Source organism: Sciurus vulgaris (genome assembly GCF_902686455.1).
Source record: "Sciurus vulgaris genome assembly, chromosome: 18".
NCBI lineage: Eukaryota > Metazoa > Chordata > Mammalia > Rodentia > Sciuridae > Sciurus > Sciurus vulgaris.
In genome coordinates, this window is record NC_136479.1 from 25918161 (window position 1) to 25979108 (window position 60948).

At 58.7% G+C, this 60948-nt stretch overlaps 2 protein-coding genes across 7 annotated transcripts in view; both read right to left on the reverse strand.

The window, feature by feature from the left end:
- MICALL2 (MICAL like 2) overlaps nucleotides 1-16423 on the reverse strand; it is a 22595-nt gene extending 6172 nt beyond the window's left edge. For 2 of the 6 annotated variants that reach the window (XM_079121757.1, XM_079121758.1), the window contains exons 1-10: nucleotides 15468-15775; nucleotides 9219-9267; nucleotides 7683-7824; nucleotides 6658-6845; nucleotides 5754-5869; nucleotides 4361-5155; nucleotides 2728-2990; nucleotides 1761-1854; nucleotides 749-909; nucleotides 103-264 (exon numbers count right to left, since the gene is read on the reverse strand). In XM_079121757.1, coding sequence (XP_078977883.1) covers nucleotides 103-264; nucleotides 749-909; nucleotides 1761-1854; nucleotides 2728-2990; nucleotides 4361-5155; nucleotides 5754-5869; nucleotides 6658-6845; nucleotides 7683-7824; nucleotides 9219-9267; nucleotides 15468-15610 — 2113 coding nt within the window. In that variant the 5' untranslated portion in view covers nucleotides 15611-15775. Of the gene's footprint in view, nucleotides 1-102; nucleotides 265-748; nucleotides 910-1760; nucleotides 1855-2727; nucleotides 2991-4360; nucleotides 5156-5753; nucleotides 5870-6657; nucleotides 6846-7682; nucleotides 7825-7971; nucleotides 8316-9218; nucleotides 9268-15467; nucleotides 15776-16259 lie in introns of those variants that run through there. The other 4 variants (XR_013760798.1, XM_079121759.1, XM_079121760.1 and 1 more) reach the window with 4 other exon arrangements.
- Nucleotides 16424-27116: 10693 nt separating this feature from the next.
- On the reverse strand, nucleotides 27117-59643 carry INTS1 (integrator complex subunit 1). Its single transcript, XM_079120607.1, has 47 exons — nucleotides 59449-59643; nucleotides 58673-58963; nucleotides 55826-56022; nucleotides 55554-55691; nucleotides 55128-55287; nucleotides 54883-54988; nucleotides 54598-54784; nucleotides 54342-54487; nucleotides 54102-54243; nucleotides 52784-52960; nucleotides 52067-52175; nucleotides 51364-51484; nucleotides 50754-50831; nucleotides 49839-49996; nucleotides 49303-49399; nucleotides 46063-46154; nucleotides 45830-45890; nucleotides 44114-44311; nucleotides 43681-43810; nucleotides 43167-43346; nucleotides 42944-43093; nucleotides 42086-42265; nucleotides 41902-42006; nucleotides 40657-40824; nucleotides 40460-40571; nucleotides 39203-39364; nucleotides 38401-38547; nucleotides 37914-38012; nucleotides 37570-37694; nucleotides 36644-36898; nucleotides 35893-36052; nucleotides 35550-35690; nucleotides 35052-35229; nucleotides 34857-34980; nucleotides 33971-34101; nucleotides 33219-33306; nucleotides 32904-33130; nucleotides 32681-32804; nucleotides 31846-31979; nucleotides 31071-31263; nucleotides 30442-30569; nucleotides 30009-30121; nucleotides 28881-28994; nucleotides 28291-28361; nucleotides 27859-27950; nucleotides 27606-27715; nucleotides 27117-27525 (listed from the first exon to the last, which is right to left on the reverse strand). Exons 1-47 carry the CDS (start codon nucleotides 59504-59506, stop codon nucleotides 27410-27412), a joined length of 6573 nt encoding a protein of 2190 aa, XP_078976733.1. The 5' UTR covers nucleotides 59507-59643; the 3' UTR covers nucleotides 27117-27409.
- Nucleotides 59644-60948: the final 1305 nt, after the last annotated feature.

The following is a 60948-nucleotide window of genomic DNA, read 5'->3' on the forward strand; positions in this document are numbered from 1 at the left end:
CTCAAGGAGCTCCTACACTCCCTCCAAAGCCCCAGCAGGCATCTCCTCCTCAGAGGAAGCCTCCCTTGGTCCACGCCCCAAACAGAAGCATTTCGGGCTGACCTGGCATGCCCTCAGGATGGGGCTTCTCCTCCTTCCAGCTCCTGGCCAGGGCTTCCTGCCCAGAGGGGTCTGGCTGAAGCCAGTCAGCAGAAACATCAAGGTTGGCAGGGACAGCCAGTCTCCTGCGGGGGGAGGGGGAGGGGGCCGGGGAGGGGGAAGCGGCTGCCCACAGGCAGGAGACAGAGCCACGCGTCAGGCCAGGGACCACCAGGAGCACTGTGTCCCCAGATGGCTGACATCACAACACCCTGGGCCTCCCCAGGGGACAGCCCCACGATCCCCCCACTCCACATTCTGCCCGAACTGGCCTTGTCTACCTAGAGGGCAGCATCCTGACTGACCCTCAGGATGGGCAACTGCTCCAGGCCACACAGGAAGTGACCTGAGAGGTGGACCCAGATGTGGGATGACTGTGAGTGATGGGAGCAAACACGGAGAGACAGACACACGACACACCGGACCCCACACCTGAGCGCATCCAGGTGTACACTCTCCGCACCTGAGCACACGGGAATCCCGCCTAGAACACGCCTGCGCACGTGCATGCCCCGCCTCCACTGAGAACACCACGCCCCTTCCTGCCACAGTCCAGAGGATGGCACGCACCTAGGACCGCACCCCAAGAGGTGCCTGGAGTCCACATTACCTGAGAGGCCAGACCCAGGGCCGGCTGGACTCGGTGTCCTGTCAGGCCGCACAGGGGTCAGTGTGATGCAGACACCCCCATCAGAGCTGCCTGAGGCCTTCCTGGGGGCTTCTCTCACCCTCAGCTCTGCCAGGCCCCGGGGCTCCTTCAGCTCCAAAGACCTGGGCAGAAAGCACAGGGCAGCCATAGTCCTTATCAGCTCAGGCAGGGGACCCCGGAGACAGCCTCCCAAAGCCACAGGCAGACAGGAGGGAAGCATGCAGCCTGAGGACAGGGCGGCCTGGGATATTCCAGGCGGTCATCTGCCTCCCCGCTCAAGAGCCAAGCCTGTTTGGACCCCGTGGGGCACACAGTTGTGCTGACCTCCACATACTCACCTGTGAACCCCCTCCACGGATGTGAGCACAAGCTCAGGTGTTCACAGGTGACCAGACACAAGCCCAGAACCCGTGTGCACGTGCATGTGAGCTGCTGTGTCCATCTGACCTGCTGCCTGATATCTGGTGTGTGCTCCTATGTCACTCTGCTGGTATGAGTTGGCCCCTGTCACTCAGCTGGTGTAAGTTGTCCGTCCCATCATTCAGCTGGTGTGAACAGGCCTATCATTCAGCTGGTGTGAGTCATCCTGCCACTCGCCCTCTGTCACCCGGCTGGGTGAGTCAACTCATCACTTGGCTGCTATGAATCATCCTCAGCTGTTGTGTGAGTTGTTGCCTGTCACTCAGCTGGTGTGAATGCTCCCCTGTCACTCAGCTGGTGTGAATACTCCCCTGTCACTCAGTTGGTGTGAAATTGATCCCTGTCGTTCCTCTGGTGTGAGCCAGGTTCTGCTGGGTACGTCTGAGGGCCCAGGGACGTGCATTCATGGGTGCCGCAGTGAGTAAATGTGCTGACACGTGTCGTCAAGCTCCCACAGCCTTCGCCAAGTACCTCTTGTGCCAGACCCTGTGCCCACTCAACCCCAAAGGCAGGAGGGGGTCCAGGCAGGCGAGCCCCACCCAGCAGCCCTCACCTCCCAGCAGGGGCCTTCTTATCCACAGGCTTCAGGCGGGCCCTCCATCCTTCTGGCCCATCCTCCTGGCCTTCCTGGTGGCTGGCACCTGGGCCTGGGTAGAAGAACGGGGTCAAGGGCCAAGGAGCCAATTCGTAACAAGGGTCTTCCCAGTCAGGTGTTTTCCGGGAAACGCATCTTCCTGCAGTCACCTACCCTCAGAAACCCCCAGAGCGATCCCAGTGTTCAGGAAGAAGCCCTGAACTGGCATCAGAGACGGGGCTTCCAGCCTGGCCCCCTCTGAGCCTCAACTTCCTCTTCTGCTTTCTGGGCAGGGGTGTGTGAGGTGAGCCCCGGGAACTCGTGGGTGCCCCCAGGAAAGGAACGGCTAAGCTGTGGCTGCCCATCGGCAAGCTTTCCCAGCTCAGACCTGAAGGTGGCTCTGTCAGCGGGGACTCAGCCAAAGCGATGGAGAGATCCAGAAAAACAATTTGCACAGTACAAACTGCCAGCTCTGAGCCAGCTCGATGGTACCACGGGCACCTCTAAGACCCACCAGATGTCTAGAAAAAAGTCCAGAACCCAGAGAAGCCTCGAGGCCCTGAGTCAGGGAGGACAGCGTGGCCCAGAGCCTCCGGGGCAGCAGAACTTCATGGGGGCTTCATGACAGAGGGGAGTCTCGTACTAGGACAGAGCCGGCACCAGGAACCACTGAGAATCTCAACTGAGGACAGCAGCCACAGGGACTGGGCCAGGCCCTGGCCAGGAGAAGCATACACTGCGTGGCAAATGGCGACAGGCAGCGAGGCCCTTTGGAACACATGCCACAGCCACGTGGGAGCAAGCAAGAACCCAGGGTAGCTGAGGCTACTGTCACAGAGACTCTCCCGGCCCTGGAGCAAGACCAAGAGTCAGGCTGTGCGACAGCAGCCGAGCAGGCACAGCCCAGGGAGAAGGGCAGCGGAGTCCACACCAAAAAGGCTCTTACCCTTTGCAGGTGGGGCCTCCGGCTTCAGCCTGGAGGCAGCACTTGTCCGGCCTACCCCAGAGGATACGGCCAAGTGCCCTCCGCCCACCTGGGGCAATGACCTTGATGTGCTGCCCACACGCAGAGGGGGAGGCAGCTCCGTCCTCGAAGCGGGGCTTTGAGCCTGGGGAGTCGCTGAATGTGGGAGCTGGGCTGAGGGAATTGCTCGTGGCCCTTCAGTTTTGGGATGGGGATTGGAGGCAGGGGTGGCGACTGGGTTGGGCCTGTGGGTAAGAGAGCAGGCATCAGGCAGGGGAGGATCCAGGATCTCCTCCCAGCATCCCAGGCAGAAGCCACACAGACTCTCCCAAAGCTAATTCCCAGCATCCACCCTCCAGAGCACAGTCCGCCCAGCAAAGGATGGGCCATGGGCATCATTTATGGCACTTGAATACATTGGTGGCTGATGTGCCATTAAATCCAGTGTTGGCTGAGATTCAAAATATTCCCAGACACAACCCACACAGGCCAGGACCTAGAAGCACTGGGGACTTCACTGTGGAGGCCCTGCCCAGAGCCGCCCTCAGCAGCTCAAAGCTGTGTGGCCCAGCAGGCAGAAGGCCTCCACATGGGCCGCACCTGGGGACTATCTTGCGCTCCTTGGGATGAAGACACATGCAGGAAGCCAGGCTGCTGGCACAAAGCCCAGGGTGGGGACACCAGCACCTCCCCAAGCCAGGCGCTTGGTTCTGCTGGGGGCAAGGCAACTCCCCGGGAAGGGCAGGTGGGCTCACGCTCCTCCCATCCCCGTGACCGCCCTGGGAGTCTGGGCACCAGTTTGGAGGGCCATCAGGCAGGTCTAAGCCAAGGGGAGAACAGAGGCAGCAAACAGCATGTCACCAGCTGGGGTGGGGTCTCCTTACTCGCTAGGTGACTGCGCTGGATGGAGCAGGGTCCCCTAAAGGTCATGTCCAAAGGGACGCTCAGAGTGGGACCTTATTTGGAAAAAGGGCTTTGCGGATGTGGTCACGTTACAATAGGGTCTGGCTGGAGTGGTGTCCTTACAAGAGACAGAGGAGACACGTGGGAGGATGGAGAGGTGCGGCCACAGGCCCAGGCCCCTCCCCTGGGGCCTCCCAGGGAGCACGGCCTACCCCCAACCCGATGCCACACTTCTGGCCTCCAGACTGAGAGGACACTATGCCGTTGAAGCTACCCGGTGATCGGCTCTGACACTAACAGTGACTGTCCCCATTCTGACACCTGCTCAGGGTCCAGGGGAAGGCACTGCACATGCACCAAATGGCCGGCACTCAGACCCTGCCAGCGTGGCACCCCGGCTCAAACCTGTTTTCTCATCTATAAAGCGAGGGTCCTCCACACTGACCTGTGTGTGCCCCATAGCAGACCCCGGGGGGTAGTGTCACTGCACATGAGACCTGAGCACGTGCAGAGGGCAGCCCGTCACCAAGCCCAGCGGCTCCTGTAATTCTCTCCCCATTTCCCAGATGGGAAAACAGAGGCTGGGGGAAATGCAGTCTCTGCGACCACAAGGCCCAGAACCTCCCAGCTGACCCTCAACCCTCTGGCCTCTCGGGGGCCCCAGTGGCGGTGGACAGGCAGTGACTGTGCCCTAGGCTCCTCCTCCACCTACCTGCGCGGCGCCTGGGTGCCAGCCTCCCTCAGCCCGGGAAGGGCCTTCCTGAGAACGCTCAGGGCCTGCTCTCTGCCGCTGTCCCGGGAAGGGGCATCTGCAGCAGCAGGGCCTCTGCTTACTGGGCCACTGCTGGGGGGCACCAGTGTCTGGAGGAACTTCTCCCGGGCCTGCTGGGTCCTGGAGGCTGTGGGGGTCCAGGCTGGAGGGTCCGCTGTGCCTGGAGGCACCAAGCTTGAATGGGGCTTGGTCTGGGCAGTTGCCACCTGAAGGGCTCCCCCACCTTGTGGTGCAGCAGGGCGAGGGTCCAGGGCACTTGGGGACACAGCAGGACGAGAGCTGGCTGCCACTGCACCCTGGGCAGGAGACGACCACCCCACTGGGGAGCTGTTGGTCACATGTGTGCTGGCTTTGCTGTCCACAGAGGAGGCCACTCGGTTCGTGGAGAGCCTGGGCCCTGCTGGGCTCCCCACACGGATGTGGGAGGAGGTGGCTGGAGGGTCACATGCAGCTGGAACAAAACCCCGGGCAGCCTTGTTGCCTATTGCAGGCTCCTGGGCCGCTGGCCTGGCCTTTGGGGCTGCCTCCCTCAGCCCGTTGGTCTCCTGGGTCTTCTGCGGGGCGCTGGGGGGCCAGGCGTGCCCAGGAACGGCCCCCGTCTGCCTGGAGGTTGGGCCTGGCAACGTGGGGCACGCAGAGGCGGCTCTGGGGTGGTGGCTGGTACAGACGAAGACGCCCGGCTCTCCCGTGGCTCGGTAGGCCCCTGAGCGCAGCGTGTTGGAGCACTGCTGGCACCTGCAGGTCACCAGGGGCTCTGGTCACTCATCCTTCACTTGCTCATTCGTTCACTTTCCCAAGGGCACAGAGGGATGTACTCCTGTGTCTACACATGTGGTCACTGACTCATTCAACAAACCCTCTTCTCACATTCGTAACTGCTGTGAGTCACAGACTCCACCCAGAATCTCGCTAGGTGTGTGGGAGCCCCAGAGTGTTCCTGTCGGCACACGCACAAGTCACTCTATGCCCCACTTTGGGGGCTGACTCACCCCCAGTCTTGCAGATGGAGGCCCTGGGGCTTGCCTCCCAGCCTGGGAGCCACAGGGTGGCCGAGGAGAGGGCTGTCAACGGCCACAAGGTAGAAAGCCCCAGTGTGAAGGTCTGAGAGGGCCTGGGGAGATGGAATCAGCCCGTCTGCAAGGACAGTTGAAGGGCCTCTCCCAGGGGACACTGGGACACTGCATCAGGCCCTGGGGACCAGGGAACAGCTGGGCATCTCTGGCCACCAGCAACTGGTAAGACTGAGCAGGATGTGGCCAGACGGAAGGGCGACAGGAGCCAGGGCAGGGATCTGGCAGGGGAGGTGCACACCTGGGCGTAGGGGCGGGCCCACCTGAAGCAGCTCCGGTGGTAGAGCTTCCCATCAGCCAGGTGTCGCTGCACCAGGTGCACGTGCTTGCCGCAGACCCCACAGCTGCTGCTGACGGAGCTGCCTGCCACCGCCGGGCCCTGGGAAAGGTGCAGGAGTGGCTGAGTGCCAGCTGAGCTCCCCAGCCTCCCGTCTCAGCCAGGACACACTTACCCTCCCACCCCCACACCAGCTGCCCACGGCATCTGGAGATCCCATTTTGCAGAGTGGAAAACTGAGGTCGCTGCAAGAACAGTGAGTAAGGGGCCGGTCAGGGATCCAAGCTCAGGGCCTCCAGCCTAGCCCTGGGGAGGGAGTGGAGGTCTGGCTTCAGTGGTCCTGGGGAAGGGGTGGGGGTCCGGGGACAGACTGGTCCTCCTTTTCCAGCTGGGACACAGGGGTTCAAGCCCATTTCCAGGATGCTGGTCTTGTGAGGCTGAGCTCCTCAGAGCCTGAATGACCACCCAGGGACAGCAGGGGGAGCCCTAACACATCTCTCAGTCTCCACCTCTGAGACGTGGAGCCCCATTGACAGCCCAGCTGGCCTTGGGCGTAAGGGCCAGTCTGCACCCCTACCATCCCAGGAGGGAAGCAAGAAACTGGTTGTGAGCCCAGAAAGGTCTGGGTTTGGGCTCTGCTCCACCTGCATGACCTCCCTGGGCTTCAGTTTACCTGTCTGTATAATGGGGATGATAATCCCTGCTGTGCAGACTGGAAGGAGTCAGCAGGGGAGAGGGAGCCAGCCCAGAAAGCTCTAGAGAAGCAGCTGCAGCTGTCCTGGCTCTGAACCCCAAGGGGAACCACCCACCTCGAGCCCTGTGGTTTGGGGCCACGCACAGCCCCACAAGAGCTGGGGGAAAACCAGAGGGAGGGCTGGTCGGGTGCTTACAGCCTTCAGGGGTGGGCCCTCGGAGACCCCGTCTTTCCTCTGGACCACGGGGTTTGTCCTAGCTGGAGACAGTGGTAGACCCCGGGCTGGGGCATGTGCGGGCAGTTTGGCTGGCTGGCACGGGGCCTTTCCAGAAGGTTCCTCATCGGAGTCGGACGGGGGCCTCTTCACACCAGCCATGCCCCCAACTGCCAAGAGACACACGGGGTCAGGGGTTCCCACCCAGCTGGCACCCTTGCCCTGGAAGGTCCCTGGTTCCCCCAGAGCCTCCAGTGTCCAGCACAGGGCTTGGTGCCAGGGAGGGGCAGGGTGGACCTCCTGGGGCCCTTGCTGGGTGGGGCGGCCCAGGGCACATTCTTCCCAGGGCAGCCCGGCCTGCCCCACACCCACTCCCCGCTGAGAGCCCGATCTGGGGTCAGGCAAAAGGGACTTTTCTGTTTCTCCACCAGGCGGGGCTGGCTCTGTGCCCAGAGCGATTCCGGGGATTTCTGAAGCCTAGAGGAGGAATGTGGGGGCACAAGACTGAGCAGCTCAGCAGGCAAAGGCCTGGGGAAAGCCCGGGCCTGCCACCCTGGCCAGGCCAGGCCAGGCCAGCCCAGCCTTCGTGGCCCCGGAGTCAGGGCAACACTGCCAGGGCCTGATGAGCACTGGACAACAGGCACAGAAGCGCAGAGGTGCGAATGGGCAGTGACCCGGGTGGAGAGGCCCTGGGAGTGAGCAGGAGCCACACCACCCCCAGCACAGCCAGCGGAGAGGGAGGGACCCAGGGCCTGGCTCGGCGTTCATGCTGGGACAAGACCATAGTCCTCTTTAGCGGGGCTCCACACAATGCGAGCCCAGAAAGGCCACCTCCCTGCTTCTCAGCCCACTACCACCCCAGGGACGACGCTGGATGTCAGAACACTGGGGGGCTGGGCAGGGACCCCAAGATGGAGAGCCACATGGCTGCAGCATAAATGGGTTTGGTGGTCCCCAGGAGACCCCACGAGAGCCCAGGCAAGCGCAGGAGGAGGACAGGGACTCACTGGGGGAACGGCCATGGAAATAGTTGTAGTACTGGGACACGTAGGTCAGGATGCTCAGCCGGTCAGGCACCTTCAGGGCCACCATGTCCTCAGCGTCCAGCAAGGCTGGGATACCCAGTTGCTCCTCAGCCACACGAAAGGCCTGGAAGGTGGGCAGGGGTCAGCAGGAAGCAGGCCAGGAGAGCCCTCGTCCTTAGCCCCCAGTCCACACGGGAGCGAAGGCCCTAGGCAAGAACTGGCTTTGAGCCCAGAAAGCCCTGCCCACCTGGGTGACCGGGGCTCAGCTCACCCAACTATAAAAGATGATCAGAATTCCAGCTGCCCTGAAATTGCTCAGGGGAAACCAAGCTTGGGTGGGCTCTGGAAGGGGGTCCCCAAGGCCACATCACCCTGGAGAGTCCCCTGAGCTGCCTGAGCAGCGCCTCTGCTCCAGCCAGGGAGCAGCCTCTGTGGGCATGGCCAACACCCATCCGGAGCCTCCAGGGGCAGAAGGGACACAAGGGCAGCCTGTCTCCTAGCAGCCTAAGCCACAGGGGAGGAGGCTGAGATGGGACACAAGACACTGGGTTGGGGAGGGCCAGGAAACCTGCAATTACAGAGCACCTACGGCATACTGAACATGGCAGATCTTGGCTTCAGCACCACCCCCAGCCCCTCCCCCCATCCACTGCCTCCCTTCAGCACACATCCCCCAGGGGCTCCAACCACTGACCTCTGGTCTGGCCCAGCCCTCCCACTGGCCTCCCTCCTTGCTAGGCCCCAAGCACCCCAGCCTGCTGCCCCGTCTCCTGGACTCACTTGGAAATCCCTGGCGGCAGCTACAGGTGGCTCCATCCACCAGGGCCAGCACCCGTCCACCAAAGGTGGCCGCATGAAAATTGCTCTGGACTCACAGGCCACCCCCATGTAAATCCAAAACAGGGTGCCTGCCCCTCACAGATCTGCAGGCCAGTGAGCTCGTCCTGCTGCCTCCAAACCCAAGGCTCCCCTCTCCTCTGCCCCTCCTCCAAACAGGCCAGAATCCTGCTCCGTCCATGGCCACACGATGGGCGGCCATCCCTGCCCCTCCTCAGCAGCCACAGGAGCAGCTTCCAGCTCCATCTCCCAGGGGTCCCATCTGGCTGGGAGTAAGCCCATGTCCTTCCCACACCCTGATGCCTCCCTGCCTGTCCAGCCAGGCGCCCTCAGCTCAGGGACACCCTTCCTGCTGATCTCCACAAGGCCTACCCAGGACCCCCAGGGCCCTGCCCTCCCACAGCCTCCTAAGACCCTTCTCCGTCTTGGGTGGCTGGGATGCTCCCTGGCCACTCCCTGCCCCCTCACCACCCCACTGAGGAAGAGAGAAGACCTGAGAGATTAGGCCCCAAGATCAGAGGCCATTCCTGGAATGCTGGGCCGCCCGGCTCAGGGCTGGCAGCCGACCTGGACAGTGATCTCAGGCCCCCTTGGGACTACTGTGCAGCAGGGGAGGACTGCCTGGGGTCGGGGTCAGCTTTGAGGCTGGGCTGGGAGGGCGGGGCCAGGTGGGGGACTCACCAGTTTGTTGTTCTCATATATGTTCTCCTTCCGGAGGGCACTGAAGTTTCTGGAAGATTTTTTTAAAAAATCAAAAAACTCATGTCCAAAGCAGCTCAGAATCCAAGAGGGCTGGGGCTGATGGGGTCCCCCAAACAGAGGCCAGGACAGCCTGGCCAGAATACAGCTCAGAATAGACCGCTTCCAACACCAAGTTCAGTGACATGACGCATGGTGGGTCAGGGAGAACAATGTTCTCAAGGACAAGAAGATGGGGTAGATGTGAGAGGCTCCAGGACAGAGGACAGAGACAAAAAGAGAGGCATGGAAAGCCAGGAGGCCAGCCCCCCAACTCTGTCCACCCATCTGTCCCATCACTTGATCTATTTTCACAGGAGGGGAGCTGTCCTCAGCCCTCCACAAACACCTGCCCTCCCCACATTCACCTGTCCCACAGAGTGGATCCTGGTCATGTGTGCATCTCACAGATGAGGAAACCAGGACACAGAGAAGCTAAAGGACGTGCTCAGATCACACAGCAGGAGGCGGGAGGCAGAGCCAGGCCAGGTTTCAGAGCCCAGGCCCTCTAGGTCGAACCGCTCCCTCTCAAGATGGAATGTGTTCCCAAGTGCCCCCCAGGCGCTCCATTTCCTCCAGGGAGAGCCGACCCTCAGAGGTGGGGCCATCAGACCCCTCCATGCCTCCTGGAGGCAGGGCCCCAGGCCAGCCTGGACACAGGCACAGCCCTGCTGGAGTTCCAGCTGACTCCAGACTCCACCCTCCCCAGCATGCCCCAACTGCAGCCCGCCACGGCCCACGGCACACCAGCGGGGACGCTCTGAGTCTGGGTGAGCTGGTTAAACAGGGACCCATCCAGTGGCTGTCAGTGACCACCGCAGGGAGTTGGATTGTTCCAGAAGCTTCCTGGCATGAGAGGCTCAGGTCAAGAGCTGGGTGCTGCCCACCCAGGGCCCAACATCTGACCTTCAAGCCCTCCTCACTGAGCCCTCAGCTCCCCTGCCCCCGAAGATGATAGTTGTGCAGTAGCAGGGCAGACGGAGGAGAGGGAGGTGCCGGGCACCTGAGGCCACCTGGCTGGGACAGCCTGTCTCCCAGACCAGTCAGCCAGTAGAGGTCAGGCCCTGACAACCCTCCAAGAGCCAAGCTGCAAGCCCATTGTACGGATGAGCCAGCAGGGCAGGGCGGACACCACAGGGCCAGCCATCCATCAATCTGCCCAGTGCTGAGGAAGCCTCCAGCGCTTCCGGTGAGGACCTCTTCCCAGGCGATGCGTCCCAGATGTCAAGACCACCCACGAGCACAGGCGCTGAGTGAGGAGAGATGGCAGGACAGATGACAGCAGGGTGCAGGGGCACTCGCAAGGCTGGTGGCCTCTGTCCAGCTGCCTGGGCATGGTCCACAGGGCCCACCCCCACCTGTGGGCCCCAAGCATGTCCAGGAGCACACGGGTAGAGGCCCAGCTCCCTAGGTCCACAGTGCCTGCTGCTCCTCAGCATCTGGGCACAGAAGTCACCTCCCCCCACATTCCCTGGAAAGGTCAAGTCTTCTCCAGATCCCCAGGTCACTGCAAAGGGCAGGCCTGATGTCCGGCACAGAGGCCACAGTGGGGCAGGCAGCAGAACAATTTGTTTAGTCTCCAAACAAAGCAGAGGGAGGCCACCAGCCTCCCGCATTTGCCTCTGTCCACCCAGGGGACTAGCCCCTGTCCTGCAGGGCCATCTGGTCCCCCGACCCAGAGTGAGCATCCACAGCTCCAGGTAGGTCAGGCACCCAGGGTTCCTGTCATGGCAGCAGCACTCTGAGCAGGACACAGGGCACAGGCTGGGCACACCAGGACTGCTGGCCCTTGGGACCAGGTCCAAGCTGCTTCCTGCCTGAGCTCACCCTCTCAGCACAGCCGCGGGTGGTGTCACCTTAGTCCCTGAGGGGCTGAGCTGGGGCCAATGCACTGGCGGAAATCACTGGTCAGGTGGGAACTCCACCCAGCCCTCCAGGAAGTCCACATGGCCAGGACCCCTGACGTCAGGAGCCGAATTGTGTTTCCTCCAAGAAAGTTATATTGGTGTGCAAATCCCCAGAGCATTCGAATGTGACCCAACTTGGAGACCGGGGCTTGAACAAGGTGATTGGATCAACTCTCATCATTGAAAATCAGGTTATTCTGGTACCTGGACCACAGGGCCAGGTACACAATTGGTGCTCCATTCATGCTTGCTGATGAATGAATCCACACAGTGTCTGCTGAGGAAGGTTTCCATGGCAATAGTTTATTCTTTCAACACCAGCAGGACAGATGAATCCGTGGGCCTACAGGTTAGTCACGCATGTTCATCGGTCAGCTCTGTCCAGTGTGTGCCCAGCCTGGCCAGACCCAGGTACAACTCTGCCTCCCACAGGCTACCGCAGCTCCACGCAGTGTTAACTTCAGCCAGGGAAGGTGATGGCTCCCGCCCCAGCCCCTGGGGGCTCTTGGGAAGGTACCCCCTTCCATACTCCTAGCCTTGTGTTGCTCGTTTCTGGGAACAAATGCAGCCAGGCAGGTGGGCAGAGAGGAAAAGACCCTGGCCGTGGGTTTCCAGGAACCTCCAGCACATCTGGAGTTAATTCTACCAGGATGGGGGCAGAGGGATCCAGACAGACTGCCAGAGAGGCCCACACCCCCAAAGCAGAGCAGGATCCAGGGACAGTGCAAACTCAGACACAGACCAACAGCCCAGGCGGCAGCAGGCTGGGCCACCCCCGGGGTGGGAGCCATCCTGGAGAGCTCTGGCCGGAAGGCAGCAGCAGGGGCTTGGGCAGCAGGCCCTCAGGCCTGGAACAGAAGGCCTCTGTCCCCAGGCAGCTTCCTGTGACCACAGGGCCTACGGGGGAGGGGAAGGGAGGTCAGCCCAGCCACAAGTGTCACCCCCACTCCCGCCTAGGGAGGGAGAGAGGGCAGCCTCTCAAGCTTCTGGTGGGGCCTCCCATGTGAGTGTCCCCTGACCCCCACCACAGGAGGCAAGTTAGAGCCTTGGGGACCCTGGGGGAGTCCTGCCACACAGGGAGCCACTACCCAAGGGCTCTGTAAGGTTTCCTAGTTCACCCGCTGCTTCTGGCCTCAGCCACCAGCCTCCAGAGCTGGGGAGGAGGCTTGGAGAATGTTCGGGTCACTCTGCCACATGACTGAGGCTGGGGGTGGGGTGTCTGCAGAACCCCAACTTCATTTCAGCCTCCCCAGGGCTCCTCAAATCCTGAAAAAAGGACTCTGCATCCTTGATCCCAAGAGGAGAGCTGCCAGGCTTCCCTGACCACCAGAAGGGCCCTGGGCAGGTGCACAGTGCCTGCCCACTCCCTCCACCCTAGCCAGCTGCCACAGAGAGCCCCGGGGCAGTTCCTGGTCAGGCCTGGAAGGGGAAGGGGCCACCCTGCAGGAACTCCAGCCCTGACGGGTTCACTTCTCCCTGGGGAGGGTGGGGCTGTTTGCTCTGGGTGGCTCTGGAGTCACCTGGCAGCTGGCAGCTGTGGCTCATGTAGAAACGGACCCTGTAGGCACACACCCTGGAGAGCTGCCTGCAGAAAATCTACAGCTCTGGGGCACACGGGGCAGCTGACTGGGCACTCGCCTATTTCCGGATCCGCAAGTGGAGATTCACACACACCTTCCGGTGGGAGGGGCAGGGATACAGTTCATGTGAACTCCCTCAACCTGCTGGGCACAACCAGGAGCCGGGCACCCCACCTGGCTGGCTCAGTGCCCCATACTTGCTTCCCCAACAGCTGCTCTCCACTGAGGGCCAGAGGAAACATGCTCAGCATGCAGCAGGAAGGACTTCTGTCAGACAAAGAGAAGGACTTCCTGGTGGCAAAACTAGGGATATGAAGACAGGATATCCATCTTCCTGCTACCAGGGGGTCTTCATGTAAGAAGAGGAAGACAGGAGTGTTAGGGGCTGGGTTTCACCAGACCAAGGTCTCACCCAAAGTCTGACTTCAGCGTTCCCCCCAAAACCTGTCCTTCACAAGTTGCCCCAGCCACCATCTGGCCCAGAGACATGGCCAGGCAAGGCAGGAGGCACAGGCCAGGATGTTTAGGACTCAGACTCAGACACAGTGTTGAACACTGGGTGTTCCATTAGCCAATGGCCACCAATCCTGTCAAAACCTGTGTCTATGCAACAAACGGCCACAAACTGGGGCTCCACACACAGGAACTTGCTCCCTCAGTCCTGGGGCCAGAAGCCCAACGTCAAGGCCAGGGCAGGCATGCTCGCTCCAGGAATCTCCTGGCCTCTTCCAGCTTCGCGAAGCCCCAGCAGCCCTGGGCTCAAGGCCCCATCACCCATAGCTGTCTCTTGGACTGAGTGGCTTCCTCTCCTCCCTACTGTGCACAGGCCCCTGCTGAGCTCCTACTACATCTAGAGAGCCCCACCTGCATGCCCCTACCTGTGCGGCTCCATCCACCAGCAGGGTTCTGGGCATATGGGCTACAGCGGTGAGTAAAAGAAGCACCTCCACCTCTGCAAGGGGCAGTCCAGTGGACAGACAGCAAGCAAGCCAGCCATGCACAAGATAATTCCTGGCCGTGGGTCGCTTCAACCAGCCGCCTCTTCCTGTGGTGGCCTCCACTCTCTGAAGTCTCCTTGAGCCTTGATTCATTTGCCTGCTCACTGTGTGACTCTGGGACTAAGTAAGATGGGACTCACTGCATTTGGAGACTCAGCACAGTGCTGGGTACACCACAGGTGCTCAGCAGCCCTCAGTTAAATGAATGGGTATGAGGCGCCTGCTCGTGCATACACAAGTGCATACTCCACGTGCACAGATCTGCTCCCTATGGGCAGTGTGCACCACACCAGGGGCGCAAGCACATCCAGCCTCTGACCCCAGAAATTTGGGAGCGGATGGAAACTCTCCAGGGCCAGAAAAGCCCCAAATGTCCAGTTATACGTGTCCAAGGCTGCTGGGCCGGCCAACAGTGGCACCAGCTTCCCTCCACTGGAAGGCTTCAGGACTTGTTACCCTAGCCCATTCTGGGCTGCCTGGGTTCAGTCACCAGCCAACATTAGTGGGACCCCCGGTAGAGCTCAGCCTGCCAGCCTCACCACTCCAGGTCCCTCTCCCAGGACCACGCCCCCGGCCCACTGTCCATCAAAGCTCAGCTTCAGGCTTTCTGCGTGGTGGCACGTTTTGCTCCAACATGTCCACCTCCGAGGGCAACCAAGGCACAGGCCTGGGCAGGGAGCAGAGACAGCTGAAGTGCCACATAGAGATCCCCTAGGCAGTTCCACAAAACTACATCACTACCTTGGGCAGGAGCCACAGCCTCTTGCTCAAGACTCGTTTTCTGGGGAGAGCAGAGCTTGGTACAGGGGAAGAGCAAGGTGCCAGCATGGCTCGGCCTGGAGTGCTGTGTGACCTGGCAAGGACCCACCTCCCTGGGCCTCAGTTTCCTTGTCTGCACAGCAGGGGGCCTGAGGCCAGGTCCAGAAGGTGCTGCCTCTGGTCTCAACCAGTCCCAAGACCTCCCTGGCAAACACACCGGCAACCCAGCCCTGGTTCCAGTCATTCAGCCAGAGCATTTGCTGAGTGAATAGCTGATGGAACAGATTCAGCATGGGCCAAGATCCAGCAGCAAAGCCAGACTCCTGGCCACCCATGCCAAGACCCTCCTGGGAGAGAGGGCCTGCCCTCTAGCCCCTGCCCACCTCCTGCAGCTCCCAGGAACGGAGCCCCAGTCTTCTTCATGTCCCCCTCACCCCAGGGTGCAGAGGGCTGCCAAGAGGATCTGGGGTCTTGGGCTTCCTGCTCTGACAGCCTCTTTGGGCAGTGATGCTGGGCTGCATTCCCCAAGAAGCCTGAGCAGGCTGGGGAGAGGGGCAGCACCTACACTAGATGCCTGAAAGGACCAAGGTCTTGTCACAGATGCCAGACAGTACCCGGTCTCAGAGGGCCCAAAGGGTAGCTCTGCTGGGCCTTTCCCAGGGAGGGGTGCAAATGGAGCTCAGGACACTGGCCTGAGTCACCACTGACTAAGCCAGCGGCTGTGCTGGCTCTGGCCCAGCTGCCCTTGATGGACGGCACACTAAGGCCATTGGCTGCAGCCTCGGCCCCGGGTGGGCTGTGCTGCAGATCCCTGTCCTTCCCAGTCCCAGATGGCCCATCTCCAGTGGCCCTTACCCGAACCCAGGACAAGCCTCAGTTTCCCGGTCTTTGTGGACACCGAGGCCGTGCAAAGAGGTCAAAGGGCACGGGAACGGCGCGGGCACTCACATGAGGTCAGGTCTGTGGCGGTGCAGGATGGCGCAGAAGGCCAGGCCGTCGCGGAACGACGTGGTCATGTTGGTGATGTTCACGTCGCGGTACCCCTCGCACTGCTGCCGGCACCACTGCTGCAGCGCTTTGATGGCGGCCATGCGGGCGGCGGGTGCTCCCCACGCGGGCCTGGCTGGCTCGGCCCGCCGGCTAAAGCACACTGAGGGACTCGCGGACCGGCTGGCCCGCACGCGAGCAACCGCGGGGACAGGGAGCGGTGGCCACCACCGCCGCAGCAACTGGACCCTGAGCCCGCGCTCTGCCGCCGGCCCCGCCCCCGGAGGCCCCGCCCCCAGAGACCAAGTGCCCCCCGAAGACCCGCCCCGATAGGCCTCGCCCCCTACAGGCCACGCCTCTCGTCCGTCCTGTCCCGGGAAGCCACACCCCCTCCTTGGCCAAGACCAGGCGCCCGCAGGTTCCTGCTGGGCCGCCCGCCCCGCCCACAGCTAGACCTCGCCCACCGCGGCCCCGCCCCGCCGGTCCTGTCCCGGAACGCGGGAGGGGGAGGGGCGGGGCAGCTCCTGCCTCGGTTTCCCGCAGCAGCTCTCTGCAGAGGCTTCGGGTTTTCCTTTCAAGGCCCCAACTCCCACCATCCCACCCGAATCTCCATGGAAAGGTGGAAGGAAGGGCAGGGGGCAGATGGAGAAACTGAGGCTAGAGCACACCCAGCTTCCTAGGGAGCAGGAGGCACCTTGTTCCAGGTTTTTCCAAGTACTTCCCGCCTGATTTCTCTTCACTCCCGGTGCATACCTGCAGAGGTGCCAGACGAGGGTTGAGAAGACAGGCTGGCAAGGTGGGGACATCCCCAGGTCCCATCTCTCCTTTCTAGGGCTGGAGATCCCTGTGTCCACATCCGTTTTCCACTTTGAGTATCTGTGTCACCAGTGATTAAGGAAAGTATCTTTTGGGCCCTAAATTATCCCAGCTGCTGCTCTCCACATTCTTTATGGGAAACCTGGTCCTATGGCCAAGTGAACTGGACTAACACCAGAAATTCAAGATGACCCATCCTCTTGGCTGCCCCAGGGCTTGTTCAGGCCTGAGGCAGGAAGGTGTTTTCCCCTAAGTGGCCCCTGGCAGGGAGCCTGGGCAGCTTCTCTGTCCACTGGCAGGAGCAGAAACATGTCTTCCAATGCTAAGCCACACATGGTCTTTGAGCAGACACCTAGGTCCTGAGCAGGCGCCTGGGTGGGGACCACCTGCTGCCCAGCAGTGTGGAGCCTATGTGAGTGGTGAGTTCTAGTCCCAGGGAAATGCAAACAGGTGCAGAACAGGGATCCCTACTGTCACCTCCGATCGTCATCCTGACCCCTGCCCACCAAAGTTGCTGACCCACCAGGGGGTTCCCAGGAAGGAACATTGTGCCAGTTCTGGGCTGTTCCTGGAACTGGGTTTTCTCACCCTCAGGGCAGCAGTTAGGAGAACCAGAAAAGCAGGTATGGAAGGAGCAACCAAGAAGTGCGTGCAGGGAGGACGTGGAGTGGATGAGGGACCAAGCGGGAGGTGGCCAGGGCACTCTGGAAATCCATCCCTCAGATTCCCATGACACCCAGCCTCCAGGACCTCCTCTGGTGACTGAGTTGGGAGGCAGCAGTAGTGGCAGCTCCCCAGGGCCACCAAAGATGTCCCTACCAGCACCTCACACAGCATGTCTTTCCAGGGTCCCCCAAGCCAGGAGCCAGACACTCCCAATCTGCTCCCTGCTGCCCAGTGCTCCTCTACTGTCAGCCTCCTGGGGCCCAGCAGTCTTTGTAGCAGCCAGCCACCAGGCTCTTCCCTGACGGGCAGCCCTGAATGAAGTCCATACTCCCTATCAGGCCTCAGGCCTCACTTGAACCTGCCAGGCCCTGCTTATCAGGGCCCCTCCCCGGCCACACCTTGGGTGCTCAGCTCTGACTCTGAGCCTCTGCCACGCAGTGCTGTGCTCAACATTCCTCCAAGACCCCAGTCAGGGGCCCCTGAAGGCTTTCAGGTGCCACTCTGCTCCTCCCTGGTCCCAGGTCCTCATCCGGCCCCATATGACCCCAAGGCTGCTCTGAGTTCTGCATTCCCACCGGGGCCCTATGTCTTGTGCCACCTCCCCTCCTGCCAGGTCTCCTGGCCTGTCTGCAAAGATCAGAGCTCCTCCTGCCAACGGATCCAGGCACCAGGCACAGAGTAGGCACTCAATGAATGCAGGTCATGTGCTCACACTTGAGCCTGGGACAAGGAACAGGTAACAGCTGTGTGAGCAAGACAGGCTCTGGGGTGCAGGCTCCAGACACCGGCCCCTTGAGAACGCTGACATCACAGCCTGAGGCGAGGAGAGGGGTCCGGGAGAGAGACAGACAGCAAAAAGAGAGAACAGACATAGAGAACAAGAGACGGGGACAGTGCTGAGAGGAGGTAGAAGAACTTTGTCCTGAACAATCCTTATCTGTTGTAGAAGATTCAGAAAACACGAAAAGCTAAAAGAGAACAAGTCCAGCTGGTGTGTTTGTGACACTCACTGAAGTGTTTGACATAAAGATGAAGTCAGGTCACCCTCCTATGGCCCGTGGCAGCAAGTCCTAGGTCCTCTGTGAGTGTTGTGCATCCCAGCAGGCTCCCAGCACACAAAGTTTTTGCAAAATGTGGTCACCGGGCTGGGTGACCTGCCCTATCTCAGGGTGTGACTTGAGGGCTGAAGGAGCAGGCAGGGCTCTGCGGCCAGGCTGGGGAGGCAGTTGGAGGAGAACTGCAGGCATGGGAGGGAGGAGTACAGAGGCCAGTCGTGCCCTGAGCGCTCTGGAGGCCTCACTGTACCGCCCCTGGAGCTGTGTAGTGTGCAACAGGCACCACCATCTCCTCAGCCCTGGCCCCCTGAACAAGAATATGTGGTGGTGAGGCTGAGCCTAGTCTCTCACCAGCCTCACTGGAAGAGCCTCCTCAGGATGTCCCTCTCCCAGCTCAGCTCTCCCTGACCCATGCCCTCTCCTCCCTGACCCCACCTCTCCTGTGGCCAGGTCTCAATGCTCTGCAGACCCCACCCTATCACCTGCTCATCCCAGCACATGAAAGTGCTCAACCAGCCACCCACCTCACTCAGTCCAGAGCCAGGACCACAGGGCGGCCCCACTTGCCACCAGGCCACCTCCTCTTCTTCCTGGCTGCTGTCCCCTGCCATCCATCGGACTCAAATCAGCAGTCTCCTCAGGGACCCCAGAGACCCCCACCACACCCCTGTCCTGGCATGGACTGTGGCTCGGCCTCCCTGCTGCGGCCACTCCTGAACTCCAGAACGCTGGGAGCCAGGACCTCCCTGTCACTCACTTGGCCTGGGTCCCCGCCAGCCTCAGGGACAAGCTGTCACTTCTAGGAATCAAAACAGAAAACTCGCCACCTCCCTGACCTTCCACGCAGCACTCACCGCCCCCATTCTCCCCCCCCGGTCCTGGATCCTGTCCCAGACAGGTCCCCACCCCCAACACTTCAAGCAAAACCACTCAGACAAGGTCGCCTCCCTTTGTGCCCCAAGGTCTGGGCCGGATCTGAATGGCATCTTCTCGGGGGGACCCCACTCCCACATCCCCTCAGCACCCTGGACTTCCACCCTCTTCTCTGTGACCCTCCCTCCCTTGGCGACCAGGTGGCACTAAACTCACACCCTTGTGACGGACCCCATGTACCCATCACCACCTCTCCACGTGGCTCCTGCACCCAGCGCCTCCCCCATGGCTCCTGGGCACCTCCAGCTCAATTTTCCCCAAACAGAACTTTTAACTCTGGACCCCAAATCGCCCACCACAGCCCCACACAGTGGTGGCCACCCCAGCCTGACAGCGGCTGGGCACTGCCCACTGGCTGCATACCTCTGGGCTTTTCCCTGCCTATGTCCAATTCGGGGAAGCCCTGGGCTTGACCTTCAGGACACGGCCCTGGGCCTGCGCTCTGCACACCATCTCCTTGCCTGCCTTGTCCCCACCCCATCTTCTCTGCCTGGATTTCTCCAGGAAGCTTCTAAGGTGGCCTTGCTTCTGCCCGACCCGTGGTGCAGCCTCAACCCAACTTAACCGGGGAGTGAGGCCAGATCCTCCTCAGATCTGCCTGCTCCCACCCCTCGCCCTCAGAGCACAGTCCTGGGGCTGACACTATTCCCCGGTTCCCTGGCACCTCCTCCCGTGCTCTGGCCTCAGGCCTCCCTGTTGGCCGCTGCCTGGGAGACCCCTTCCCCAAGCACCTACCTGTTTGCCCCGCCCCCTTCAGCTTTCCATCAAATCAACCCTCCCATGGCCTTTCCTCAGCCCCTGCTCCATCTGTGTCTGAAACTCAGGAAAGCCCTGCGAGGCCAGGAGTACTGTCTGCTGGTCCCTGCTGTGTCCCCAACACCCAGCAAAGCACCACGGGCAGAGCAGGTGCTCAGTGAAAGTGTGGCTGACCGAGTCCCCAGGCAGAAGCTCAATGGTCTGTTAGGGGAGATGAGAGGAATGAACTGATTTTGGATTTCCTCCTTCTCCAGGCAACTCTGCAGGCGAGAAAGCCTCGCCTACTAGCTGGATGCGAAGGACTCAAAGTGGCACCTAGAGGGTGGACCTTCTGCAGGGTCAGGCAGCCACTGTGGCCTGCCTGCAGCGCTGGAACCTGGGGGCTGGGTGTCGCTGTGGCTGGTCCTGACCCTGAGCGGCATACACGTGCAAACCTTCTCCTGCGACGGTTTCCGGAGGGATGTGCTGTACCTAAAAACGGGGTGGGACAAGGGTCCCATCCTGGCCGGGATGGCCGGGATGACATGAGGACTGGGACCTGCAGGATAAGCAGGGGAAGCAGCAGGGCCTCCCCGCCCCCCCAAGTTCCCTGCCGCCCTCTTCACACCACTTTCTTCATTGTGGTTGAAGAGACCGAGGTTCCCAGAGGGGCAGAGGCCTCCTGCTCAGACAGGCGGGAGCCCTGGTCCAGTGCGGAGGAGGGCTGGGAGCAGCCACCCTAGTCTGGGGAGGACTTCCAGGCCAGGCAGCTTCAGCCTCACGTGCCCCTCTGATGCAGGGGCCTCCCGAGAGGGAGGGAGGGACTCGCAACTCATCACTGGCAGGACAGCACTGGAAGCCTCGCTCATCTCGATGCAGCGGCCCTGGCCCACCATCCATCCACTCTGCTCCTGGAGGCTGCGCTGGCTCCGGCGGCGCCCAGGAGGGGCTCCAGTGGGGGGCAGGTGCCCCGCGTGGTGGGGCAGGGCCTGCAGACCAACCCCAGCTAGCTCGACTGGCGGTGGACCACCCAGGCCTCCAGGGAGCACAGAGGGGCGCGAGAGGAGAAGGGAAGTCTCCCGTGGGCAGCGCTTCCTGCGGGACTTCTCAGAGCCCCCCATTTCCCCCAGGTGCTCCTCGATGTCCCAGGAGGGGGCTCTGCTGCACAGCGGTTCCCAAACTGCCTGGTCCACAGGTCCTCGTGGATGGCTGGGGGTCACACCGACTTCACCATGGAGTACCCACGGGAGGCATCCCCATCCCCAAGGCCCCTCAGGCATCCCGGACACCAAAGCTGGCTCTGGCCTCAGACAGGAGAGAGTGGGAAGCCATGACACCCATGTTAAGGGGCCCCCATTAATTAATTAGGCCCGATGCATAATGCAGGCCACCCCGGGTATATTAATAGCATATTTCTATGGCGTGCTGTGGGTAGTATACTTTGTCCAACACCTCACAAATAATTCACGACCCTGTTCCTCCGGGCCGCCAGGAGAAGCTGGCCGGTGCTCTGACTGGGGCTGTGGGTTGCTTCCAACAGCCAAATTTTACATTTCATTATAAATGGCTTTGCTGGGCATGTCGGCAACTTTTACATTTCCATCCACTTTATTATTAATGGCTTTCCTGAACTGTAGCAGCCCAGCATCGCGCACAATGCGTTATAAATATTTGATCCGGCATCTATAGTCCGCCATTTATCATTTATAACGGGTTACAAAAACATTATAAAACATTTACCGCACATTTATAGATCATTTTCGGCTACCACGACGATGTGTTATAAATACATTATTAATCCTCCTCACGCCATTTATAGGAACCCCTTGTAATGGGGCCTGGCCTGCCACACTCCCAGTAAACAGAGCGCACAGGGCTGACGAAGGGGTTGCCAGGAGGCAGGACCCAGCAGATGGAAGAAGCCCAGCCTGCTGATTGCTGTGTGTCCTTGGCCAGATCACAACATCTCTCTGTTCAGACAATGATGGAGGCAGTGTTGAGCAGTCCACACGGCCATTATGCTGAGGCTCAGGTATTATCTTTATGCTCATTTTATAGCTGCACAGGTGAACTGGCAAGCACCTGGTGTCCTCGACTGCCTCTGGGGTTGCCCACACCACCCTGACTTTGACCTGGCTGCCCCTCAGCTCCTGCAGCCACATGCTCTGCTACCCAGAGTTCTCTGGCTGGAACTCTGTAGCTTGCGAGCTCCGGGGGCCCCTACTATAAGTCAATCAGGAACAGAGGGGCTCTGAGGGGGCCTTTGGGACCCAGCACCCCCTCCACAGCACCTCCACTTCAGCTCAGCCTCCTAGTACCAGTGTCCCCACTTGTGGCACAGCAGGAGCCCAGGGCCACAGAGCTGCTGGTGTCCGCTGGGCCTGGGCTCTGCAACCAGAAGTTCTGCCCTGACTCAGCCCCTCTGCTGTGTGGCCACAGGTTGGGTGGGCAGGAGTCCAAACCTTGCCCATTTTAGGGGGCCGTGGCTCCTCCCTGACCCCCTCTCCTGGGCCCTGGCTCCCTGCCTGGAGCAGCTGGAGGCAGACCACTCACTGGACTAAGGCTGGAGGGGCAGCATCCCTGTGTGCCAGGCCCCCTTTCCGGTCACCACTCCCTGCAGCCCCCTCCAATCCCAACTTCAGACTAGGAGGGCACCAGACAGGAAAAACAGGGATGCAGGCCCATCACCTGCCACCCGGGTGAAGGCCACCGAGAGCCTGTGCCCCCACTGCACAGATAACAGACCTGCGGGGGGAACTGTCACCCCTCACGGCCCATTCAACACGCCTTTCTATGAACAGCCCTTCCCAATCCCCAGGCAGGGCTGGCGCTTCCAGTGCCCAGACATAGTCCTGGTGAGGTCCAACCTCTCCCCATGACCCCAGCTGGACCTGGTGCTGGGAGGGTGCTCTTTTGAGTCTGTACCATGGGGGGCACTTGGGGAGAAAGTCAGGGCTTCTGGTTGCCCTGCCTGTCCCCCCAGAGCTTCCTATCAGATCACCTCCCAGGAGGGCAGGTCCCTGGAGGCCTCCAGCACACTCTGCAGACACCAAAATGACCCCACACCCCCGCCAGTTCCTGCCAGGGTTAGAACTTGGAGCCGCTCGTAGGAAGAGAGGGGAGGGGCAGCGTGTGTCCTAGGACTCCCAGCCTCCCACCTGCTCCCCACCCGTGACCCTGGCCATAGTGGGGGCCTCCTTGCCCTCATCGGCAACGTGGGACCAATGCCAGCCTCCCAGGGCACATGAGGGGAAATCTCACGGTGAGGCCCAGGGCCCTCTGCCTGCGGTGTCTGAAGGTCCCCACCCAGGACTGAAAATGAAACTCCAAGGCCTATCCAGAGGCTGAGGGAATCATGTGAGCTGTCAGGTGGCAACACCTCACCTGTCACACCCTCCCCACCTGAGGAGGAAGCCCGGGAACTGGCCAGGCCACAGGGAGGGACAGGCTTGAAGTGCTGCCCTTGGGCCCTGCCTGTCCACGTTCCAGCACCCCTTGGCCTTCTCAGAATGAAGGGGACCCCAAGAGTGCCGGGGCTCTGATGACCCACGTGAGGGGACCTTGCCATAGCACTGCCACTGGAGCACACGATCCTGGAACAGGTGGCCACTGAGTGCAGAGGGGTCCTGTCCAGGCCCCCATGGCTTGTCCTGGGGCTTCTGTGGGGGTCGGGTGGAAAGGAGTTGGAAGGCAGAGGGTATAGAATGCACCCAGCCTCGGGGCCCTGGGCCTCCCACATCCTGCACAACCACCCAGGGCTAGTGCCCTCTCACCATCTCCACACCTTTGCTCTTGAAGCCCCCAATTCCCCCAGGTCCCCTGCTCAGAGATTCAAATCCACCCATGGCCTCACCCGTGCAGGCTGACCTCCCCTCCGGGTCTCGCCAGCACTGACAGCCCTGCCTGGCTGAGACAGCCGCTGGAAAGGCTTCCCTCTGCGCCAGGGCCACACTGGGCCATCCTCCAGGGGCTATCGAAGCTGTCAGCCTGGTGTGAGTGCCAGGTGCCCTGTCTGCCCCTGGGCATCCTAAGTGGGAACATCAGCACCCTGGGTGGGTGGGCACCTCTGGCAGACGCATCGTGTCCTTGCACAGTGCACGTGCCCCTTCCGAGTGCCCATGGCCTGCCACCCTGTGCCTGCATTTCTCACAGATGCCTCAGCTTAGCTTGGCCTCCACTGCCTCACTGGGCGGGTGTGAGCTCAGCTCATTCATGAGGGACACTGAGTCCAGAGGGAACCGCACACAAGCCCCTGGCCCTGCCCCCACCTCCCAGCTCCCTCCCAGGGCCTGGCTGCTACGGGCTGCTCTGAGCCAGGCTCGGCAAGTGACCCACAGAGGGCCAGTGTGCCTCCACTCCCCTTCTTCCCAGCCCCAGTTCCCTGAGACTGCCCCTCACCTGCCAGTGCCCCAGGCGGGCAGGTCCTGGATGGAGCCACAACTCTCGTCACTCAGCCAGCCTCACACCACCTCCCAGTACAGCACAAAACAAGTTATGCCAACATAGGATCAGGAGCTCTGAAGGACACCCACCCCGAGGTGCAGGAAGTCTTTCTGGGGGAAGGGCACAGAGGGAGGGTCGAGTGTGGATTTCAGAGGTAACGTGACTGGGTGAGAAGGTTCTGCCTGGTAGCATTCTTGGAATACACTAGAACTTCCCAGAGCCATATTCTGGCCTCTGGGGCTGAGGACCCAGGTTCAGGTCTGGGGAGACAGCCTGGTCACCAGGACTGCAGTCTGGGTGCAGGGGACACAGTGGGCTCCAAGTTGACAGTGTCAGATGGGGGAGGAACACATCCCCAGTCAGGACTGCATGCCTCTGTCCTGAGACCAGGTAAGTACAGGAACCTTGCCCACTGCTCACGTTCACTCATGACCCTGAACACACCCCACGCCTGGGAGGTGTCCACATCTCTGCCCAGCATGAGGTATGGATGGCCTCTCCCATCAGCTAAGTTATTAGGCCCTGAGTCCAGCGGGCCAGTCCTGGGGCCTCTGGGCCTTGTCTCCCAATACCAGGGGCAGTCCTGCCCTTCATCAGTTGGTGACCTGGTGCCACTTCCCCACGCCAGTCCCCCTGTGTATACGACAGAAGGTGGTATCTGAGGGCACCAGCATGGCCTGGCTGGGGGCTGCAGCAGCAGTGAGTGCTTCATGAGCATCTGCTCTCTGCCAAGCCTGCACCAGCGCCTGTGTCCACAGCCCCTGGCCTCCCCTTCTGTTGCACTAGGATCATGTGAAATGAGTCAGGAGCTGGGGAGGCCAGGTCCAAGGTGGAAGAGGACAAGGCCCAGGTTGCTCCAGCCTTGGAATGTCTTCAGGCCTTGGCTGCTGGTCTGCCCAGTGGGGAGGCCCCAGATTCCTGTCTCCTATTTTCCTCCTTGCACACCCATGGCATCAGGAGGGGTAAATGCTGAACAGTGTGACAGGGACACAGACCTGGGCTCCAGCCTCAACTCTTCCCTACCACCACATTCCAAGCTTCTGGGGACCTCTTCTCAGTCATGAGATGGAAACATGCCACCTACCCTACCAGGTGGCTTGGGTCCTGGGGGCAAGAGGACATGGTCATTATCCAAGTCCAGAATGATGTGATGCAAAGGGTACTCTCTGTATGGCAATGCCAGCCACCGGACCCGGGCTCCTCCTTGGCAGGGTAGGAGGGTGCAGTACAGGGGTGGTCCAGGGGAGGGGTGGCCTCCCTGCTTTGCAGTGCAGGAAACCCTGCCCTTCTCTGGTCTCCTCTATATAGTGAGGGTGGGGCTGGCACTCCAACCCAGGGGCAGCCGTGCCAGCTCCAGGCACCCTGGCCAGGGCCTCACAAGAATATGGGGTACCAGGGCCAGAAAAGCCAAGAACAAGCACATGCCAGAAGGGCCTCACAGCTTCCCAAGGGCAGCACATAGGAAGAGCAGGGCTTGGGCAGGGCGTGGAGGATGGAGCTGCAGCATCGGGGCAGCAGCCTGGCGCCCAAGGTGTCAAAGGGCAGACTCTGAACAAGACCAAGACTTAAGAGTGTGGAGCAGGAAGTGACCTCTGCACCAGCTCCATGGCAGGTGCACCCCCCATCCTATAGGACGGGTGTCACTATCACCCCAAGTGTGGATGCAGACGCCAACGGCCACACCGGGCTGTGCAGGGCCCACTCTGGTGCACGAGGGCAAGGTGGGAGAAGGAAAGCCCTGAATGCTGGCTTGGGGACCACTCAGGCCTCTGGCCACTTAGAGGGTACTTCTTGTTCTCACTTTCTGGCCAATCTGGGTTGCCCAGAGCAGACTCCCACCTCCAGGGCCCCAGCCCACCTCAGGTAGGCATGGTGGGGCACCGTAGACCTCAAACCTGTATTGCCTTACAGGACGCCAGAGGATGGGTGGGCAGGCAGTGCAGCAGAGGCAGGCTAGAGGCCCTTGGGAAGTGGATATGGATGGAAAGGCCAGGCCTGATGGCCAGGACAGGAGGGGCTGCGATCCAAAGCCTGTGTGACTATCCGGGGACATATCTGGGTTGGGATTATGCATCTGTCTGAGAAGGTCAGTCTCCAGACAGGGCACCTCAAAAACCTCTGGCCTCTGTCAGTCAGGCTTTGGAGAGGGCCTGGGCTGCATTCTTAGCCATAGTGCCCCCTGGTGGCCTCAGACAGTAAAGCTAAGCAGGAACCAGGCAGCCAGTTGGATCCTGAGTACTGGCTTGCCTGTGGTGCTGATGCCACGGGGAGCCTCAGGCTGGGGCACACCCTCCCCGGCACTGGTAAGGCCTCGGGCTTCTGAAGGATGGAGGGAATGAATGGCTTCAATCCTGACTCCAAGGCAAGGAGACCATCTGGAGAAATGCCAGGGTACAGCTCTAGAACATGAGACTGCCTGTGTCCCTGTACCAGCCCTGCAGCCTCCCCCTGGGGACACTTGCTGACCCGCAGCTCCTCAGGCTCATGCTGCCCCTCTAGTGGATTGGAATTCGCAGGCTCACTGATGGGCACAGGACAGGTCCAGGGCCACTGGCTACATGGTTGCTACAGCACCAGCTCCCTGCCCTCTCCTCCCGGAGCCAAACACCCATAGGCGAGGCTCTCAGAGCACCCATTCTGGGGTAAGAGGGGAGACTGCTCAGCTCCCCTAGACCTCACGCAGCCCTGTGGTCTGAAAAGGCTGACCCTGAGCAGAGAACTCCAGGGGTCGCACCACAGGAGGCCAAAGGCAGTGACTGGTATGGGCAGCTAAGCAGGCAGTGTCCCTGATCCCCAAATATCCCTGAGGAGCAGGCAGGACCATGGGGAGAGCCATGGGGCCCAACCTCACTCTCCTCCTCTCAGGACCCCACTCAGCTGCCAGGCACCTCAGCAGCAGAGAAAAAAGGGCAGGGCATGGGCCCACACTGGCCAGGGGCAACACAGGACACAAGTCAGCACACAAATTGAGAACGCTTCATTTACAACCAGCCCTTGGTGTGCCTTGCCCGGACACCAGTCTTGGGCTGGCCCACGTCCCCAGTGGCTCTGCAGCAGAGCTATGACCTGGGAGGTGGTGTAGCCTCAGTGGACTGCCCCCAAAAGCCAACTGCTAGCCCAGCAGTGCTGCTTCCAGCTCCTGCCCAGCCTTGGCTCCCAGATAAGACCGCCAGTGGAGTGGGCTTCCTGAGCTTGGCCTCAGTGGCCCAGGTGCTGAGGCACTGAGGCTGAAGGACAGGTCAGGCCGCCGCAGGTTCACATCACAGCCTCCATGTGCAAGATCTTCAGGGCCTCGGAGATCTGGGCACTAGTGTCCATTTGGCCATACATGCCCACCAAAAAGGCCCGGTGCAGTAACACAGCTGCATGCTCTGTAGGAAAGACACGGTCAGGCAGCTCTGGAAAAGTGCAGGCTTGCAAAAGGACCCAGCATCTGGATGGGACAATTCACCTTGGCAGAGCAGGGTGTACTCTGGCAGATTCCTGAGGGCTGTCTGTACCACCTCAAAGTCCCGGCTGCCCAGGCAGTACATAAAGGTGGGCAGGAAGTCAGCTGCAATGCTGCAAGAGAGATGCGCTTGAGTGGGCACCACCCTCAGCCGGGCCCTAGCTAGATGGAAAGTTGACCTGGAAGCCTGGTCCAGCCACCAGTGGGCCAACCTGTGACCTTGGCAGTGGCTTAATTCTGAAATGGTTGAACTCACCTGGGGTTGTTCTGGATGGAGCGCAGCGCCAGGCTGAAGGCCAGGTTGCGGCAGGACTCCTCAGCTGAGCTCATTAGTCGCTGCAGATTGGTCTGTTCAAAGGCCAGGGTGGGGAAGGGGCATAATTACCTGGGCAACCCCTGACCAGGGCTTACACCCTCAGCCCTCAGCCTTGGAACAGTGCTGCAGCAGCCAGGGACTGTTCCCCAGGCTCCAACCACTGAATGGCAAAGGCACCCACGGTCAGCAGGTCTAGCCCCAAGCAGAGGTGGGCCCACCATGGCCACCTGTTCTGTAATTACCCAGGACAGGGACCCATCCAGCAGGCCACAGGGCTCTGTGGACCTCAAGCAGCAAAGTGCAGGGTAGTGTCCCTCCAGAGGCCCCTGCTCAGGTTCTTCCTGGCCCTGCTGCAGTCTCGGCCCTACTCACCGAGAAAAAGCCCAGGATCTCGGGTCTTCTCCGGGACATCTCATCTATGTCACTCAGAGCCTCTAAGAGATCTAAAAGGCACAGAGGACCAGGTCAGGTATGGGGGGCGGTGCCCTGTGAGGGGCAGGAGGATCTCCTTCCCCTTTCCTGCACTGATTCAAACAACCCAAAGGCAGGAGGAGACAAGTCCCCAAGCATCTCAGTTCCCTGGGAAGCTCCCCAGGTGCACACCCTGAGATCCGACAGGGCCCATTTGGAGAACACTATGTAGCTGTCCTCCATGGGACAATCCAAGCTGGTGACCATTTAGCCCTAACTGCCAGTCTCCAGAGAGGGGAAATGGCCCCAGCAGGGTGCTCTAGGCACCACCAACCCCCACCACCCCAGCCTTGGTTCCCTTCGAAGGGAGGGAACCAGTCTTGCCAGTTCCATCCACCGGGCCTTTCTCCTTGTTACATCCCCCAATATTCTGCTTTTCCTGGAGACCTATGTCCCAGTGAAACCGAGAGCAGAGCAGCCCCCCATGGGCTCAGGGTACCTAGGGGAAGCAAAGGCACCAAACTGGCTTGGGAGGAGCAAGCCCCACTCACCCTCAACAGTCTGGCCCCGGGAAAGCCTCTTCATGTGTGGGGCCATCTCAGCTGCAGTCAGTGGTGTGGAAAGGGAGACACTGACCAGAGGCAGGGAGCCAGCTGAGCGCTCATCTGGAAAAGATGCAAGTCGGTGATCAGGATGGGCTGGGGACGCTGAGGCAGTGAAAATGAGGTGTTGTCCCAAGAGTGGAGCAGCCACTGCCAAGACTACTGGCAGCAGGTGCTCAGTAAGTGTGGTGGCACCATGATGTTACTGAGGGTTGATTTTGGGGATTCAGACTTCCTGATTTTTTTTCTTTCCTTGTTTTTTTGGTACTGGAGATCAAGCCTAGAGGTACTTTACCACCAAGCCACAACTCTAGCCCTTCTTACTAAGTTGCTAAGTTGCTTATGACCTTACTTATAAGTACCGTGCACTAACTGATTGCACCCCTGGAGCTCCTGCTGATGGCCTAAGTTGCTGAGGCCAGCCCTGAACTTGTGATCATCCTGACTCAGCCTCTTGAGTAACTGGGCTTACAGGTGTGTGCCATCACACCTGGCAGACCTACTGTTTCTTCATGCTGCCCATAACCCAGTGTGACTACAGTATGTTCACTCTTTCCTCTCCCCTGGAAGTACTGCAAGAGCAGAGTTGTCCCCTCTGCAGCTCAAGGTCTGGGGCCCACGTGTTGCACATGCTCAATTAATGTGTTTATGTGCCCGAGGACTGCCCCAGAGCCACTGAAAACAATCTGACACAAGAGGGCCTACAGAATGGCTATTATCAGCCTCACAATCCCAGCCTCAGAGGATCCTTTGAGGAGTTCACTCATTCCCACCCACCTGTGGCATGCTATGATTAGGCCAGCAAGGCCACAGAGAGAGATGGGACAAGAACAGTGAGAACCAAGGACAGTTGTGCCCAGCAAGGCTGGGGAAGTCTCCCAAAGAAATGACATCTGATACGAGGTGACATTCCCCAGAGAGTAGGGGTTGCTGCTGCTCAGGCCAGCTGTGGCACTAGTCACACCTCAAATAGGTAAAATAAGCAAGGTCTCATGGCTCACAAAGTCCTATTGGACACCTTGGGCCTCAACAGGACCTCTCTGCGGCCCACCCAAGATACCAGTTGTCCCCACTCACCCTCTCCCTCCTCATCCAGGCCCCGGTCAGCCCTGCCATCCCGGCTGGGAAGGCTGAGTCCTGCGAGGAGGGACTTCAGCATCACCAGATCACTGTTGTCAAAGGATAGGTCACTGGGGGAAGAGAACATGGTCTCACCTTGGCAGAAACCTGGCAGGTGGAAGGCATGTTGAAGGGAGGGGAGGGCGGGAAGCTGAGTGGCACAGGGTGCTGGGGTAGGGGCAGGCAGGAGGAGTCTGTGCATGTGGAGTGAGGCCCACTGCAAGGGAGGCAACCCAGAAGGCTCTGCATAGAGGAGGACGTGATGGCCAGAGCCAGCCTTTGCTGCCAGCCCAGACATCCCAGACTGATCTGTCCTCAGCTGCCACCTCTCTTGGCGCTGGAGCTGTGGACCTCGCCCAGTGTGGCCCTCCCAGGCCCTGCAGGTGCTCACTGGAGGGGCTCTGCATGCTTCTGAAGGAAGGACACCGCGGCTGGGGCGCTGCAGGTTATGTACTTGTGGATGAACTGCACAAACTTGCTGATGAAGGGGGCCAGGTGGCGGGAGGACTTCCTGTAGTTCTGAAGATGGGCACAGTCACTCAGGGCACTGCAATCCTAGTTACGGCCCCAACAACTCTCCCTGACCCTGCCACCACTGTGAGTGTGTTAGGGTCTGGGGTGGACAAAGTGGCCTTTGTCTTTCACAGGCTGAGCACACATGACGCATGGCAAGCTCAGCAAAGGGTCTGAGAGATCTGAATTGGGCTTCTCGAGAACATGGGACCCTAGCCCTTGAGAAGCTGGGGGGCAGGGGCCTCTCAGGGCAAGAGCAAGCCTTGGAGGCAGTAGAGGAGGCAGAGGCTATGGGACAGGTAGCCCTGTCTTGGTTTGGTGCCAGGCTTAGAAGTGGGCTCTCTCATGGGGCTGGGGGTCCCACTGGTCCTGATTAGGACAAACCAGGCCTGGTTTGGGAACAGAAGGGAGATGAACTGAGACGAGGGAATCAGCATTTCTTGGTGGGACAGGGTCCCCACAGAAGGCACAGCCAGGGATCCAAGGGAGACTACAGCGAGGACCCACCAGGAGCAGCCGGATAAAGGAGAGCAGGCAGTCCCACAGTGCCCCCTGGTGCTCGCTCTGGAAGACCCGTGGCTGCAGTAGCTCCAGAATGCCCAGCACGTGCAAGAAGAAGGTCAGGTGGTTCTGCTGCCGGAATTCCTGGAAGTTGAGGTGCGTCCGGCCATGCAGGAGAGCGGCGATCATGGGCAGGTGCCTAGAGTGGGCAGAAGGGACCTCTATGGTTTCTCTACCTGGAGTCAGATGTTCCCACTCCAAGAGCCCCAGTCACACATCCAATATCCCAACTCCGCACTCCCCATCAATGATGGCAAACCAGCCCAGCTTTCTGGCTCCCCTAGTGCTCACCCACCAGCGAGGTGCACTCCACACTCACTGACCAGAAGGTGGCAGGATCTGCATTCCTGACAAGGTCTGGGTGACGCTGTCAGGGAGTGGCTTGGAGAAGCTGCGCAGGTGGACCAGTGCAAGCCTGAGAGGAGGCCCTCACCTGATCTAAGGTCTACCCAGCTCCACCCAAGGCTCAGTCACAGGCCAGAGGTTCCTGCGCCAACCACTGAGGCTGGGGCCAGGCTGTTGCGTGCCAGTTTTTAGCTGAATACCCTTCTTAAACTTACATCTTCAGAGGGCAGGGTTTGCAACACACACCAGAGGACCCACTCTGGTTCAGGAGTAGGGAAGGGAAGGGCCACATTCTGCCCCATGGAACCTTCCAGAGCATAATCAAAGACCCCAGGCACCTCCCTATCAGACTATAGGTGAAAAAGCCCAGCAATACCTTAGCAGTAGGATGGGGTGGGCCACAGCCAGCTTTCGACAAGCCATGTTGGCATCTGCCACTCGGCTCTCAGATGACCTGGAGTCACTGGTGTCTGCGAGGAGGGTTATGAAGCGGTGAACAAGGCCATCCAGCTAAGAGGGGGTGAGAAAGGGAGGCCTGAGGCTTAGGAGGTAGGAACACAGCCTTCCAGAGTCCCCATGGTGGCTCTCACGGGCCCACAGTGGATTCATCCCAAAGGGCACTCAGCAGAAGAAAGGATAAACAGGTCTATCCAGCAGATGCCACTCAGCAACAGCAAGGAACGGGCTATCCATGCACACCCAACACTGACCACCTTGAAATTATGCTGGAGGACACCCAACAAGAGCATAAGCTGTGACCCCACTGAAGGACACTCTGGAGGATGCAAACTAATCTGTCCTGCAGGGTGGAGTGGCACTGTGGGGAAGAACAGGAGGAGGGCTCCAGGGTCACTGTGGGTGATGGGGGCTTCCCATCCTGCCTTGCACACACCACACACACGTGCAACTTCCTGACAGCCACACCTGTCCCAGGCAGGAAAAGGCCAAGCAGACGGCTCTCCTGTGCCACCATCTAAAGGAGGGGTCAGACCAGGAAGGCAGCAGGGTGGGCTCTTCCCTCTGAGGAGGTGGGCTGGGGTGCCCACACACACCACCACTGCACACCACTTCCTGATTCAGATTCTACTCCAAAGCAAGTCACAGAATTTGTTGTGGGGACCAGGCTTCTTGGGAAAGCCAGACTGCTAGACTGACAGCCTCTGCCCTCCCTTTGTGGGCAGGAAAGGCAGGGAGCGGGAGCACCAGCTCACCTTGCAGATGCTGCTGCCAGTGGCCCCTTCACCGTGCAGCAGGACCTCGGGAACTGGTACCCGGAGCTCCGGCCGCTGCAGGTAGAGCTGCAGGAGCAGGTCTTGGCAGCGCTTGCCCAGCAGACTGGAAGAGATCAGTCAGGGTTTGCTGGGGCAGGTGGGGGCTGGGCCTGGACCTGGGCTCACTCCGTCACACCCTCAGGGCACATGGGGCTTCAGGCACCTGTCCCCCCACTGCTGGATGCAGCTCGTCAGGTACTCTGTCACTTTTCTGATGCTCTCCTCGTCACCACAGCAGCAGCTGAGCAGCAGGGGCAGTCTGGCCTGGATAAGGGTCCAGGCAGAGGCATCCCCATCCTGGCTCCGGGTCTCGGCCTCAGCCAAAATCAGTTCCACCAGGCTTATGAGTTCTGGAGCCTGGACACGGAGTGCCAGCTCTTCCCGCCGCTTCTGTAACCAATCACTGGCCAGTTAGCTCCGGGGTGCACCACCCCACCCTGCCCCAACCCCACGGGCTGGCTGCCCTCCCAAGACCAACCTGCGGGGTACGCTGGTCCCTTCCCTGCCAGATCCTTGGAACGTGGATGCAGGCCCAGAGGAAATCCAGGGAGGCAGAGGGATCAAACCTGGGAGGAAACAGAAACCCAACTGAACCCAGGGAGAAATCAACCAGAATACAGGGTAAGATTTTCCGAGGAGGGCTCCCTGTGGGAAAGCCTCCATAGCCCTTCTGAGAGGACTGCTGGTCACCTCTTCCCCATGCCTCTCCCTCCTGTGGCCATGAACCAAGCATCCAACAGCACATCCCATGGAGGGAACCCAGTGTCAGCCCTGCCCACCCCACAGCCTCTCCGAGGGAGCACCAGGCAGGATGGCTGTGGTGCTGCACCTCACAGGCTTTTCATGACCTGCCTGGACAAGTAACCAGACAGAGAAAGTGACCCAAGGACACTCGAGGAGACTAGCCTGTTTGCACCCTTGGTGAGGCCTAGGCAGCCATGACAACACATTCAGCCTGTGAAGCAAGGGCAATACAGACATGCTGCCCAGGCAAGGAGCAGGAATTCCAGCAGTCGGTGTGTGGGGTGAAGGCTAGACACTCCTGGGCCTCTCAGGGCAGAGCCTGTTTACAAGCGTCCACCTGAGGTAGCAGCAGGGTGATAGACCTGCTGCAGCTGAGCTGACAGCTCTCAGTGCAGGGACGTGAGCCCCACAGCCTTCACATGGTGCCCAAGGCAGGGCCAAGGGTCTGCCCAGTGGGCACAAGGCCAAGGCAGGGAAGGGCCTCACCTCTGCTCCCGGCTCTTGCCCAACAGGACACGGATGCACTGGTGCAATGTGGACCAGCTGGACTGGTGTGTGAAGAGGGCCAGGAGGTAGGGGCGGAAGGACGGCACCTGGGTACCTGTAGGACCTTTGCCCTGGGGAAGAAGGATGAGATGGTCCCAACTGGGCTGAAACCAGCTATTGGGTCAGGTCAGCTGAGAAAGTCCTGAAAAAGCCACCCAGGAAATAGGCACAAAGGACATTTCCAGTAAGACCTGGAGGCCTTCCCAGGAAACAGTCCTGAGCATCAGCCCAGGGAGCTCAGCAGACCCTAGGGGTGTGGAACTGTCTCCACTGCAGCCACAGTGAGGAGACAAGCCCAGTGACCCAAAAGCACTGGCTGATCATGCCAAAGAAGCTGGCTGGCCATGACGGCTTCCTTCAGTGGGGCCTGTCACTGCCCACAAACAGATCCACCACCACTTCCTCACCTCTCCACACAGGAGCAGCACCTGGGCCCTGCCACCCCTCACAGAGGGCCCTGGCCCTGAGTGGTGCTGGGCTCTAGTAACACCAGGGAATCCCACACTGCTCCCCTTCTGCTGACCACAGACCCTCTGTGCTCCCCTGGGGAGACAGGCCATTGGTCCACAAAGTCTGGCAGGGCCCCTACCCACCTGTCCTTGGAACCAGATCTGGTCACTAGTATTGGCCTTGAGGGGACATATGACCTGGTGTGAGACTAGAGGGTCAGGCCTAGACTCTGACCTCATCCCTCCTCTGGGGCTAAGTGGATGTGAGGTCTTAGAACGGAGGGGCTGCTGGTGGCCCTTGTGGTCACTGTCCCAGAGCCTCTCCCCATGCAATCAGGGAGCCCAGAGTACGCTCTGCCCTTGGGCAGCCCTGTCACCTTCCTCCGTGAAAAGAGTAGTCTCCGCTGTAGGTCAGGGCAGCTGCTGACCACCTCAGGGTCCAGCATCTCCAGCCAGTCCACGAGCAGCCCTGATGAGGGTCCCAGGCACACAGTCTCCAGGCTACAGGGAGGAAGAGACTCAGGGAAGGAACGCCAGGGCTGCCTGCCCACTGGCCATGGCTCCTGGCTCACCTGTCATCTGTGTCCTGCTTCCCAGAAGCTGGGGGCTCCTCCTCCTGCAGCAGGGAGCTCACCACCACAATGGCCTTGGAGGTTGGACTCGGACCAGTGGCACCCATGGCAGCTGAGAAGAGGGCTGTCAGCAGCTCCTCCAGATAGGGGGATCTTACCTCGATGAGACCCTGAAGGACTGAATGAGGGACAGGGACATCCTGCATCACCCGGGTAGGCAGACCACGGAGTGGCAGGCCCAGACTGGGTGTGAGTGAGCCTATGCAGGATGTGCCCATGGCAGAGCACAAGAAGGCCCAGAGCAGGAAGGGGTTCCTGGGGACACGGTGCCATGTTATTCTCCAGAGACCCCACCTGGGCACTGGGAGAGGACCTCTATGGGCACCTTCCAGGAATGGCCTGAATGATCACTACTGGCCTCCATCTGCAGCAAGGGAAGCCGTCCAGGCAGGGGTCTTCACAGGCCTGGTGGCTGAAGGGTCTGGGTCAGGACGGTACCTTTGCTGATGAGCTCTGGCTCCACACTGCACTTCTCCCCAGACTTCAGGGTGGCAATGACAGCCCGCACAGTAGAATTAACCACCTCTAGGTCACGACGGAAGCTCAGGGCCTCAGCTAGGTGCAGGAGCCCACTTCGCACTGTAGGAGAGCCCATGTTACTACTGGGGACATTTGACTTCTGTTCTCATTCCTCCCAGGACCCCACCCAGGAGTCCCCTCCAGTTGTTCAGGTTCCATCTTCCCTTGGAACCCACAGTGCTCCCCAGTCGCCTGGCCACATGTGTTCATGTCAGGTCACTGCCAGGGACCCTGGCCACCTGCCACCCCTTCTCACTCTCACCATCGCTGATCCTGCGTCTTGCTGAGTACTGGGTGGCGAACAGTTTGAGCTGAGCCTGGAGGGGCCCCTCCTCCACAGCAGGGCTATCCAGCCACTGCAGGATCTGCATTAGCACTTTGAGGAAGAGGGAGGAGAAGCCAGTGTCTTGGGGCACACAGCGCTGTGGGAACAACCGGCAGCTTGTGGGTTACACTGGCCCAGGGACAACAGTGACCCTGCATAGGGCCAAGAACCCAAAGCCCAGAAAAAGGGCCATGAGGCTGGGGCCAGAGTGGAACCCTCGGGGATCAGCACCCCCTGTCACTGGCCCCAAATCAACCCATTTGCTACTCAGCATGTCCTATCCTGTCAGGATGACCTCATGGGGCCTTGTGAGCTAGTGGCATTCTTCTGGCAACTTGTTTCCATGTGATTCAGGAGAAAGAAAAAGGAACACACAGACTCAAGTGAACGTTCAAACACAAATGTGTGTAGCGGCAATCGAGCAAGACCATTGGGCCTTGGGGGATTAGGACTGGAGGTGCACAGGTGGTCACCCCTGTCCCCTCAGCTTTAATAAGGAGAGGGGGCCTGTCTCACGATCTGCTTTCTGCACAGAGGAACCAGGAACAAGGCAGCCTCCAGATGTGCTGGGGTGGCACTGGGCCTCAAGTGGATCTGGGTGGTGCCTGGGGCTTCTACCTATTTTCCCTGCGACACTTGAGTCATCCCTCCCCTCACTCCACTGCAAGAAGCACTCGCATCGGTGTACCTGGTACTGGTAGAGCTGGCGCATCAGCGGACAGGACAGGAAGTGGCTGCGGTGCATGGCCATGGCCAGGGCCCCACCGTGTGGAGAGCCCAGCAAGGTAGCCATGGCCTGCAGGAGGCGCACTGTGATGCCCGGCACCTCAGGATTCCCCTGGCGGACTCGGGCCAGCTCCTGACCCAGGGCCTGCTGCAGCGCCAGGGCAAGAGGGCGAGGGCTAGAGCTCTGCCACCGCGGGTCAGGGCTCAGCGGGAAGATCTGGAATAGCAGGGGCAGGAGTCAGGAGAGGAGCGTGTGCAGGCTGAGTACCCTCGTGCAGCTCCTGTGCCAGAGCCATGCCCTTAGTTGGATCCCTGTTCATGTGTGGCTCCAACTATGTGCAGAGGGGCCCTGCAGACCTCTGCTGGGGAGCAGAGAGGAACCCTGACATCCCTAGGAGTTTCCCATGGAGGACAATGGTGTCCAGAGTCTGCCAAGTGCCCACAGGCTCTCCAGGGCTAGGGTGTGGCTCAGAGTGCTTGCCTAGCATGCACAAGCCCTGGGTTCCACCCCCAGTACTCCTCCCAAAAAGAACCTATAAGGATCTCCATCAAGGAGGAGTAAGACAGGTAGGACCCACGTGTGGACATAGCACCAGCAGTGAGACCTTCAGGTGAGCCCTGCAAACCTGGTTTCAAGGAGAAACCAGGGTGCTAGGCACAGGGGAGGCTACAAAGATGACAGAAGGAGGTACAGAGCAGGACACCCCTTTCCTTTCTTCCCGTAGGTCTGAGCCCCAGGAATCTACCTGAAAGCATAGGGCATGTGCATCTAAGAGGCATGTACATCTAAGAAGCACGTGCTGGGTGGGCACACATGTAAATGTGGCTGTGTGAGGAGGCGAGGACCTGCACGTGCAGGACCACACACACACACTGCGGTGTCAGTACCTGCAGGAACATGCCAGCCAAGTCGTCCTCAGGGCCAAGTGCCCGGACCTGCATCCCAGCACGAGTGCGGCCCTGGCCTGGAGGGTGCTCAGGGCTGCTTTTTGGTTTGGGTGTCTCTGTGCTGTCTGCAGAGAAAGGAAACCACCATGGGCTGAAAACTGGGACCACTGCCAGCACGGGATCCCTGCGCACCAAGCCCAGTCCCAGCCCAGAGGACGTCACCAGAGAGAAGAGCTGGCACCCAGGCCCCCAAAGACAGACCCCAAATAGGAGCCCTATGCTGGCCTGAAGCCAGTGCCAATCAAGGAAGTGCCTGGGAGTCTGTTGCTGGGAGAGACCAGTACCTCGCCGGGGCGGTAGGGAGGCTGTGAGCAGGGAGTGGAAGGTCTGGCCTCCAGAGGCGCCTCTCTCATGCTGCACTTCCACCAGGTGAGCCATGTAATCTGCAGAATGGTAAAGGAGTAAAAGCCAGGCATGGACGGGAGCAAACACTGACCTTTCCATGGGGATCTAGGCTGGGAAACTTCATGTGAATGCCCAGCAGAGTCCACCAAGCATCCATAAGACTGTGGAAGCTGAGCTACAGATTTCCCACCAAAAGGTCAACTGGTGTCCAGGTCCCTGGCAGCTCTCTCCAGCCTCAGAACAACTCCCAAGCAGATACCTGGTACCAAGGCCACAGCTCTCCTGCCACTCCAGCCTCACTGGGCTTCTGATCCAGCACCTGCTGTCCACACCCCACCTCCTGCAGCTCCCCAATCCCTTAGTTCCCACAGCCCCAGGGAACTCAATGAGGACCTGCTGACCAACACGTGGACCCCTGATGCTTACTCTTGTCCATGATGTTCTGCTCCAGGGTCTGGGGGTCATGGGCCACCGCCTGGTCCAGATACTGGAGTAGTTTGCTCATGCTGGACACGGGGATGCCAAAGGACTGGACGAAGAGCAGCAGCTGTTGGGGCTCCAGGTCCTGCAGGGCTGTGGGATGCTCACTCAGCACCCCTCTGTGAGCCTGGAGGCCACCAGAGCCCAGGCCCCCGACCCAGGAGGGCAGCCTGGAGGTGTGACTGGTTGTCACTAGAAAGGCTTGCACATCAGAACCGGGTGCTCCTCCAACTGCAGGCAGGCCACCGACTCATTCCTCATGCCATGGTGATACTGTCACCATACTCCCCACGGCTGACAGGAGTCCAAGGCTCCTCGGGATGTGTCCTTCAATGGGCTTCCTGAGCTAATTCACCAAAGTCCCTCTGCCCTGCCCACAGGCCAGTCAATAGACCTATGCTGGCCAGACCCTCATCAGTCCCTCCTGGACCCTCCACTCTCCCCTGCAGTTTGCCTGAACCCCACAAACCCTGCAAAAACCAACTCAGAGACCTGCACCACCTTCCCTTTCCCCTCTAAATCCCCAACTGTTTACTGTCATTTCTTTTCCAGGACACATTTCTGATTCCTGTGGGCAGGGTCAGCCCAAAGCTGCACCAGAACTCAGTAAGCACCTGGCCACAGGGATGCCTGGGAGCCCCCGAGGTCTGTGAGGCCACTGGAGTGTGCCAGGCTTGCAGGCAGCAGGTGGGAGGCCAGACCCTAATTCACTAGGCCTTCCCTCTCCAAGGCCAGACCACGCCCATACCAGCATCCACCAGACGAGGGACTTCCGAGCGGATCATGCGCAGCTTGAGCCAGTCAGGCAGCAGCAGTGCCTCCTCTGAGGTGTCCACCAGGAAGGCAGTGGGCAGTGGTTTCTTCTCAGGAAACCAGATGTCCAGCAGCTCATAAAACTCGCCATCACCAGCTTCAGGGAAAGACATGGGTAAGCAGCCTCATCGCCCAACGAGCCCTGCCCTCAAGAAGGACCAAAGACCAAGGCTGGACAAACGCTGACCGCCAGGGCCATTTTCCTCATGGGGAAACTGAGGTTCTGGAGGAACAGAGGAGACTCCAGTATGGACGGAACTGTGCCAAACACTGGCATGAATTAGTTAACTACTCAATCCTCCCACCTGCCAAGGGACCAGCATCCTGGCTTTATCCCATTCACAGTGAGCAGATGAAGGCCAAGGGAGAGCTACCACCAAGCCATCTAGCCACGGCGCACCCCTGCTCTCGGCTGAGCCAGCACCTTCTAACCTCAGCCTCCATAGAGCCAAGGGGAACCGAACAGGCCAGGGCAGTGTGAGGCCAGCCTTTCCTGAGGGTGACACAGTGGCCATTCCACTAGGGTGACAACCTCACTCACCTCTCACTGGGTCACCATTCTGGCAGAGCCCACAACCACACACCATGCAAGGGGGTCCTGTGCCCTTCCCTCCTTTCAGACGTCATTAGGTGAGTAACGTACGGTTGCAGCACAGGAGAGAGTAGGGCAAGTCCGCAGCCAGAAGGGCTCAATATGGGCTCTAGTCACAGGCTCTGCCATAGCCAATGAGTCCTCAGGCCACAGTCCTCATGGGCTCGAAGGCACCTGGGCTTGTTTGGGACAGCTAATGCTTGCACCTCTATGTGGAAGAGGCAGTCTCACTGGCTCAGTCATGAGGACAGGAGGGGCTGTTGCCGCCTCCAAGGCACACGTCCAGGGTGGGGAGTGGGAAACTCCGATGACCACATTCCAGCATAGGTGCTCCTTCTCGGGGGCTCAGTTTCCAAGTCCCGCCAGAGAGGACCTTGCCTCTTCCCACAACAGGCTCTGACACAAGTAGGAAAGGCAGTAACACCTCCAATTTACAAAAAAAGTCGTGGCAAGGTGGTGAAAGGGACCTGCTGACAGTCACAGGTGGCACAGCAGTTCCTCCCATGCCAGGCTTCCTGCCCAGAAGCAGAAAAACTTGGACAAAAGGCACTGGGTAAGGCTGTGAGCCACCTGGACAGACCTGCCCTGCCTGCTACTCACCTCGGGGCGGGCCCAGCGTTAGCAGGATGACCATGGCATGAACCACGAGGATGTGCATGGTAGCAGTCTCCCCACTGGTCCAGCGCAGGAAAACCTGGTCCTGAGACTCCGACTGTGGGGAAAGGACAGGGAATGGGACTGGTGGCTCAGAGGGTGCGGGGGTGGGGTGGGGGGACCAGGGCCGAGCAGCACCTTACCCAGCTGTAGACCTCCTCGCCCTCCTTGCTCTTGCGCATGCGCCGCACATAGCGGGAGAACACAGATAGCAGAGCGCCCAGCACAGCATCAGAGGCAGCGCTGCAGGACAGCTTCGAGAAGAGGTGCGCCATGATGGTGGAGCGTTCCACAACAAGCCGGGCCACATCCTGGCAGGACAAGGGCCGTCAGAGGTCCCACCTCCTCTCTCCTCCTCCCTACACACCATCCAACAGCCCGGGGCAGGGCAGGCTTATTACAGAACAGCCACATGGCCGGGTGACACTAGTTGCATCATGAGCCCCGCCAGGAGCACTGCAGGCAACCTCAGTGATGCCCGGCTGACAATGGCAATGAGAGCAGCCCTAGTGCCACAGCCCTCACTCTACCGCACAGGACGCAGCACACAGATGGCTGGCAGCAATGGGGGAGAGGCGACAGCTATCTCAGGCCCTAGAAAGGATGTGGCACTCAAAGGATGATGACTTGGCCCTGAAAGTGACATTATGGCCCTCTGTCTGCCACAGCATGGAGAGGAAGGGGCAGGGAGGAAGCGGGTCATGGACACCACCCATGGTAGCAGAGACACGCTTTTCACAGCCAAAAGGAAAGGGCCGTCACAACCCGTCTAGACACTCTTTGAACATGTGCAACAATGCCAAGAAGCCTGGCCACGAGCCACACTGGACCAAAGACTCAGAGGACAAAGGCCCCAGAGGCTATTGGGCTGGCCATGTCTGGGTTTTTAGCCCCAGCAAGGAACCTGTCTGCAGAACCTTCCAGTGAACCTCCACCTGCTCATTGCTCATTCGCTCATCCCACTAAGACTCAGGCCTGTGACACTGTACCAGGCTGCTGTGACTAGGACAAGCAAGGTCAGAAAAAGGCTTAAGGAGGGAATAGGTGGGCGCCAAAGACTCTGACGGCCCTCAGTGTGTGCCATATGAGAACATCCTCCAATTCCAAGCCACCACCAGAGCCTAGCACAGCAGGAGTGACTCCTGGCTCCAGCTCCACCTTCCCACAACCAAGGCCCCTCTCAGACTGGGGCAAAAATGCTCCATGAAGGCAGCAGGGGCCACAGGGGGACTGAGAGACAAGCTGTGGTGACCACAGAGGCCTTGAGCAGAGCAGGGAGTATCAGCTCTGTGACTTCAATGCCTCCCTGTGGCACCAGGTCACGGGGAACAGGTTGGGTGTGGACACCTCACACTCGGAGCGTGACACCGCTGGCCCCATCCTCTCACCAGGGCCAGGTCACTATGTGGGCCCTGCTCCTCCACCGGCGTGTGCTGGGACAGGTAGATCAGGTAGGCGCTGATGGTCTGGGGGTCGGTCTCCATGTGGATGGCCTGGGAGGGAGGGTGTGTGAGCCAGCTGCTGGGGCAGTGCTGCCACCCCGCCTTCCCGCAGTCAAAGCACAGCCCTCACCTGCTGCAGTGCCAGGGCTGTGGTGGTCCTGACACTGTCAAACAGAGGCAGCCTGGGCAAGTCCCGCAGCAGCCACTGGTAGCCCTGCAGCGCGTCTACCTCTCCAGAGTCCTCCTCCATGGGGGGCTCCTTCTCCTCCTTGTCCCGCAGGCCACCCTCTGAGAGGACCAGCGACAGGCCCTGTAGACACAGATACACACAGAGCTGGGTAGACCCAGGCCCCAGCACTTGGTGGGCCCAGGCACTCAGGCAGCACATGTCCCTCAGAGCCCTGCACAGATCTTCCCAGGTGAGGAAGCCTGGACCTTCAGTCTCAGTCACAATTAAGGAGAGAAAAATAACTCCATCTGGTTTCTTCAAAGCTTTTTTAAATTTTGAAATGGTCTCACTGAATTGCCCATGCTGGCCTTAAACTTGTGATTGATTCTGCTGCCCCAACTTCTTGAGTAGCTGGGATTACACGTGGGTACCCTCACACCAGCTCAAAACGCTTCTGCTCAATACCTTTAGAAAATAACCTTTTGGTGCTAGGGATGGAACCCAGGGCCTTGCACATGTGAGGCATACGCACTACCACTGAGCTACAGCCCAGCCCCACTCAGTAACATTCAAAGACAAGAAGTGCTGTGGTTTATTAAATCCCTCTGAGTACTTCATGCCATCACCCAGAGAAGGAGCAGAAGGCAGCCAAGGCCTCTTGGTTCTTCCAAACCCTGCCAGTGACACCCATCCCTTCTACACATACAAGCTAGGAAAGAGTCTTGGAAGGCTAAGTAACCAGAGAGCGCGAGAGCAAGACAAGAGTGGGAAAGAGTGGCAGAGCCTGTGCAGAGAACAGAGGCCCGGCGTGGCACTCACCTTCATGGCCAAAACCCTGGAGGCCACCTGCGAGGAGCCAAGGCGTCGCAGGAAGTAGTCGAGCACCTCACATGTGGTCTGCTCGTCGGCCTTTGGGCCCAGCAGCAGGTCCTGTAGGCGGCCCAACAGCTGTCGCTGCTTCTGCTGCCTCTGCAGGACAAGAGGGTGTCTCAGAGGATCTGGCAGCCTGAAGAGCCACGGTGGGACGGGGGTGGGGACCGACCTGCCGCTTCTTGGCCTTCTGCTCCCTGCTCTCGCCCTCGTCCTCCTCCTCCCCAGAGGCGGTGTCATCGGCAGCGTCGTGCAGCAGGAACTCACACAGGCACTGCACGGGCAGCACATCCAGGGAGCCCTCGCTGGACTGCACCAGGTCGGCCAGCCAGGGCATGGACTGCGAGGATGCCTGGAGGCAACAGTAGCCTGTGCTCAGTGCCCTCATGATCAAGCCTGTGCGACCCCCACCCCAGACCCCACCTACCCCGAACCCCAATTCCTAGAGCAGCCCCTCTGTGGGGCCACAGGCAGACCTGCCAGGAGTCATAACCATGGCTCTGACCTGAAAATGGTGCATCTGCACACCTGAGCCCACATGCCTCTGAATTCCACGTGAACCTGCTTCCCCTCTTCTGGCCACGACTGACAGTCATTGCCAGGAACCACTGAGGCCGATCTTCCAAGCCCACTCTCAGCTCTCCATCCCTCCCAGGACCTCCTGTTCCTCAGGGTAACAGGCGCACCTGCCTCTGGATGATGTTGAGGAGGAAGTCTGGGTTGCGGCTACGACACAGGAGGTGCCCGAGGCGCAGGGACTGGTTAAGACCCTTTACTTGGTCCAGGATATGAGGGGGAGGCCTCCGAGGAGGCCCTCTGAAAGTGACAGTGACATAAGAGTCAGAACACTACATGTACAACATGACCCAGCAACACACAGATAGGTAAGACGGGGAGCACCCAGCGTCCCACGGCTGGGAACGGCTGAGACCCTGGGACTCCTGCAACACCTCAACCCAGCTTCCCCAGGTCTGGCTCCAGAGTCATGCCCGTTATGTGGGAAGGGATACAGTGGGCACTTCAGAGGTGTGGGCAGCTCCACCTGCTCCACCAGCCTCTTCCCACTCGTGCCACCTGCCGGGCCAGGCCTGGGATACTGGGGTGGGAAGTGAGCCATACTGGGGATCCAGGCTGGTGAGCTGCGACAGGAGAAGGCTGCTGCTCTCAGTGATGGTCTGCTTGGTGGATGCGGCGGCCAGATGCCCCTCAAACGCCAGGATCTCCTGTTTTTCCCGCTGTGAGATCTGCAGTTCCCGGTTAATCATCTCTGTTCGGGTCTCCTCATCCGTCAGCGTGCACGGCGGGTAGGAGTAGTTACTGGGGATTGAGAGAGGTTGTGCTGCCCTGCCCTGTGCCAGGCTTGCTTCTGCTAGACCTCGCTGGCACTCAAGCAGGGTGGGCACTCACAAGACCGCACTGCTAAACCTGAGCCCGAGAAGCTGCGGGTCCCAGCGGACCACCCACCATCTCGCTGCAGCTGAGAGCCATCCTCAGCGTCAGGTCTAGCCGGTGTCAGAACTCCACGGTCTCTTCCAGGACACCAGTCTGTCACACCCTGCCATGTTAGGATCCTTGTTCACTGCCAGGAACCAAACAGACCTCCAGCACCCTGGGAATCTGGGGTGGGGGGAACTCCTTGTGTCCAGAGACATGCACAGCTTTTTGGGAGGCACTAACTACTCGTTTCGTGTTTCAAAAGCCACCTTCCGTGCGCCCTTCCTGAGCTCAGCTCGTCCTCACTCACCCTCCTCACCACTTCCCACAGGCAGTCCACTCCTCAGGCTTCAGCAGCATAAACAAGAGCTGTGTCCCAGCTGCAGACTGCACACACCCAGCCCCCACCACACCAGTCACACACACACACACCTAGCCCTTGCCATGGCATGGCCACAGATACTCAGTCCACGTGATACCAGAGCCGGACAGCCAGCCCTACAAGTCACAGTCTGAAAACCAGCGCCCACGAAACCATGGCCACGCACACCCAGCCACTTCCACACCACAAACACACCCAGGTCCACCCCGACACCCAGGTCCCTATGGTGCCACAGCTACACACACCCAGTAGTGCCCATGCCAACGTACACATCCAGTCTCCATGCCAGAGTGACACGCAAAACTAATTTCCACAATGCATGGTCCCCACAACACCCTGGTCCCTCCAACGCCACAGCCACACACACACACCTGGACTGTGCACACCAGTCACACATTAGCCAGGTCCCCACAATGCCACAGCCTCAGGCTCCATCCCACCTTGGAGGACTGCCCTTGCAACAGGCACCTCACCCAGCTAAACTGGACACCAGGCCCAGGAACACCTCACCCTGGCCCTGTCTGGGCACCAAGGCTGTAAGGGCACAATGTGCACTGAGCTAGTCGGAACAGTGGCTGGCCTCTCCTGCTGACACTGTGCCGACTGTCCTGGGCAACTGTCTGTGCTGACACCAAGCAGGGCCACTCTGCAGCTGCTAACACCCATCCTGGGCCTGGTCCCTGCCTCCAACCTGCATCCCTCCTGGAGTCACACTGCCCACTGGTCTGACTGCACCCTGCTCCCACTGGCAGAACACATGCTGCCCAGAATGTGCCAGGCAGGTCCCTGCACCTTCCACACAGGCACCCAGGGAGCTGTCGGGCTCTGCATCCACACTGGCACCCCATCCTTCCTCCCACCTAGTAAGGAAGAGACTAAAGCGCAACAGACTTGGATTTGCACGCTCGAGCCCAGAGCAATCACCAGCAGTGTGCAAGCTGGAGTCCAGGCGGCTCCTCGACCGTGCCCTGCCCCCGGGTCAGGCCCTCCACTCTCCCGAGCAGAACAAGCCCACTCACTTGGTCATCACCATCTCCATGAGCATCTTCAGGGTGGGGTACTCCTCCCAGGCAGCCAGGCCTACAGGTAAGGAGAGCAGAGCACTCACCCAGGCTCCCCGCGGGCACAGGCGCGGCCATCTTCACTCCTCCTCTAGTCCCTCCCTGGGCTCTGACCCAAGTCCCAACACAGTTGCCCCGAAGGAAGAACTGACCACCTGCAGCCAGGTCTGCCCACAGCCAGGTCAGCTCACCAATATTCTCCGGGTTGAATGCAGCCACAACCAGCAGCAGGGGCCACGCCTTCCAGTAGAGGGTGGAGATGGCCAGGTTCGGGGGCTGATACCTGGAAGGAGGATGGCGTCAAAGTGGCTCAGATGCCTAGACCACAGAAGAGAACTAGCCACACCAGGGCAGCCCCAGCGTCCTATCACCAACCAGCTGGGCACTGCTTTAGACAACAACATTGATGGCGGAGTCTTAAAACTCCCCTCCCAGGAATCCACACTCCAGCAGCACCCGTCCACACCACGGACCTGTGAACAAGCACCCGCCACTGCTCAGAGCCCACTGCAGGGCACGCTAAGGACCAAACCCCTGGCCCCTATGACTTCCCTAAGCCTCAGTTTCCTCTCCGTGTAATGGGTACAATGGTAGATGCAGCACGTACACCAGAATCCAAGAAAGGAATGAAGAGAAAAGCGCCACTGTAACAGACGGAAAAGAACAAAACACCTAGGCACAAACTTCATGAAAGAATGCTGAGGTTTATCTAAGGAAAGCCACGAAACATGGTGGACAGAAATTACAGAGCTAAAGGGAAGGCCCGCGTTCTCGCATGGGAAGACTGAGCACTGTTATTTTTTTTGCAGAAATTGATGAGCTGATCTTAAAATTCACATGGAAATTTCAGGACTCAGAACAGTCAAAACCCAGAAAAAGAACAAAGCTGGAGGACTCACTTCCCAATTCCAAAGCCAGATAGTGCTACGCAAGGAAGAGCGTGGCACTAGCACAGGTGGACACAGGGATCAGGGATGATGCCAAGTCCAGAAATAAACCCTAAATTCATGGTCAAGTGATTATTGAAAGGTGCTAGAGCAGCTCAGGAGAGGCATGGTTTTCAACAAGGGCATGGAGATGATTGTACACCCATGAGCCCAAGGGTGAAGCCAGACCCCTGCCCCTGCACGTGGCAGCTCCAAGTGGATCAGACACTAAATGTGTGCATGAAAACAGGATTAAATCTCCATGACCTGCACTAGCAATGTTTTTCTTTTCTTTTCATGGTACTGGGGATGGAATCCAGAACATCACACATGCTAGTGCTCTAAAACTGAGCTCTGCCCCAGCCCTTTTTATTTGAAGACAGGGTCTCACTAAGTTGCCCAGGCAGGCCTTGACCTTGCAATTCCTCTGCCTCAGGCTCCCAAGCAGCTGGGATTATAGCGTGCACCATTGCACCCAGTCCCAGTCCTTTATTTTTGTTTTACTCTTGAAACAAGGTCTCAATAAGTTGCCCAGGCTGGCCTGGAACTTGCTATCCTCCTGCCTCAACCTCCAAGTAGCTGGGATTCTAGGCCTGTGCCACTACATCCGGCAGTTTCTTAAACATACAACACAAAAGCACAGGGCTGGGGAGATAGCTCAGCTGGTAGAGTGCTTGCCTTGCAAGCACAAGGCCCTGAGTTCGATCCCCAGTATCAAAAAAAAAAAAAAAAAAAAAAAAAAACACACACAAAAGTACAGACGGGAAAAAAAAAATTGAGATAAACTGAACTTCATCAAAATTAAAAGCTTCTGTGTGTCAAAGCACACTCTAAGAAAGTGAAAGGACATGACTGGCACAGGGGCATTCACCTGCAATCCCAGCTACTCGGGAGGCTGAAGCAGGAGGATTGCAAGTTTGAGTTCAGCCCATAACTTAGTGAGACCCTGTTTCAAAAAATAAAAAGGGTTAGGGATGTAGTTCTGATACAGCATTTGCCTCACATGTGCAAGAACCTGGGTTCAAAGCCCTAATACTGCAAAAACAGATAATGAAAGGAAAAGCCACAGAATCAGAGACTGTATTTGCAAAGCACAGACCTGATGAGGGTCTAGAATCTAGAACGTGTAAAGAACTCTTAAAACTCAACAGCCATAGAGTGCTCGCCTCGCAAGCACAAGGCCCTGGGTTCGATCCCCAGTACCCAAAAAAAAAAAAAAAAAACTCGACAGCCAAAATTCAAACAAGTCAACTAAAAAATCAGAAAAGGACTTGAATAAACCTTTCTCCAAAATATACAAATGACCAATAAAAAAAATGAAAAGATGTGTAGTGTCATCGCTGATCCGAAAAATACAGATGAAAGGTACAATATGACACCACCTCAAACCCCCCAGGATGGCTAAGAACGGCAGGCAGTCACCATTGGCCTGAGTGGAAAACCGAGCCCTTGCACAGAGCTGGTGGGAATGACAGCTGCAGCTGCTGTGGAAAAGCCTGGTGGCTCCTCAACCAGTGCACCATGACCAACAAGTGCACTCCCAGGTACGTGCTCAGGAGACGAAGACGAGTGCACACAAAAACCTGCTGGCTAACATGCACCCTAGCAGCCTCACAGCACCAAACAGTGGCTACCACCCAAGTGTCCACCAGCCCATGACTGGACAAACAGTGTGGTACTCACCATGCTATGGTATGTTACACACAGAAAGCACCAAGTACCAGTGCATGCTACAACATACGTGAACCCTGAAAATATTACACTAAAGGATGAAGGAAATTAGTGACAGAAACTACACAGTGGCATAAGCCTGTAATCCCAGTGGTTCTGGAGGCTGAGGCAGGAGGATCGAGAGTTCAAAGCCAGCCTCAGCAACTCAGTGAGGCCCTAAGCAACTTAGTGAGACCCTTTCTCTAATTAAAAATAAAAAGGGGCTGAGGATGTGGCTCAGTGGTTAAGTGCCCCTGGGTTCAATCCCCAGTACAAAAGAAAAAGAAAAAACCCACACATTGTATGATTCCATTTACATAAAGTGTCCAAAAAGGAAACTGATAGGAGAACAGATGGCTAGTTGCTGGGAGAGGGAGATCTTGCGGACAGTTTCTCCGAGGGACAAAAATATTCTAGTTAGACTGCAGCAAAGGACACACAACCTGTAAACAAGCTAAACGCTGATCGTGTGCTGTAAGCTCGTGAAGTGCACTGAACTGCACCTCAGGGAAGCTGCTAGTAAGTGGAGCACGTTCGCCATGAAGGAACAGTGTGGAGTTTTTATCAGTTAAAAAATAAATTCAAACTAAGAAAAAGGCACAAACTCACTGCTAAGAAATAAAGCACGCATACATTAACACAAAAAAGGCACGCATAAGAGACATCAGAGATGACAAGAGAGAAAAGCACCACCCACACCCAGCAATGACGGGAAAACAGAGGTCGCCCCACCCCGCAGGTCTCGAGGACAGGTTTCCTAGGGTGAGCTGGGGCTGAGGGGGCTCCGGCCCTTACCCAGGAGGGAGCTGGATGTTCTCTGGGTGGTGGTAGGTGCATAGGTTCAGAACCGCGTCGATCAGCTGTATCCTCTCCACCTTTAGCACTTCCACATCTGAAACCCAAAGCCACACAGGTTCCAGAAGCCCGCTCAGGTTTACTCTCTGAGCATTGGGCAAAGGACCTGGCTTTGGGGTATCAGAGTGAGAAGACGGAGGCCTTACTCTGGGTTGGGGGCAGGGTGGGGAGATGGCCTAGGTACTACATGACAGGACACAAGATGCTTGGATCAGGGAGGGGAATGGAGAGACCATGGTATTGTAGCTGAACCTGGGGAGCCAGGACTGTCCCGGAGAGCAGCAGAGCCTGTCCCAAAGGGTATGCAATACACCAGAATAGTGTCACCAGGTGGAGCAGACTCACTGCTATAAGGCCAAAGGGTGTGGTTTCTGCAGGGTGGGGGAGGAGTAGAGTGTGGGGTCACCTACAGTAGAGTGTAGAGTCACCTACAGGGGCCCAGGACAAAGCCCACAGCAAACTCCAAGGGACATTACCATCCGCCTGCACAGCTGCAGCTCGCTTCACCAGGTGGTCAGCAAGTTCCATGGCATCTGCAGGGCCGAGCGGGAGTTCCCGGGACAGCCCAACGACCAGGATGCGCATCAGCGTGTCCTCCAGGATGGGCACCTCTGAGCAGAGACGCAAGAAGAAGCTGCGGGCAGCAGAGGAGACTGAGCTTGGTTGGGGAGCCCAAACCTGTGGAGGCCAGGCGTCAGGCTCCCTGGGCAAGGCCTCAGGCCAGCAGCAGCCACCTTCCCAGCCCCTGGTAGGGCAGGAGGTGCAGCTGCCAGGCTCACCTGGACAGGAGAGAACGAGAAGCCACCCACCCTCCCACAAGGCCTTGGCCACCACCCACAGTCGCTTGTTCCCAAAGCCCTTGTGGGTGAGGCTCTCCATCCCTTGGGGGACTTTGGGTGGGCACAGACACTGCACACAACCCTAAGGAAGGCAACAAAGAAGTGCCACAGTGAGGGTGGGCACAGTGCTCAGAGCACAGGAGGTCGGAGGCCAGCAGGCTGGACTGGGCAGCAGGACCTGCGTTGGGAAGGTGAGGGGGACTGGTGGCATGGAGGGGGACAGCCAGGTCAGCTAAAGAAGGGCAGTTGCTGTGGCTGTCTAGAAGCACCAAGGGGCAAAGAGTGAGGCTGGTGGATGTGTGTGTGTGTACAGAGGTGTCTATGGACATCCCGGAGAATGTCAAAGAAGCAAGAGTTTGCTAGGGTGCTAAGGGTGTAGACCCGAGTGGATCCCAGGGAGTAGGGGGCTCTGCAGATACCAATGGTTTGCAAGGGTAGATGGAATGAAGCTGCTAAGGACAGAGAGCAGCTCCAGTTGGCCCCAGACTACTTGGCACCCAGAAGCTCCCCAGGCCTGGAGAACACCAAGCACCCTGCTGCAGGCTGGCTCACTTGCGGTCACTCTCAGGGGGCCAGTTGTCCCACTTATAGTAGGTCTCCGGTTGTTCTGTGAACAGCACCTTGTGGAGGCTTTGGGGGGAGAGAAGGGCCGTCAGTCAAGAAGTAGCTGCTCAGGGGACCCGCTCTGCCCAGCAGGTCCCCAGCTCCACCCAGCAGGTTCCCTGCAGGCTCAACTCGGTCAAAAGCTATGGACTAGAAAGCATGCAGGGGCTACTCCTAAGCTCCCCTCCGAGATGCCCAGAGGACCCAGAGCCACAAGCACTGAGAAGGGCCATTTCCTCTCTTCTCAAGCTTTCTAAATTCTATCTGCCGGTTGAAGCAGAAGTTATAACACGGAGTTCCACCCGCATGTAGGAGCACAGTTTACACAAGTCACTGTGGAGAACGGTGGCTCCTGGCTAGGTGGGTGCTCAGCTCTAACACACTCAGGACCTGCCTCTTCGGCTAAGGGAGTGCTGCCCTTCACCAGCATGTTAGGCCCTTAAAAGGCTGGGGCCAGTTGGTGGCCACATCCAGAGGAGACAGGGTCCTTTCCAGCAAGCCCTTGTCATGAGTCAGCAGCTGCTGGGAAAGTGGCTGTGAAAGAAGGAGAGGCCCTCACCAATGCACATAGTCCTTGGGGGCAAGTTTACTGATGGAAGGGACGACCGTGTGAAGCCACCAGACGGCGTCGCGCTGGATTGCAGCAATCTGGTTCTGGAATGCACGCAGCACTTCGAGGTCTGAAGGAAAGGTTTAGAGGCATAGTGTGTGGAGCAGTGGCCCAAGGGGCAGTGAGTACCCCTAGGATCTAGCTCAAGGCCTATACCAGGAGGGAGGCTGGGCATTAAAGACTGGAGGGAGGGAGGGCACCCCAGACCACGTAGAGAGCATGGAGGTGGAGGCCAAGTCTGTGAAATAACGCTCCAGGGAGTCTGTCAATCCTCACGAGGGCCCAGAAAGCTCAGGAATGCAGCCTCATTTGGTCAGCTGCCTTGGGAGCCCTACGGCCAAGCCCTCCAGCAAACCAGCTCACTTGCCGTCTCCCTCCTTCCCTTCCTGTCTTCAGCTGGAAGTTCCAGCTGTGGTCTCAGAAATGGAGTGTGCAGACGTGGCACAGAGCAGGGCCCTCAGCCTGAAGCAGGTCATCTCAGTCCAGACAGGCAGGACAAAGGGACAGCCACTTCTAGGAGCTCCCCAGGTCTCCTCTAAGGGCCATGTTGACACTCCTCCCTCCCCACCCTCTGCTGGGCCTCTCAAGGGACAGCCTCAGTGCCTGGTGCAAGACCTCCAACTGAGCAGGCCAACCCTGCTCACAGCCTTACTCCTCTTCTCTCCTTTGTCCCAGGCAACGCCAGCTTCCTTCACCTGAGCTGTGATGCCCAGCATCATGGACACAGCCAGCACGTCCGTGATGTGAACAACAAATCGTTCCTGTAAGCACAGGACCACAGGGCTCACATCCTGGAAGGACCTGAGCCTGAGAGGCCCACACCATGCACAAGCAGACAGAAGCACAGACAGATGTGCACAGGTAGTTGGGCGGACATTGAATCCAGAGCAAGCCAGGGACCACTGTGCCAGGAAAGGGCAGGTCTTGGGACTCCAGAGACCCTGAGCAAGGCCTGGTCAAACACTGGAAGGTCAGTAAGCAGCAGCTGGGCGCTGGAGATCCTTCACCACCTACACCTTACTTCCTCCTGCCAGCGTCAGCCCCTCACCTCTCAGACCACCCACCCCAATGTCCTGTCCCTGCTCATGCCACCCCGCAGTTTCCCTGGTGGCACCAGCTACAATTCCATCACACCCAACCCTGGGCCTCTGACTCCTAGCACAGAGCCTGCACCTTCTCAGTCCCCTTGTGAGATGGAGCTGACATGTCCCTCTGGGACGTGGTGCCTAGGGATCCTTACTCATTGCTGCACTGGTCCCTGCCAGAGTTCTAGACTGGCCTGGTTTGCTGGTGTACCCATGAGGAGAGATGGCTGAACGTGACCCAGAGTGAAAGAAAATCATGCAAACCCATTAGGGAAGGGAGGCACCTTGAACTCCATGTCCAGGTACTGGGGCTCCTTGCGCTCCTGCATGAGCCCAAGACAGAAAGCCTGGAAGTTGATCTCATGCTTGGTCTGCTTGATGATTTCCCGGAGCAGGGCCCGTGAGGCCCGCAGGTAGTCATCTTTGTTGGTCAGCAGGTCCTGGAACACCATGGCCAGGAACTGGCAAGAGACAGATCATGAGAGGTAATGTGAATGGTGGCCACCCAGGACAGGTACCCTTGCCACCAGCCCACGTCCTCCATCAAGCTTGCCTTCAGGGCCTCTCAGCCCTGCAAAAAGCCTTCCCCAGACCTGTTTCAGGAGAACACGTCCTCGAGGCACAACAGGGCAGGTCAGTATGTGAAGGACCTATGGCAGGCCTCAGAGGCCTGCCCCCAGACCCTGGGGATCTCCCCCTCATGGCTGAGCTCTCTCAGAACATGGACTGTGTCTGATTTAACTTGCCTGGCAACTGGCTCATGGAAGCCAGTACTTGTCAACTGAGGGGTAGAATAGTTAACAGATGACAGCAAAACCACAAGAATGAAGTTCCCTCAGCCCCCTCCCACCTCAACAAACAAACCAAACACCCCAGACTGAGGTCCTCAATAAGCCACCACTTTTCTCATAATGCTGGGCTGCCAAGATGACCAAGAGCTGGTCATCAGAAATGACAAGGCCCACATACAACCAAGTTGCTTAAAAGCCTGACACAAGCAAACAACAGGTTCTCCTGCCCAGGAGACACTGAACTAGGGACCCTACGGCCAGGCCTCCAGGCAACACCTGGAGGGCACTGAGACTCCTACCGAATTTGGGGAAAACCACTGCTGAGGAGTCTGGCCTGGATCTGAGGGAGAAACTCTGGTGGTTTCTTAAGGACTCAGTGCTGCTCTTTCAAGAAACCACATTCTAGTTTACAAGGATGGACTGGAAGTTCAACTCAATGAGATTCAAAAACTCAAGGCAAGCTTGGTGGCACGTGCCCGTTATCCCAGCAACTCAGGAGGCTACAGCAGGAGGCTGGCAAGTGGGAAGCCAGCATGGGCAACTCAGCCAGACCCTATCTCAAACTTTTAAAAAAGGGGGCTGAGGGTGTAGCTCAGTGGTAGAGCACATGTGTGGCGTGAGTGAGGCCTGAGCACCACAAAACCAAACCAAAGCACAACAGCTCTCACCGCCTCCCAGAGCTCAGAGCCTTCTCCACTCGGCACCACCAAACCATCGGCCCTCGCCCAAACACACGGGGATGACAGGCAGTACCGGTGCCCCCTCCAGGTTAGAGGTTCCCAGCCTCGGCACACAGCCAGCAGCCTCCCACCTTGGGCGCCAGCTCGGAGCTGTGCTGCAGCACCGTGTAGAGGATCTGCATGTTGTTGGGGTTGCGGGCATTGGAGAGCTCGTTGAAGATCACAAACTTGATGGTGGTGCCCAGGTTGTCCTTGTGGGCATTCAGCAGCTCCCTGGACATGAGAGCCAAGTCTGTGGGGAGTGGCATGGGCCACACCACCCGCCCGGCCACCTGCCTGCCCGTCACCTTTCACCTGGCCGCCACACGCACCTGAGGCAGAGCATGTAGTGGTTCAAGAGAACTTTGGGCTTGAGACGGATCTTGATCAGGTGGGAAATGACATCCATGTCCTCCGGGCCGTGAGTGTTGCAGTTCATACAGACGGACATCAGCAGGTCTTGGGCTGGCCTAGTCAGCTGCAAGGAGGCAGGAAGAACTGTTGTGTGCCCAGTAACGGCTGACGGGAGTCCCTGGGAAGGCCCTGCCACGCGGGTGTGCCCCGGAACACACCTCACGCTGTGCCCACCTTCGGGTTCTGCAGCCACATCTCCAGCCGCTGCACGGTCAGCAGCCGCACCTCCTTGTAGCCACAGGAGGAGGTGAGCAGCCGCAGTAGGTTCCTGGAGACGTTGTCAATGGGCTGGCGCCGATTGAGCTGGTCCCGCAGCATATCGAGGACATACTCCTCCACGCTCTCTGCGAGGTCATCGTACCTAGGCCAGAGGGGGGAAGAGCAAGGGAGGAAGCCGCCCTCTGGGAGCCTCCCCAACCGCTGCACCTCACCTGAGGACCTGGCCATGTGGCCACCTACCTGGGCATGAGCTGGCCCTCCTGCTCAGGGCTCAGTTTCTCCTCCGCAATCAGCAGCTCGGTCTGGCTGTCCTCCTCCTCTGTGAGGGAGGGGTGAGGGCTGCTCCCTGCATGGACCGTGGACAGCCCCATGAGGCACCCTCACCAGCACCCACCCTAAGCCTGGCTGACAGAGGGAGGTGACCTCAGCCTCCTCCCAGGGCTGGACACCTGTACTCGTCCCTGACAGGTCCCAGTGTTTCTTACCAGCCCCGAGGTCACCCCCGCTGCGCCCCACCTCCCCCTGTAGCAGCATGCTCTTGGGGGGCATCCTGGTGTTGAATGCTGTCTGGATGTTGTCCACGAACGTCCTGCAGTGAGGGCTGTCCACCCAGATCCGCTCCCCCAAGGAATCTTCAATGTACACCTGCAGTGAGCCGCACTCTCAGGCCTCAGCCATGCAACACGGCCCCACCAGCCCCCTGCTGCTCAAGGGTGTTCCCCTGAAAACCCCGTAGCTGCCCAGTGAGAGGGACAGTGGCGTGACACCGGGGCCACAGACATGCCTCTTCAGAGGAACTCACTTCACTTGTGTCTCTCCTGCTCGGGTCTCTGATGGGCCTCCCTTGCTCCCTCCCAGGCCTTTTTACCACCAAAGTAGCCTCTCTGAGACCCCTGGGAAAGGCGGTTAACCTTGACGAAGATCTCAGGCCAGTTCTCATCCTCCTCATAAGCCGCCATGAGGAGATTACAGGCCAGCACAGACACCAGGCTGTTCCCCTTGGCCTTGAAGTTGATGGAGGCATCCCGCCGCAGAAGGCTGCACAGAGCCTGCAGGGAGGCACAGGTCATGGCGCCCCACGCCAGGGCCCCCAAGGGGGAAGAGGTCCCAGTGCCCCATGCCAAGGCCTGTGCCCAGGTGGAGGCAATGGGAGTGGGGGAAGGAGAAGCCAGCCAATCCTCACCTCAATGACCCCCTCAGTGGCAAAGATGTTGGGCTTGATCTTGGCCAGGTACATGAGGCTCAGGTACAGGGTGCTGTCTGGCTTGGCCCGTGTCACCTTCAGCTGCTTCACTGCCCCACACAACACCCCCTCAATCCGGTCATCGTTGCCCTCCAGCTCAGCAGCTTCAATCTCATCCAGAAGCACTGTGGGCAGAACTGGACAGCGTGGGAGGGTCTGCTTAGAGCAGGCGGCCAGGAATAGAAGTCGTGCCCTGAGTCACAGGGACTTGGCAAAACATTTAAAGTCCAGCAGGCGGGTCTGCTTGGAGCCCCACCCTTCCTGAGCAGCTTCCCACACCTGGTACCACAGCGGTCCCAAGGTCCTGTCAGATAACCAAGGCCACACACCAAGGCTCAAGTGGGGACCCAGAGTCGCTCTAGGTCTCTCTCCACCGTGCCCTACGTGGCTGTTCCAGAGTCTCTGCTCACCAGACATGTCAGTTTTTCTACAAATGAATAGCTTTGTGCATGGCTTTTCTCTCCTTTTTGGGGGACCAGCAAGGTGGTGCATACCTGAATCCCAACAGCTCGAGAGGCTGATGCAGAAGGATCACCAGTTTAAAGCAAGCCCCAGCAACTTAGCAAGGCCCTAAGCAACTTAGCAAGATGCTGTCCCTAAATAAAATATAAAAAGGGCTGGGGCTGCGGCTCAGTGATTAAGTGCCCCTGGGTTCAATCCCTGATACAAAAAAAATTAAAATATTATAAAGACAGGTTCTTGCTAAGTTGCTTAGGGCCTAACTTGCTAAGGCTGGCCTCGAAATTGCAATTCCCCCATCTCAGCCTGAGCTTACAGGCATCTGCTATGCCTGGCCTAGCTCTTCCCCTGATGGTGGCTCCGCCCCTGGTTCTTTCTCACAGTCCTTGCTGTGCCCCACCCCCATCTCCTCCCCAGTCTGCCTGTGTTGACCCTCACTCAGCTGGCCTCTTTCCTGTGTCCCTGACCACTGTTCCTGTCACCAGGGCTCCTCCCCATCTCCTGTGGCTCATCTGTGCTCTCACATGGGTCCTTGGGCTGTTCCTGTCAGCCCAAGGGCTCTGGCCTGTGTTCTGTTCCATGACACTCATTATCAGTCAGTTTTGGGTGTTCCCTAGTTTTCACTGTGATGTCAACCCCAGGGTTTTGAGGATCGTGTTTTTAAACACCCAGAGGCAGGTACTGCTGCAGATTTCCCACTTATATACATCAAGGATTCAACAATATCTACTGATACTTGAACAGCATGTGGCAGGACAGACAGATGGTCTGTGGACCCTGCAGGATCTGGCCTTGGAGGGGATCCAGTACGGACCCAGAAATAGCTGGATGTAGCCTGCTGACACCACCTGATACCATAGAGGGTCTTTATTTAATCCCCAGAATCAGAGGCAACACTAACGACAAGGTAAGAGTGACCTGCAGCCAAGTGAGGGCTCCACTCTGCAACCGCGTCACCTTCACCAGCACCAGCCATGCTGGAAGTCTGAAGCAACTGCCCCTCAGTCCTGTCCCGACCGCAGCTCCACTATCATCCTGCCATCCACCCTAGGCCCCACCTGCCCAGCAAGCCCAGCACAGGCACCACCCACAGCGCCCACCTGGGCCCCTCTCACACTGTGTGAGAGCCACACCAGCCCAGCCCTGCTCCCTGGCACAGCTCCATTCCCTGCTCTGCTGAGCTCACACCCGCCTGTTAGTCGATCCTCCCCCAGGTCAGCAGGGAGCTCCCAGGACCTGCTCACAAGCTACCTCACACTAGGGCAAGTCAGCTACTCTTCCAAGTTCCAAGGGAAAGGTCACAGACCACTAAACCATAGGACCTTATACACGACACCTCAATAGGAAATGGCAGCTAAGCTTTAACAGAAATGTCACCACTAAAGCCAACAGGACACTTGTTCTTTTTAAAATCTACAAAAACAATAAAGCAATGTTACAGTTGGACACAAGGGTGCACACCTATAATCCCAGCAACTCAGGAGGTTGAGACAGGAGGATCACAAGTTCAAGATCAACCTCAGCAACTTAGTAAGACCCTGTCTCAAAGTCAAATTTTTAAAAGGGCTGGGGATATAATTCAGTAATAGAACACACCCAGGTTCAATCCCCGATACCACATACTCAAAAAAAAAAAAAAAAAAAGAAAGATAAAAAGATCCCCAATAGGAACAAAAACCACAAGATAGCAAGGTCTGCCCTGTTTCCTACATGCTCAGTAGCTGGCACCGGTCTGGGGTTCACAGATCTCTGTAGAGTCAATAAAAATGATCACTGGGAAAGTATACAGAAAAGTGGGGTGACTAGACGCAAGCCAAGTTTGAGTGCTTGGGAGAGCAAAAAGACCTGGGTGAAGTCCTCACTCTGCTGTGTCTTCCCTGAAGCTGTCTGCTGCCTTTCTGCTGGAGAAAGGAAGGGAGGGACAGACTCTTCCCTGTACACAGCTGGAGGAAAGACCGCAGAGTGCAGATCACGGCCTCTTGAGTCAGAGGAGCTGAGACCACTGCCTGGGCTGTCACCACATATGGTCTACCTTCCCCCCACCAGGGCTCAGGACAGGGCCTGGCACAAACAATGTTCAACAGATGTCAGATGAACAACGAAGGAGCCAACTCCCACAGGATAGTGCAGCACCAACGTGTAACCACAGGAGTTGCTCTGAAGAACAAGTCCACAGTGACCCAGGTGTCCTCTGGGGTGGCTTGTGTATCTGTCAGCAGAGGACCCTGCCCTACGGACGATGCTAGGCCTGGAGGCGGTCTTCCCTGGACAGCTGGTCGACCGACAGAGGGAGCACATTCTCTGGGGAAATCCAGAGTCTGGCCTTACCTTCAATGGGTACCACTGATGGTTCTTTAATGGAGGGAGAAATGGCTCGCTTTTCTGCCACCGCTGCTTCAGCCAGGCGCCCCAGGGCACTCAATGGGGGTGTGGAAGAGATTTTGGGGCGTTTGGTGAGGCCGGTCAGTGCGGAGGCACCAGACAGAGCGGCTCCGGCATCCCGCTTGCGTTCGGAAGGCAGGCCCGATGGGGCCGGCTTCAGCAGGGTGGACGTGGTTTTGGACTCATTGGCCTGACCCTTTGAGCCCAGGGCAATGAAGTCTCCCGGCGGAGGGTGCCCTGCAGGAAGGGGAGACACAAGAGCGTGCACATGAGCGACGGTGCTTTGGGAAGGACGACGCCACACTCCCTACTGCGGGGGAGCTGCGCAAAGATGAGGGAGGTGAGAGCCCAGCCCAGGTTCGCAGCTTCCACGGCCGAGCAGAGCCTGGCAAAGGTCAGCAGCCGTGGTGACAATAACGGTGCAGTCCACGAATCCAGCTTCGTCGTGTAAGTTGCTGAATCCAAAACACGTTCCTGCAACGGGGCTCAAGTGAGAAATGAGATGCGCGCGCGGGGCAGGGAACAGGCTTCATGTCACCCAGTCGACGAGAGGCAGCCAGGCCTGGGTGGCCGTCAGGCGCCAGGGCCTGTGCTTCCAACCCGCGCCGTGCTGCCTCTGAATCCCCGGTGGAGGAGTCGACCGGGGCAACTCGTCCCCGGGAGGTCACCCCGAGTCCCGCAGAGGCCGGGACCCCCACACGCTGGCCGCGGAGGGGACACACCTGAGGGCTTGGCCGCGGCGCTGGGCCGCCGCACGGTGGTGGGCTTAGCCCGGTTCATCACGCTGTCCTCGCGCCTCTGGACTGGAAGTCGGTGGGTCGCTCGTCGTCGCCTCTCACGCCGCGGGCGCCGCCGGCCCGCACAAGAGCCCACAGCCGCGACTCGTTGCTTACCGCCCACCGCTCGGGCCCCCCGCCGCCACTGCCGCCCCGGAACCAAAAACCAATGTTGGCGAACTGGGCCCGCCAACTTCCGGGAAAACCGGAAAGAAAATAGCTCGGCGAAATGAAGGGAAGGAGAGGGAAACAGGGCCCGCGGCGTGTGCGCAAAATCTGTAGCGCCCTCTGGCGGCGGAGCCGGCAGACGCCGCGGAGCGCGCTCTGCCTCCCCTGTGGGCTGACGCTGTTTTCCAAAGAAGCTGATACGTTAAGTGATACGCTAAGGAATACAGCTAAGAAGGGTGGCAGCAGGAGTCAGATCACCGCTTTCCCACTGATTGTCAAATGGCTCTGAAATCGGGGTGCTGAGCCCATTGGGCAGCCTGGTTTGGTCACCTGATTGGGCAACAACTGGCTTTCTCTGCAACCAACTGACCACCAGGTCTCCGTCTGGGTAGGTGCTGACTACACTGGTCTCCCACCTGCAGGCCGACCGCAGAACGGAACCAGATTGTCCATCTGGGTCCAGGCAAAGGAACCCAGCCTCTGGGGCAGGATGAAGCTCCAGGTCGATCCGTGGGGTCAATGTACCAGTCCTGAGTGCCCTGAGGGAGGTAATGCCCCCAGCCCCACCTCCCAGCCCCACCCACTCCCAGCAGGAAGCTGGATACCCAGGCAGAACAAGGGAGGATTAATTTTTCACTTAAGTTCTATTTATTTTTTTAATAGGCAAAAACCCAATAGTGGCAAAATTCTAAAGGATCAAAAGATTGTACAGTCAAGAGTCCCCCTTGCACCACGTGCCAGGGGGCTCCTTCCTCACCTTAGTACCCCCTCCAGCACATTCCACACCCGCCAGCAACCACAGGTGTGCATTCCGGCGGCTTCCAGAACGCTGAAGGTGAAGGTGGCTCAGGGCTCTGACCGTCCTGAAACAGACTGGATTTGAGAGCTCACCCTGCAATGGAGAGCAGATTCCTTCTGCTGAGAATGGAGACAGAAAGGCAGCAGGTGCTAAAGAAGCTGGGGGTGGCGATGGCCCCTGCTTGGGCCTGCCTAAGTCTGCATGTGCACATTTCCTGACTTTTGTCTTACCTGGCTGCCTCCGCTTCTTCTTTTAAAGTTCTGCTTCCCTTCGGGGATTTGGAAGATGGATTTCTTTTTCTTTTTTTTTTTTTTTGGTTGGGGAGAAGGTACCAGGGATTGAACTCAGGGATGCTTAACCACTGAGCCACATCCACAGCCCTTTTTGGTTTTTCTTTTGACTCAGGGTCTCACTAAGTTGCTCAGCTCCTCACTAAATTGCTGAGGCTGGCCTCGAATTTTTATCCTCCTGCCTAGGCC

What these genes read in the sequence shown, in the direction of transcription:
- INTS1 (XM_079120607.1), bottom strand. Translation starts at nt 59,506, where the DNA reads ATGAACCGGGCTAAGCCCACCACCGTGCGGCGGCCCAGCGCCGCGGCC. An exon ending in TCAACATCATCCAGAGGCAG is followed by an intron (nt 43,347 to 43,680) that starts GTGCGCCTGTTA and finishes TGTTGCCTCCAG; the next exon opens with GCATCCTCGCAGTCCATGCC. An exon ending in AACGCTGGGCCCGCCCCGAG is followed by an intron (nt 39,365 to 40,459) that starts GTGAGTAGCAGG and finishes CTTTCCCTGAAG; the next exon opens with CTGGTGATGGCGAGTTTTAT.